The sequence below is a fragment of the Amblyomma americanum genome, chromosome 10, assembly GCF_052857255.1.
Source record: "Amblyomma americanum isolate KBUSLIRL-KWMA chromosome 10, ASM5285725v1, whole genome shotgun sequence".
Classification (NCBI taxonomy): domain Eukaryota; kingdom Metazoa; phylum Arthropoda; class Arachnida; order Ixodida; family Ixodidae; genus Amblyomma; species Amblyomma americanum.
Window position 1 is genome coordinate 128,131,373 of NC_135506.1, and position 72,089 is coordinate 128,203,461.

At 47.5% G+C, this 72,089-nt stretch overlaps 1 protein-coding gene and 1 long non-coding RNA gene across 2 annotated transcripts; one reads left to right on the plus strand and one right to left on the minus strand.

Moving 5' to 3' along the window:
• Positions 1–15,875: 15,875 nt before the first annotated feature.
• LOC144106633 (uncharacterized) lies at positions 15,876–19,218 on the minus strand. The gene is made up of 4 exons (XR_013309073.1): positions 19,139–19,218; positions 18,177–18,301; positions 17,689–17,760; positions 15,876–16,050 (listed from the first exon to the last, which is right to left on the minus strand). It is a non-coding gene; the product is annotated as an uncharacterized LOC144106633 (long non-coding RNA).
• A 4,044-nt stretch (positions 19,219–23,262) lies between these two features.
• LOC144108703 (facilitated trehalose transporter Tret1-like) lies at positions 23,263–53,302 on the plus strand. Its single transcript, XM_077641875.1, has 6 exons — positions 23,263–23,324; positions 27,689–27,737; positions 32,558–32,779; positions 36,256–36,462; positions 45,832–46,027; positions 52,704–53,302. Exons 1-6 carry the CDS (start codon positions 23,263–23,265, stop codon positions 53,030–53,032), a joined length of 1,065 nt encoding a protein of 354 aa, XP_077498001.1. The 3' UTR covers positions 53,033–53,302.
• The last annotated feature ends 18,787 nt before the right edge of the window (positions 53,303–72,089 follow it).

Below are 72,089 nucleotides of genomic sequence, written 5' to 3' on the forward strand. Positions count from 1 at the left end.
TCTTAAGGGTTGCCAAGATTGTTTGTCGTAATTCTTTGTTTTCTCGCTTTTTCAAGGAAGGCGTCTCGTCTCCATCGTTTCTAAAAGTGTAGCGCTATGTTCTGGCACGAATAATTTTTAGTAGGCACAGGGTGGCACACTTCAATGTCGTCGGATGTCACAGGTACATTCAAAACTCCACCGATCTTCTGAATAACCTCTGGAAGGTATTCCTTCCCGGCTACCGGCAGGCCCGCGATCTCTACGTTTTGGGTTCTATAATACTGTTCCAAGCTGCTGAGCCTTAGTTCGTAGCCAGACACTTGTTCTTTTAGCGAATCGCAGTCAGAGGTCAACGCGGTGTCTTGAGACCTTAAGGATTTGTTTTCTTCTTTTAGCGGAGCACACTCAACGATCATGTCATCGTAATGCTTGCTACAGCAGTTTATGCTTTGTGAAACCTCTCGCAGCTCCTTCCTCAAGTCACGTTCAAGAATGCTTCGCAATGCCGCAATATATTTCGTATATTCGTTTCTTAATTCATGACGTAATTTCTCTAGTTTGGAAGGCATGGTTCACAGCAGGCGCTGAAAAATAAAAAAAGAAACAGAATACACACTTTTAACCACGAACGGAAGTACACTAGTCACGCTCTAAGAGGGTTTACGACTGCACAAAGGATGCGTGCAGACCATTAACTATTTGGCAGCAGTGCAAAACATACAGAAACCACATGCAGAGTGTCTCTGAAGGTTCTGCTTTCCTGCGAAGTGCAGGAAACGTTGCGGCAAGATATGTACTGGTGCCGAAATATGGTCCCGTCCGACATGCTGCAGCTATTTCACGTTGATCCAGGTGGAGGGTCAGCAGTTGGCGCAGGCGCTGAAGCCACCGACAGGTCTGCTATCTCTTAGGGCGGAGACTCACATGTGTCGCGTGTCCGGTTGCAGGAAAGAACAGTTGATCCCGGGAACTTGGTTCGATGAAATGCCGGACTCCTTAGCTTCAAATTGCAGGAAGCGTTAGCGATTGTGGCAAAATGTGCACTGCTGCCGAAATGGGCTTCAAGAGGAACTTCCAGAGAATTGGAGTTCCTTCATCAGGTCTGGTGCACCGGTCACGCGGGTGAAATGGAGAGGGCGGTACTCAGTACGACCGAGGTTACGTGCTCTACATAGGCAAGGAGTGATATATTCGCCAAGGCCAGCGGAGGTGGTGGCGGTAAAAACATTTATTTGTAAGGAGCCTTATGTGTACTTATTGCTATTAGGCTGTGCAGGCTGGGCTAAACTATTTTTAGTTTCTTTAGCCCGAACTAATTTATGTTGGGCACGTAGCCAGTGTTGCTCGAGAACACTTTTCCTCTTTCTTTTTCTCGGCCTTTCTAATTCTAATTTATGTTGAGCCCGGCACTTTTCTTCTCCTTTCCTTTTATCGCCCTTTCTAATATATTTTGTGTTGGCCGCGGGCTGGGCAACATTGTTTTTATTTCTTTTTCATCTACCCAAACTAATTTACGTTGGGCAGGGAACCGGTGTTGCTCGGGAACAGTTTTCTTCTTTCTTTTTCTCGGCCTCCACAATTTAAATGAAAAAGTTATGGTATGCATATCCGGATAGCTATCCCTACGACAGCAGCGTGTAGTTATTGGTGGTCGCTCCTCGAACTATGGTCCTGTCACTTCGGGTGTCCCGCAGGGCATTGCTGTTGGGCCGCTTCTTTTTTTGTTTTAAATAAATGATAATAATGCTGATAGTACTTCTTCGTTTAGAACGTTTGCAGACGACTGCGTGATTTATATAATTATAGACAGTGCACTTGATGTGCAAAGCCTGCAGGATGACTTAGGTAAGATAGCCGTGTGGTGTAATAATTAGGGCATCACTTTGAATACTAAAATGTGTGTAGACGTCACCCTTTCGAGGAAGCGCTCTAACGCTTCTTTTATATACACTATAAACCATGCGGCCTTGAAAAAAAAGAAGAAAGTTATAAATACTAAGGCGTTTATCTTACTGCTGACCTTAGGCGGCCAAAGCATGTTAATTGCATCGTAAAGAAATCTGCTAGTATTTTATGTTTGTTAAGAAGAAATTTCAGCAGTCTTTCAGAGCATTTCAAAGAACAGCTAAATTTTGCTCGCGTGCGCACGGTGCTCGAATATGCATCCGTGTGCTGGAACCCGCACACACAAGAACGTATTGAGAAATTGGAAAAAAATTCAAAATAGGGCAGTCCGCTTTGTCCTTGGAAATTATGACAGGACACTCAGTCTCTCAGAAAGCAAAAGGAATCTTCGATGGCCAGAACTTACAACTCGAATAAGAAATCTGAGATTAAAATTTTTGCACAATATTTTCTATGCCAGGGCTGGTCTAGACGGAACAAAATATTTCAAGCGGCCTTTCTATGTCTCGAAGCAAACGGACCACAATTTAAAGCTTTATGAATATCCTTTTAAAAGTGACGTACTCTGATATTCATTTTTTCTGCGAACAGTTCGCGAATGGAATGCTTTGCCGCCACGTATTTTTAATGTTCTACCAAATGAAGCCTTTTTTTACGCTTTAAGTCCATGATTTCTTGTTTAGTGGATGCGAAAGTGCCCGCTGCTGTAATTCTGAAAGGCGATGCAGGTACCAAATAAATGAATAATTATATAATAATATACGTTGGGCAGGGCACTTCTCTGCTTACTTTTTTTTCTCGCCCTTTCTTATACGTTTGTTTGGCTTCAGCCGACGGTGCGGCAGGGCCCTTTTCTTTTTCTTGCCCTTTTTAATATATTATTGGTTGGCTGCATGCTGGGCAAACATTATTTTAATTTTGCTTTCATCTGCACAAAGTAATTTATGTTGGGTTGGCCGCGCCCAGTGTGCCTTTCGTGGTGCGGGCTGGGCAACATTGTTTTATTTATTTATTTTTATTTATTTCAAAATACTGCAGGCCAGCGTTGGCCCAAGCAGGAGGGGCATGACAAAACACAAATCACAACACCACGTGAAAAACATATCTTGGGTCACGCACCAAAAATGAAACTTAAAAGATGAACATATCAAAGACAAAATAGAAATACATGCTGGAAAATTGAAGATAGGAGAGTCACTGCCTTTTTAGTTGAGCAAAACCGTTTTTAGCGCCTGTTCCACGTTAGGAGAGTTAAAAATCGATTCAGCGAGTGCGTTCTAATCTGCTATTGCTTGAGGGAAGAAACCGTGCTTAAATGCGTTAGTTTTAGCAAAAATAGGGTTTAAAGAGTGCTCCCTACTATTGCGGGTCTTTCGAGCAGTGGAGTGCCTGAGTAATGAAGGGGGAGAAATGCTAAGCTTACCTGTGATAATTTTATGAAGGAAAGAAATGCTGTTAAGTTTTCTGCGCGTACGGAGCAACGGAATGTTATTGTCTTTCATGAGCGGTGTTGGGGAGTCAGACTTTCTATATTTATGAAAAATGAAACGTACTGCCTCCTCCTGGATGAGCTCTAGCTGATAGATATGTTTCTTGGTGTGCGGGTCACAAATGTCAGAAGAATATTCAAGTTTGGAGCTGACAAAAGCTTTGTAAGCCAAAAGCTTTTTAGGAGTATGTTTTAATTTACGTCTCAAGGAACAAAGCTTAGAGAAAGTAGCTGAACAGATCTCAGAAATATGAGTACCCCAGATTAATCGGTTGTTAAGAGTAATGCCTAGATATTTATATTGTGAGACCTCTCTAATGTGGCTGTGGTGAAGGCAATATTGGTAATTACTATCATTTTTTTCTCGTAACTAGGAGAGTACACTCGTATCAATGTTTAAATCCATGTTCCATTCCTCACACGAGTGACATATTTTGAGCAAAGATTCTTGAAGCAATTGATGATCTCCAGTTGATGCTATTTCTTTATATTTCTTCTATTTCTTCATTTATTTTTCATCAGCCCAATCTAATTTATGTTTGGTTGGCGCAGCCCATTGTGCCTTAGGCACGCGGGCTGGAAAACATTGCTTTATTTCTTTTTCATCTGCTCAAACTAAATTATGTTGGGTGTGCGCGTGGTTGCGATTAGGTGCCGGTGTACTGCGACATTCGGCGGCTTGCATGATTCATTCCATTTACCGCTTGTGTGCGGGCGGGTAGGAGCTGGACAACGCAACCTCCCAACCTTCTAGGTCCGTGAGTTTACAAAGAGATGGGGGTTGGAATTCAGCGCAAATGAAGATGACGGTACGTGAATCGGCTATGGGAACGCCGCATGGCGGATGAGAGCAAAGAAGGCTGGGGAGATGAACGTGCTGGCTGGAGCTGCCGACAGGCTGTGTCTCCTAGTTTGGTGACAGATTTGTGTGGTGGGGCATACCAGAGCCTTTGCTCACTGAAGTGGAGGCTGATTTCGTTGTATGTGAGCAGGCGGTCTGGAGAGCAGCCCGGATCGATCAATGGTGTACCCTGCTCGGTTGACGAAAGCTCAAGCTATAGAGTGGGCACTTTCATTGCCGAGATTGCCCGCGTGGGCTGGTGCCCAAACTTGTCGGGTTGATCGGGACTGGGGTGGGGAAGAATCGAGAATTTTGCGTGCGACTGTGTGGAGCAGTCCGTGGGCATAGTTTCGAGTTGAAGTTCTGAAGTTGCTCAGGACGAGTTAGCAATAGAAGAGGAGATGGCTACTGCAATGGGCGCCTCCTCTGCCTTCAGGCAGGTGGCGGCCCTTACGGTGCCTGAGGTTAGATGGCGGAGTTAGAGACAACGCTGTGTGCATAGTCATCTCGGACAGTGTACGCTGCCGCGTCTACGTGTGCTGCACCGCGTTCTCGGGCGGGATGTTTGCTTAGTGCTCTGGCGCGAGCTTCTTGTCTAGCTTGGTTGCGGACAGGGTGCACGCTTTTAAGGAGTGGATGCAGGTAGGTGTCCGGCTGTGAGGGGGCCGGTGTCAGAGAGAGCTTGAGGGCCGGAGACCCAGCGAGGCTAGAATGCATGGGCTGCGGCTGTGCCGGAGAGCCGTTCGCTCTGAGCAGTGCGATGTGCTTCGGTAGTTCTTTCAGCGTGCTGGATACCCCCCTGAGAAGAAGTCGGCAGTTGGAGGTGTGTCGGGGCCGATTTAGAGCGGTCTTATAACTGCCCGATGAGGGAATTTACTTCTCTCCAGTTTGCGAGAAGTAAGGGTGGGGAAGGGAGTGCAGCATTCAGCTGATCATGAAGTCCTGCACTAGGCACCGGAGATCATTCTCGCGCATGCCCCAATGCCTGCTTGCTATCCTTCGGATCAGGCGCATTGTTTGGTAGGTGGTGCTGGTGGGTTTGAAAATGCTGTCCTGTTGAGGCTGTTGCTTTCAGAAACCATGACCTGGATGCGTACTTTCTGTACTTTCGTTACCGGGAGGCCGTCGATTGTGATGCGCATGGAGGTAAGGGGGGTTGGGGGAACCTTGCGGACGGGCGGGAGCTGTATGAACAAGCAGGAGTCCTGATTTGGCGGTAGAGCATGCGAGTCCTATACAGGTACAATGCGCGGCCACCTTGTGCGCTCCAGCCTGGAGCGTGTCTTCCATAACGCCGGCATTGCCCTTGGTGGTCCACAGGGTGATGTCGTCCACATAGGAGTGGGAGAGGTTGAGGATTTGTGGAGCTAATGCGCTAGGAGGCGGAGTGTAATATTAAGTAGCAGCGGGGAGAGCACTGAGCCTTGCGGAGTACTTCGTCTGCCGAGAGGCAGAAGGGAGATGTGGAAGAACCGAGGCTGAGCTCTGCTAGGCGATTGCGCAGGAAAGCGGCGATGTAGGAGTGGGTATAAGATCCCACGTGTAGGCTGGAAAGTGCCTCCACGATTGCCGAGTGATGTACATTGTCAAACGCGCTTTAGTGAGATCCAGAGGTATCGAGGATCTCGTGCGCGTTATATGGGGCGTAAGAGCTCTTCGGAAAATTGGAGCATGACGTACTCGGTTGAGAGGTGGCTTCGGAGGCCTAACATGGTGTGGAGGAAGAGGTCATGTGTTTGCATGTTGATTTGTAGTCTGTTGAGTACGTGTTCAAAGAGTTTGCAAAAGCAGGAGGTAAGGGAGACGGGTCTGAGATTGCACAGATTGGGAAATTTGCCTGCTTTGGGAAAAAATGCGAGTTTCGCATGTGTCCACTGCGCAAGGAGGGTGTCTTCCTGCCAGTGTTGGTTGAATTGGTCTGCGACGGCCTGGATGCAATGCTCATTCAGGTTCTGGAGCATCTTGTTGGTTATGTGGTCTGCCCCCGGCACATATGTAGTGCAAAAGCTTGAGTATGGCTGCATGTATTTCCCACACCGAGATCTCGTCGTCCAGGTCGGTGTTCGGGTTCCAGTTGTAGATGAGTAATCGGTTATAAGGCGGAAGCCTTTTTTGGCTCATGAGTGGCATGGACGGAAGTTGTAGACGGAACTTGTCCGCACGAACTGTCAGTCATAGGTTGTGTGGTAAATAAAACAAATATATAAATGTTGATTAAGCAACAGTTCTTCAGCGACGTACATCTAATGAATTAAACCGGGAATTAAAGAATAAAACAAAAATTAAAAAACAAAAGGTAAAAATAAACATGAAAAAATGCAGGACGCTTAAACTTCGTCTTTAAGAGTGGGACGCTACAGCGTCTTTCAGCGTTGCCAAGGAGTCCGAGGAACGCCATCGCTTGACGAGTTGCGCATTGGACAATTTAAGGAAAGGAAATGACGCCTGTCTCGCATATCTCGGTGGCCATCCGGACCGCGCCGTAAGGAAATGAATATTTCTGACGCGCGGTGCCAACTACTACGACTACTACTACTACAACGATGTCGATGGCTTTTCGGCCGAACGAGCTGTACGCACCGTCGAGTAATAGTAAACAAAAACAATAAATTACGAAGATAACAGAAAATGAAAAATTCGTTGGAGTCACTTATATATCTCTTAACTGCGGGAAGGTGAAAGTCGTTTGCGACTCATTGCACTGATTTGAATTTGCCGCGCTTCAATTCATTTCACGGAAGATGGGGAAGAGCAGCTGGCGGAGCGTGACAGAGAGATCACGTGACATCACGACGCACCGTGCTGTCACGTGAACTTAAAATTTTACGTCACGTGACCTAGGTCACGTAGAACTTTTTGCTTGGCTAGTTGGTGCATGTTACTAAAAAAAGAAGCGCCAACAGAGACAAGGCGTAAGAAGTGACATGGACAAGCGCTTGTCCGTGTCACTTCTTACGTCTTGTCTCTGTTGGCGCTTCTTTTTTTAGTAACCTAGGTCACGTGACGTGAAATGTGACAGACGAACGCAAGTATGATCCATCAAAGGATATCGCCTTAAACTGAAGGTCGAATGAGGACAGGGAAAGGCTTTCGCATTTGCTCTCTTAGGCAGACTTAGGGGCAATCCTGTAATTTTTAGGGGTGGTCGTAAGGTACTGGTCTGGTTTGGCATAGGGAATCGTCGTCGATGCCCAGCTTGTGGAAGACGCGCGTGACGTTACGTCCCTGGTTACTCCTAGTGTGTTCAGGGTCCAGGAGGCATCGAAGGAATCTGCAGGTGTCTTTTAGACCCAGAGTTCCGCTCGTACAGTCGCCGAACAGCTCGTACTGTAGTCAAGCTAGATTTCCGGGACAACTATGAAATTCTGACACTGCAAAATAAAAGTGACATAATATCCGTTGTTTACCCCCCACCGCATGGAAACCTCGTGTGCTTTTTTGAGTTTTATGAAAGTTTTCTAAACCTAAGTTCACAAAGTAACCTCAAACTGATCAATGATGGTTCAACATTAACATTTTAGAGGATAGTGATCCTGTGCACGATTTCAAAGCGCAGCTAAATTCTTTTGGTTTCTGAAATGTGATTGTTTCACCAACTTGCATTACATGTTCTTTATCTTGGATATTCGATCTTCTGATAACCAACATTGACACTGTCATCTGCAACGCTGGCACAGGTGTGTTTAACGTCAGCGATCATTGTGCGGTTTTCATGATGCATTGCAGCATTTTAGTAGAAACCGCTGAACTAAATAAGCCTTTAGCTATACAAGGCATTACAGAGAACAGCTTAGACGGAGGCGCAGAAGCAGGCCAAGGGCCCTTCAGACTTTTAAAGGGGCTGCGAAACACCGCTTAACTGTTCAAACAAGCAATCATATTCCAAGACTGGTCTTCGGTTAAATCCAAAGGTGTCGCGATTGAAGCATATAACGAATTTATTAAGCTCTTTGCTGTTATCTATGTAGACATTTTCTATAAAGACTGTTAAGCACTCTAAGAACGCGAGGAAGCCATGCATAACAAAATATCATCTAAGAATGATTGAATTAAAGTTTGACTTTATCATTTATTTATGTACACGAATCGGTCACTTCTATTAATTTACACTTAAAGAGTTTAAAAAGTTTCGTAATACCTTAAATGGAAAGCTAAGATTTGAGAAATATGCGTACTGTGAACAGATATTTCCAAATATAACTCAGCAGCGCCCTGACGCTGCGTGGAAATGAATAAACAGTCCTTGTCCCACGAAAAATTAATTACGTTCCGAATATTTTAATGGCCGAGAACTTAACGGAAAAGAAATTACTGATTCCTTAAATCTTTACTTTGTTAACGTTGCTATCCTTGCCCCCGGCGACAATCCCTCCGAAGAAACAATACACCGAAGTAGCATTGGGGATAGTATATTCCTTCATCCAACCGATGGCTGTGAAGTTTCTAACATAGTGATGGCCTTGCCCAACACCAAAGGTGTTAGACGCAAATGACTTTCAAATTAAGCCCATAAAGTGCATCTTAATTAAAATTGCACCTACACTTGTTCACTTAATCAACTTAGTGATGGAATCTGCAATCTTTCCGGACGCAATGAAGATTGCTAAGGTGTCCGTAATTTTTAAGGGAGGCAACTGCAACTTTCCCACAAATTACCGACAAATATTTGTCCTCCGAGGTTCCAGCAAAGCGCTAGAAAAAAATATATTTGTTAGTAAAAGTTTTTTGAAATACATAATGTTATAACTGACGCACAATTTGGGTTTGTGAAAGGTAAATCCACGGGAACAGCTCTGTGAACATTAAAGAAACAAATTCTGCACAAAATAGACAAAGACATTTTCACAGTAGCTCTCTTCATGGACTTCGGTAAAGCATTAGACTGCCTCGACTACCAAATTAATCAAAAAGCTTCAGTCATATGCGATTCGTGGGTGGTGTTCAGACTTACTGAAACCTTACCTTGAAAATAGAGCTCAGTTCGTACACCTAGACAAAACATAATTCATCGCTTCTCCCACTTAAATACGGTGTCCCGCAGAGTAGCGTAGTAGGTCCGCTCTTATTTAATGTATTCATCAATTATATTGAAAGTGTAGATAGTACTGTACAATTTATTATACATGCTGATGATAGCACTGTGTTAATTTCTAGTTTACACATTGACGATTTAGTATAGAAATGCAACGAGGTTCTGCAAATGTTGTCAAGATGGTCAAAAGTAAATCAAATTAAAATAATTCTGCCAAAACAAACGCAATTATTTGTTTGCGCTCAGAATAAGGCAGTTCCAGCTGACCTCTTATTTCAGTTTGATTATCAGGAAATAGAAATTGTTCACGACCATAAGATCCTTAATGTATATTATTCGTCGAATTTAATGTCGGACGTTCATATTAGTTACCTGTGCAAGAAACTATCTTCGATTACCGGAGCTTTGTCCCGCGATCGCAGCATTCTTCCCCGGTAGACAATACTTCAGAGCTATCAAGCATGGTTTAGCTCCCATTTATTGTATTGTACCTAAGTTTTGTGCACAACCACAAAAGAAAACTTAAGTCTTCTCACGAATCAGAAACGAATTTTTCGCCATATTGGAAATATGGAACCTTTGGCCGCTACAATACATGCTTTTAGAGTGCTCGAAATAGTTTCCGTAAAACACATTTATGAATTGCGTTTGCTAAAGATATTCTATTTTTCCTCTGCTGCAGTTACTAGCCACATAGTCTCATTGGCTAGTTTACAGCGCCGAGCCACTAAAATACCCACTAGAAATCTGGATGTATGGGAAATTCCTGCATTCTGTACGTTTTACAAACGCCAATCTTTGGCACACAATCTTCCAGTATTGCTTAATAAATTCATACGCATGGCAGGATTGCACCGTAGAGAGCTCAGGTGTTTGCTTTTTGAACTGTAGGAAGCATTATGTTGTATTATGTGTGTTGACTGTTAATAAAATAATTACTTGATTTTTCAAGCATTTTCTTTTATAATACTCAATGTTAACAGGTCTTTTTTGAGCTCTAATAAGCATTATGTTGTCACGTGTGTTTACTGTTTTGAAATGTAATTATTATATCTTTAGTCCAGTTAATTTCTTTTGTACTGTACAGTGTTTATTTCACGTTTTGAATTGTGTTTCAACTCAATATTTGATTATTATTGGGGCTATATCTTTTGATGCTATAGCTGTGCCTTCAATTTGACTGCTATTGTCTTGTAGTCGTCTCCTGGGCTTGAATCAAGCTGCATGAGCAGCTTATAGCTCAGGAGACCATCCAGATTATTTTCTGGAACAATAAAATTAATTTATTGATTGTTGATTGCCGAGGAGACATCTTGTGTGAACATTGCCGCCTAGTGTTCAAGATCGTCTATGAGTTCGCAGAATGAGTTCCGGAGACGGCATAATTTCCCAGAGCGTGATTTTGAGCCTCCTTTCCGGGGAGGGGGTGATCGAGAAGAGCGCAAAGTTAGTTTAGAGGATATAGTGGTCGATGCCTAACAAGCTCTGTGTTGGTCCATCGGCAGCGGGAGATTTTCTTGGTGAGTGTGAGATCGGGAGAGGTGTTTAGTTGGACACTCTTCAACTCTTCACGATGCGTGCTGGGTGTTGGAGATCATTGACGAGAGAGAGACCCTGGTATTGGATGATGCTCCCCTTTCTGCAAGTTTTCTTGTCCCAGCGCTCGGCAGCCGTCAAGGAGTGCAGGCTACAGCTGTGGCGGCCTGTGATTTGCAGTGCGTATGTCATTGTCGTTCTTGCTACGACCGCATTGCTCTACTTACTTCTTTACGCCCCCTCATCCCTCTCCAATAGTGCGGCGTAGCCAACCGGAGCATTCTTCTGGCTAACTTCCGTGCCTTTCAAATACCAGTTTTCTCTTTCTCCTTGTAGCCCCAGCTTGTGTGGTTGGCGCTGAAATCGCCGAGCCCAAGAAGCCGGTGGCGGCCGCTGGTACGTGGCGCTTTTCTCATAGCTGCCGTCAGCGGTGCCGTGGGGCTTTATTTTTTTTTTTGGGGTGGTTGGGGGGGGGGGTGCAGTCCGTGACGGTGTAGGACTAGGGAATTAGGGTATCAACCCGGGGTGTAGCGCTAAGTTAACAGGCTGCTCAGGCGTGGAGTAACAAATTTCTATCTTAAAAGAGGAGGACACGGGAACCGAAGTGGACGGGACACAATGCTTCATGTTCACTTCCTTTCTTGTGTCCTCGTCTTTTTTGCGCTAGAAATTCGGCTTATATGCACCAACTAGCATGCAAGAATGTTCTCGCACGTGTAGTTACGAAGCTTGACAGGGGTTAGAGTTTCCTGAACAGAGTGAGAGTGACCATGTAGGTGATGGTTTGGAGGAGAAGCTGCAGCGTGTTTAGTTTTGAGCGGAAGCGCGTGCAATTCCACTACCACACTCGGATTTCATTACGGCGTGCAGCCATCAAGAGCGGAGGGGTTATAACGGGTGAGTAAAGCTTCTGGCCGGCGGAGAAGTGGGTGAGCTGGGTCGGAAGCTGGCCAGGGTGCCTGCGTGCCGAATCGTTGCTCGAGCGACGTCAGCCGGCTTGCCATGTTGGCCGTCCAGGCTGCCGCGTCTTTTGGCGGGCTTCTAGGCGCTTCTCGTGGGCCTGTAATACCCTCTTTACACGGGCAGCCTTAACCGTGGTTAAGCTTAACTGCAGTTAAGGCGGTTAACGGCGGTTAAAGTTATCTGCAGTTCGCCGCGCTTACACACAGTTTAGCCATCTCGATTAGTGCGACGAAACAGATCATGTGATATTCGCCTCATTGAAGTTAAAACGTCGCCCACTGAGGCGTATTATTAAACAGGGCTACGTTGAAAAGAACACATAAGAGGAAAACCGTTGTTTCTTGTGCTAAGGCCTGCTTAAAAACTTTTTTCTTTGTGCTTGTGGCTGCCGTTAGCCGAAATCTAAAAACAAGTTCTAAACAATGATCACAGTCGACTTCGTAGCCGACTGCGCTTTCTACTTTGGCTACTTTAGCATCTTTTCCCCGTGACTGCTCGCTGTGACGCATCGCTGCTCACTGCTATCGTTGTTGTTTATTTTCGTGGCTTTTCTTTCACAGTGAGTGCTGTGCTTGTGTATCTAAGATCCTTCGGACGTCTTGTGTGTCAAGCCTATGTTGGCCCTTAGCAGGCCTATCGTGAACGAGGGCGACGCTCAATTTTGGGCTGCGTTCGTGGCGCATCAGGCAGCGCTACAACGCCTGCGCGTACAGATGCTGGCGCTGAGCGCTGAAATTGCCATCCTTGAAGAGACGAGGAAGCGACACCGGGGGCGGCCGAAGCTCTTTTTGTTGGCGCCGGCGCACCTGTCCGTCCGTGAGCGAAATCTGTCGGCGTGCCCGCGCCCAGACTCGTGGTACGAGACCACGCTTCCACACCTTCCGGACAGTGGACTCCGAGTAAACTTTCGGAACAACCGCGGCACATTCTGGTATATGATGGCTGTTTGTGGAAGCATGAGCCGGCAAGATACCAACATGCGGAAAGCGATTCCGCTGGAGAAACGCGTGGCGATCGGGTTGTACCGCCTCGCAACATCAGCAGAACAGCGGACTGCTGCCAACTTGTTTGGCGTGAGCACTGCGTCAGTTAACTTAATATTTCACGAATTTTGCAGCGTGGTTGTGGGGCAGTTGGAAGCACGATTTGTGCATTCCCCAACACCAGCTGAGCTTCACGAGCACATGTGCAAATTCACAGCAGTCACTGCGTTAATTTATTATTTCACGAATTTGCGGCGTGGTAGTGGAGTAGTTGGAAGCACGATTTGTGCATTTCCCAACACCGGCCGGGCTTTACAAGCACATCTGTAAATTCACAGCAGTCTGTGGTTTCTCTCAAGGTGTCGGTGCAGTAGATGGCTGTCATATCGAGGTGTGTCCCCCAAAGCAAGAAGCTGCTGAATAACACAATCATAAAGGGGTGGTACAGTGTCGCTCTACTTGCTGTCGTCGACCACACATACAGGTCCTTATGTACGAATTTTGGGAGCCCTGGTAGGAACAATGACCCAGCACTGTATCAGAATTCTCAACTGCCAGCTACTCTGGCTAGTGACCTGTTCCGGCAAGAAACATAGCTCACTGAAGGTGTTGGAGTTGGCACAATTCTTGGTGATCAAGCTTTCCCCTTGCAGATGCACCTGATGAAGCTGTACCGCTTCCAGGTGCCTCTGGGTCCTCCTCACAGACCTTTAACTACCGGCTGCCGAATGCCAGACTTGTTGTCGAAAATGCTTTTGGACGTGTCAAGGCACGCTTTAGAATGGTGCTGAAGGGCCTTGAGTGTGACATCCACAATGTCACTTATGTGATCCGTGCTGCTTGTGTGCTGTACAACATTTGTGAGCAGCTCAGTGATCGGTGTGATTCAAGCTAGTTTGGTGTGGTGCAGAGCGCTGATGAAAGGCGGCCTCAGCCGGTGTGCACAAGCAACCGGGAAGAGACGTCAGGTGTGGTCATCGGGAACGCCCTGGCCAAGCACCTTGCCTTGAGCTAGAACCCAGTCCGTGGGAAACTCAAGAGCAGCTCAGAAGGACACCTCTGCCAAGAGGGAACAGCCCTGAACAGAGCTACACACACATTGTTGAAGGAGCAGACACTGGGTTCGGCTCACCTTAAATGGCTACCATTTCACGCACATGATGCATACTCCCTACTGGGGTGAAGGTTATGAGGGTTACAACCATTGTAATTTTCGTAACCTACTTGTTCTTCATAAAATAGGTTTGGTTTATGGAGTTTAACGTTCCGAAGCGGCTTGGGCTATGAGTGACGCCGTAGTGAAGGGCTGCGGAATTTTCGACCACATGGGGTTCATTAACATGCACTGACATTGCACAGTGCACGAGTGTCTTGCTTTACACCTCCATTGGAAAGCCGCCGTCGCAGCCAGGCTTTCAGAAAATAGTCTTGCATTATATAGCTAATCTTAATTATTGGTTCCTGTTAAACTACACAACGAAGTGGTTCGTACCAATTACTAGTACTCCTTATGACAAACAAACCTTCACCCACATACAACCATATCTAATGAACTAATAATGAAGATTTCATTACTTCCTGTAAACAAATCTCTCTTCAAACAGTTTTGCTCACAGACGATAGTAAAATGCCAGCATGAGCTTTAAATTTTTATATGATTCATTCTTGTTGAGCGCTGCTCTTTATGTTTCTGTTTCATTGCCATTGTACTACCTTTTTCATTGTGTTTGTGTCACATGGTCTGCGTATTGGCAGCTATTCTATCACTTGCTGGTTGCTTATAATTTTCGTGTATAACTGGCCATCGTCTTGCCACATTGCCAATCAGCAGCTTGTTGGTACCTTGTCAAGCAGTACAAGCTCTTAGTCTTGCACTCCTACTTCTGAAAGCAGTAGTACTTGCTGACGCGTTAGTTGGTTCATCATAAAGTCTAATGGCACAAAGGAACAAACACAGGAAGACACAGCAGTGGCGCTTTTTCTGTCTCTGTGTCTTCCTGTGTTTGTTCCGTTGCGCCATTCAACTTCATTCTGAAAGCAGTATAGTGAATAAAATGCATTCACTATATAGACCTTTTCAATAAGGACCCCCTAGGTATCCCCATATTTTTTCGCTAGGCTGTTGCATGCACCTGATGTAGCCCAGTGGAAGCGGATACCTCTGACCAAAAAAAGCTGTTGGTACTTACAATCACATTACAGTGAACATTTTAAAGCTAGTCGAAGATTAAGCAATAGTTGCGAGAAATTTTTTCCTTTTGCTCATGAAGGTAACGAAATCATGTCGGTCACAGGTGGAAGCTTCATATTTTCGTACACATCATCCACACACAAAGCAAACACAAAAATGTGACGTAAATGTGACCCAATGGTGAGAGCTTTGAAAGACTTCCAGTGTGATAAATTTGATTACATTCCCATCCCAACACGTTATACCAAAGTACACTTTCTGTGAAGAATTTCATGTAATTACTATTTTGCTGTTGTCAAAATTTCCCACCGTTCTATAAGTTGCCCCCCCCCCCCCCCACCAAAAAAAAAGTTATGTTGCAGCAAACAGTTCCTGGTGAACATGCAACAGCCATTGGTTCTGAGTGGAGAAGCAGGTGGAGTGTTACTGCGAGAGCAGCAAGCAATGTACTTGCAGCATACTTGTTTGATTATTGCACTTGTGTACCCCTGCAGTGTATGCATGGACTCTGTTAATACCTTATACTGCAAGCTACTACGGTATCCAGCCCGCACAATACAATGCACTATTTAAAACACAATACAAGACTTTCAGCTGTAAAAGATCTTTAATCTTATCACATGCACTGTAATATCAAATAACTTCCAGCTGTTTTGATCACTCTTTATTGAGCGAGTCATTATTTTCTTTGTTGTCTAGAAATTTCGCAAGCAGATGCACCATGCTTGCATTTATGGCATTCGCTTCCTTCAGGAGACGCACTATTATCTTGCGCATTTTGTGTGCCTCGCGGTTGGCCTTTGCTGCTGCCTTGCTTTCTCCTTTATGGAGGGCAACTAGCTGCTCTATAGCAGATCTTTTTTGCTTGTGGCGGCTCTTTTGGGGTTCCCTTCTTTTGGCGCTTGTGCCAGCACTGGCACTGCTGCTTGCCCCTGCAGTGGCACTGCTGCTTGTGTCGCTGCTGCTGTTGCCTGTGCTTTGCAGTACAGGTACTGCAGCACTGGCACTGCAAATGGGGGAGCTGACCGCAAGTTGTGAGAGGTCGCCTCTGCTGCTTCCTTCAGGTAGGCTGTCCTCCCATGACAGGAGCACTTCCGAGCCGTCTGGTGCCTCATTGACAACTGGCAGCTGCACATGATGAAACATACTAGAAATCGTGTTATCATCTAAGAAAAAAGGTTAAATGTGTTCTAATGTAATCCAATCATCCGCTTACACAATATATTACAAAATCACTAACTTATGATGGCCAAATTGGAAAGAAGGCAGCGGTTCAAATTTTTGTTTTCCTAAACATAACTAAATAGATATATGAAGATCCAGACATGTACAGTACTCACGGATTGAAATAGGACATTCGGAGCGCGTGGCCGTCGCTTCATGGAGCGCCGCCCGTAGATGCTCATGGAACCAAGGTGGTGCATTGTGGTATGGCGCGAGGGGGAGAACATCTACAAAGCAGAATTGTTCCTTCCAGTTGCCAACGAGCCGCCCTGTGGTTTACCACATGCCTGCGTGGCACTTCTTGGCTTGCGCTCCGAATGTCCTATTTCAATCCGTGAGTACTGTACATGAGCATTACCTAGGCCCAACTTGCACATGAATCAATGGGTTCAGTTCATTTTTTTCCTGAATACTGTTGCGGTGTGCAGTCGCCTTCATTGGGTTTATGCGGCTCGAAATATTTTGTGAAGGAGTTGGAGGATTTTTGTACGGCTCCTAGTGTTGGTGTTGTGATGAATGTTGGATTTTATGCCCTTTAAATGACTTGTGGCTGTTGCGGCTAATGGTTTTATGGCTTTTATAATTGTGTGCCCTCCTGCATGGGCCAAAGTTATGGCTCGCAGTATGTACAAACAAATAAATGAATGAACAGCTGAACAAGACAGTATACCAAGCTGATCAAAGTCAATAACAAGCAATATGTTAAACATTTGCAAGCATGTGGGGCATTGTTGACCAAGGATAAACCGAGCTGATGAGGTTGAGTTGAGCAGTACATGGAAGGTGAGGTGCGAACTCTGGCACGACAAAGCGCTGCGATTTGAAGACGCAAGTGCTATTTCCGCTCCCGATTGCCATTAATGCCCATGGTTGTGGGAGTAGCTTATTCTACATCCCCCCCCCAGGGTCTGTCCAATGGTTCCAAATGAAGGATTGCTGGGTCAGTTGGTTCATCATTCAAGGCTTAAAAACAGCACGAAAATGGGATGATACAGAAAGAAGGAATAGACAGCACTCAACCTGCAATTGAGTGTACTCTATGTGAAATGGCAATAAATACAGAAAGCATGCAAAAAGAGCTTATAGACAAAAATGTAATACAATACAGATATTACTTATATACTTCGAACGAAGACAGCACAAAAAAGGACAACCACAGAAGAGGACACGACACAAAGAACGCTTCTCTTCTGTGGTTGTCCTTTTTTACGCTGTCGTTCATTCCAAGTATGAATCACAAACTAGCCCACCACTTTGTTTTATTGAATTACTTGGACATTACAGATATCACATCGAAATTTATTACCTACTTTGCTACTTCCCTTCAGTGTCCTTGTAGAGAAAAAAATCCACAGCTGGCTGTATTACTCCACTCTATTCAAGCCCAGTTGCTAATAGAATCAATGGACGAAGATGAGTATCTACAAGAGAGAAGGATGAAGGTGAAGCTGCATGTGCACAGGTGTGAAAGATGAATTGTCATATAGCACTAGCAATATTAATATATCACGCAAATAAAGGTACCGAAATTCTGGTGCATACCATAACTTCATCTTACTAGAGACTTAAGTCGTATCCATCCGCAGTGTGTGCCTTTTTACATATGATTCCCACCTGAAAAAAAAGGACGTAACCTAAACCAGAAATGCACATTGAACTACCTGTACAACAAAGTGGTCTTTGCTCTGGCATGGTAACATTAAGTATATGGGGACAAAACCAGCTGACTACCGATATGTAGAATTGCTAGAAAACAACAAGGATTTACGGACGAGCAGTGGGAGTTGCTTGACTAGTTGGTTCACGTTTCATGACAAAGAACAACAGCACAAGGCAAAAATGTAGCCGTGGAGGTCAGTGCCCATGTTTGTGGGAGTGATTTACACAACTGCTTGAGTCTGTTCTTAATTATCTATTGTTGGCCAGCATTTTATAATGAGTATAAGTTCCGCACTGAGAAATGCGCCGCAATTAAATTCTGAAGTGTTCTAAACGACGGATTACATGCAATGGTATAAATCACAAATTACCTCTACACTTTCCTCGACTCGCCCATCATCGTTGATGGGAAGGCAGCCGAGGAAACTGGAGCTGCCAGTAGAAGATCCACGGGACACCAGGCTACCCAGTTGAAGTGCCTGTCCGTCTCAGCTGCCTGGACAAATAAAAATGATGTGAGCTATTAAATGAGTTCTCAAAAAAACATCCGAAGGTTGTGAACCCAGCATTTCTCTCAGTGGATTAAGCTTCACTGTATACATTCTCAGTGCAAGAATAAAATTTCATAGATAAGTGTCTAATGCATATGCACAGGTACTGGTGAAATTAATGCATGCAATTTACATTTGCAATGTGGCTAAACTACATCCTGCTAGTTGTAGCTTTGCAATTTAAGGCACGACTGTGCATTATGGCTCAACTATTGTCATTCTAGCAATACCTTACTTGGTTATTTTCTAGATTTATTTCTTTCATATATCTTTCCCAGGCTGCACTGTGTATACTACTTCACAAATGCTGCTAGTACACAGTGAAGCCTGGTAAACAAATATGAAATAAATCTAGAAATTCAATTAACTACATTCTTGCACTAGCAGGTGGCCAGAAATAGCTACGCGTACAGCAATGCTGTCAGCGCTGCAGCTCGCAATTTGCAAATAAAAACGACGAACAACACGTGTGTAACGAGGAAGACGAATATTGCATGCAGCGCAGTGCACGCGTGCACGAGCGAAGATTCTAAGTGCTGCGTATGCTGCTCCTGTCTGAGGTCATTACTCTCGGGTCCTTACTACCTCAACAATGCATTCTCAAGATCGTCTTCGACACTCCATACCTGTCCGACGACGGCGAAGAGAATCGACGCGTTGCTCAAGCGACAGCAAATGCTACTGTCGCACATGCGAGGCTCATGTAAGCAGTTCAGCTGCCCTATGAAAACAGCGCCGAGAACTTGATGGCACGAGCATCGTTCGGTAAAGGTCGCACTTACCGTATTTCTTGTTGAGGTTTTCCATTTTCAGCTTCACTTGTTTGCTGGTGTATGGGCCTTGTCCCGGCGGCTGCCCGACGTTAAGTTCCGCTACAATCGCAGCATATATCCGAGCGCTGCGCGTGTTACCGTATCAGATCCGTATCAGATACGTATCATGGCCGCGGTTGTTGAATCAAGCCAGATGCCACAACTCTGGGAGGACGAGTCGTTCGATGTTGATACTGCCACGGGCGCCGCCATCTTGTCGGTTAAGGTAGCAAACTGTGGTCATCAAGCTCGGTTTGGGTAACTGTGGTTAGGTGGCGTAACTGCAGTTTCGTCTGCCGTGCGAGCGCGGCTAACTATAGTTACGATGAACCGTAGTTACCTTAACTGTGGTTAAGGTCACCCGCGTAAATGCGGTATAACACAGCTGCGATGCTGGTGAGGGGATCGGTTTCCATGGCGTGGGTGGAGTGGGGCTGTCTGCCTCAGTTTGAGCCTCCATTTGGTTGGTGTCCTGCGTCACGCCCTCCAACACGTGCTTGACTTCGCTGATGGCATCTTCGGACTCAAATTCAAATTCAAATTTATTTGCCACCATGGTACAGATGATGACGGGGACCCGTAGTAAAAGCTGCCGTTTGACAGCTTGACAAGGCCACGGGCCCCCACTTTGACAGCAATACAGTAAAGAAATAAAGAAAATACAATACAATACAATAAAGAAAATAAAAAAATACATATAGCAGAGCTGTTATCCGGTTACAGTAGTCAGCATAAAATCAACAGCATTGTCCTGGCTGGAAAGAAAACTTACAATGATGGTGAAAGAAAGAAGAATTAGGTAGACAAATCACAGAAAAAAGGTTAAGTGTAGTGTAAAAAAAAATACTCGAACAGTTTGTGGCGTGTTGTGTTTTGGAGATCAATATCGTTTTGTGCGAGTTTGTTAAGAAGTCGTGGTAGTTTATTTTCTAATGTTTGATTACCATAGAAAGTTCTGTATGTTTTTACGTTCCATTGTGCTATATTTCTTGTGCTGTACATTGCATCTCGTTTTTCTAAACCAGCTAATTTTGATAGAAAAGATATGTTCTTCAACACCTCGTTTTTCACACACTTGCTCAGACGATAGTCATAAAGCTTAGTAATTGGTAGTAAGTTATACTTTAAGAAAAGTGCGGCCGTATGGTAGGTATGCGAAACATTTTCAACAATTCTTAGAAATTTTTTCTGTAACAAGTGTAGTTTCTGAAGATTGCCTGCTGTTGTTGCACCCCAGGTTAAATGGCAATAGCTGAAATGAGATTGTATCAATGAATTATATAGCATTAGCATTACATTTCGCGGCAGTATCTCACGGTTCATGTAAAGAAGACCAATAATACGCGAACATTTATTTGTTACAAAGCTAACATGATCATCCCATGACATTCTTTCATTAAATAACATACCTAATGTTTTAAATGAAGGCACAACTTCTAAGGGTACGGAGTGCAGGAATATGTTCTTAGTGAGACAGATCTTCTTGTTTCTACCTCTGAAAACAACGACTTTAGTCTTTGCTGTTTTAGTGTTAGTGTTAGTGTTTGCTGTCTGCAGCTCTCAGCGACGAGGACAGAGACGTTACTGATCGACCCTTGTGCTGCAGCAGCGCGCCACTGGACCCTGCGGCTCCATCTGCGAGGAAAGGAGTTGCCCTGGCGTCGAAATTTGATGTACCTAGGTCCCGGAATCGACCACCAGCTGTCCTGGGCTCTGTAGGTCCGGCGGAACCTGGCGCAACCTCGAACGGTCCGCAACGTTGCGTGGCCACTCCTCTTCAGCGGCCGCGGCTGCTCTCCTCCGCACGTGTGAGGCGGTAGCCTCCTCGCGTGAACTCTTCCCGCTGGCCCGCCTGAAGATGAGCCACTGGCAGAAGTGTGACACAGATCACGGCCAGGACATAAGACTCTGCTTCGGGATCCCCAGTCCATCCCGGGTCGCGGACATGTACGTGGAGAGGCGCGCGTGGTCCCTCACCTTGCGCACACAGCCAGCCTTGTGCCCTAAGACGCGTCAAGCGGCTACATCACATTCCTGAAACTCAGTGCTCCTAACCTGCCTTCGTCACTAGCGACGTTCGCACATGGGAGCTGTGGTAGAGTTCTTTGGTGGCCTCATCGCCGTTCCGGGAAACATCACCCTACTCCCAAAAACGCCTTACGCGGGATTCATACGTGAGAGAAATCCGCCCGCTCGAACAAGGAGTTGTTTACACGTCACCAAAACCTAACGCCTTCGGGCGCCGCCACGGATGCGACAGGTTTCTATGACATGGAGAGCTTTTTGATGGGCCAGCACAAAAGCTCACCCGGTTGGCGGCCATTTCTTCACGCGCCTGTCAGCTTAACGGTTCGGTGGGGCAACGGTTTGTTAGTCGTTTGAGAACACCAAGTACTTCGAGGAGATACTCCTCCCCTTGTCTACGTCATCAGCGCACGTGTTTCTGGACCACTGGGAAAACAACTAGGGGGTGTTGACAGAACATGCGTCGTTGAGAGGAGGTCCTCGACGGTGGCAGAAAGGCTGCGAGGAGTCTTGAATCAGGGAACGAAGACGACGGGGGAGTGCTCGACGCAAGTTAAACTGGTGTAGAACCAAAAGTGGACAATTTTGGCCATCATGCCACAAGAGGCGCGGTCATGGAAAGGAGGGGGGGGGGCGCTTTATGAGTAATATGAGAACAAGAAGCACTTCGAGAAAACTGGACCCAGAAGCCAGCGCAGACGCGTTCTTGCGGCGCGCACCCAACCACTGCGGTCTGGCAGCAGTGACATCCCTCTCAGATTTCGCCTCTAGCGTGAATGCGGAAGCGGAGGGAGGGAGGGGCGGTGACAACTGACGTTATCAACTCCGTCTCCTCTCGACCTTCTCCGTATGAATCGTGTTTTACCAAGAGGTCCCCCTCCGCCTTGCCACAAACAATCCAAGTGCCCGCATATAGCGGTTCACATCGGACAATGCAATTCAACAAGAGGTTGCATAAAATCCGTTGCTGGGCGAGTTGGTAATTCATGCTTGCAGTCACAGCGCAAAGACGAACACGGACACGAGGAGAGACACCACAAAGCGCCGACTTCAACAGCGTTTATTGCTGCGCGCAGCGAATACATATAGAGTACAGCGGGCATGCGCAGCAACGAAGTCATGTAAGACAACACATCATCATAGGTACAAGAAAGAAAACAAAGCTAAAACCTAAAAGGCAGGACGCAAACAAGAACAAAAACATAAAACTCTACTTAGAAAATTCCTAAGACACGACGCCCGTTATCACTTAACACCAATGGGGTACTGACATAGTAATCTCCTTTTACTGCGATCTCACCAGCCTCAGCTATCTCCCTGGTTGTTTTTCTGACATTGCCAACTGTGTAAGGAAAGTGGTCCCTTTGTGGGAAGAACAACAATCCTTCATAAGTATGTCAGCAAAACAGCCAGGGAGATAGCTGAGGCTGGTGATATCGCACAAAAAGGAGATTACTGTGTCAGCCCCCATCGGTGTTATTAAGTGATAAGGAGCGTCGTGTCTTAGGAATTTCTAAGTAGAGTATTATGTTTTTTGTGCTTATTTGCGTCCTGCCTTTTTAGATTTTAGGTTTGTTTTCTTTCTTGTGCCTATGATGATGTGTTTCCTTGCGGTTTGGCTCTGCTACCGGTCTTACATGACTTTCCCTTTCGTAGCTGCGCATGACTGCTGTACTCTGTGTGTGTTCGCTGCGTGCAGCAATAAACGTTGTTGGAATCGGCGCTTTGTGGTGTCTCTCCTCGTGTCCGTGTTCGTCTTTGCGCTGTGATTGTAAGCAGGAGGTTGCAGCGGCACTCGACCGGCACGGCGACGCCCCTCAAGTTTTCAGCGACGGCTCCGTGCTCCCGGACATTGGCGCCGCTGCTGCTGCCTGAACCGCCCCAGCCATCGCCGTGAACATTCCGTGCAGACTGGCGTAAGTGGCCTCTCTACGACTAACGAGATCGCTGGCCTCCACCGCGCGGCAGATATCATCACCGAGCAACGGGACTTGGCGGAGGCAGCCTTCCTATGCGACTCGCGGGCAGCCTTCCATACCCTCGGCCATCCAGAAAGGCGCACGCCGACGATGCAGCGGCTCGCCGCGAAAATCCGGGCCCTTGAAGATCGTGGCTGCGCCGTGCGACTGCAGTGAGTGCCCGCCCATATCGGCATCAGCGACGACGAGGCGGCCGACAAGGTGGGTGAAGGAGCCCACCTCACCTTTTCACCCGCGAGGCTTTAACTTGGTGAATCACGTGGTGCAGCGGGAGTTCCGGTTGCAGCATGCGGAGCCGCGTGTCACAGCCGGCCGACAGCCCCGCCCACTTCCATTCCGTCGCGTGGAGCGCGTGGACGCTTTCTAATTACTACACCTCTGTATAGTTTGCTTTTGGACGGCGGAGCACGCATACAGCCACGGATGCCTGGGCTCTGCTGCGTTTCCCCTTTGCGGCGAACCGGTCCAGACGCTAGAGCACCTTCCGCGGGAGTGCCTAGAGCTCTCGGGCCATACCACTGTATTGATGGCACCGTATACAAGGATGGGTCTGCCTCCTGTCAGAAGGAAGACACCGTCTTCCCGTTCAGGGATCCATCCTCCGGAATCCAGGCATTCCGAAGCTTGCTCCGGTTTCTCACCGATCCTGGTCTCGCCGCTTGGCTCGTCAGCGGCCACTCGGAACTCTTACTAACTTATATTTTATTTAATTTTTACTTTGGGTTTTGTTTGTATTGTACTTTGTATTTAAATCTCCCCAGGTTATTCTTCAATCAACCAAATCATCAGTTGGCTTTCGGAAAGGATACTCGACAGCGGACCATATTCCCACTATCAATCAGGTAGAAACGCGCGGAATGTAACCTGCCGCCATATAGCCTTCATTGATTACGAGAAAGTATTTGACTCAGTAGAAACCTCAGCAGTCATAGAGGCATTGCAGAAACCGGGTGTAGGAAAGTCTGATGTGAAAATATTGGAAGATGTCTATAACGAATGCACAGCTACCATAGTCCTTCATACAGTCAGCAATAAAATCCCAATAAGAAATGGTGTCGGGCAGCGAGACACCACCTCGTCGGTGCTATTCACCACCTGTTTCAGGAGCTTTTCCGAGGCTTGGATTGGGAAAAGATGGGGATAACAGTTTTGAACGATATACCTTTGTATTGCGTACAATTTGTTGGGGACACTGCCTTGCTAAGTTACTCAGGAGGTGAACTGCAAAGCATGATCAATGAGTTAGGCAGGCAGAATAGAATGGCGGGTCTAAAATTAACATGCAGAAACCAACGTAATGTACAACAGTCTTGCAAGGGACCAGCAGTTTACAATTGGCAGTGAGGTGCTGGAAGTGGTAAGGGAATACGTCGGCTTGGGGCATGTAGTGACTGCAGATATGGACCATGAGAGGATAATAACTAGAAGAATAAGACTGGGGTGGAGCGCATTTGGCCCGCTCCCTCAGATCATGAGTGGCAAATTGCCGGTATCCCTCTAGAGAAAGGTATATAACAGCTGTATCTTACCGGTACCCACCTATGGGGCAAAAACATGGAGGCTAATGAAAATGGATGAACTTAAAAGGTCGACAACGAAGCAAGCTATGGAAAAGAAAATGATAGGTATAACGTTATGGGACAGGAAGAGCGCAAAGTGGGTAAGAGAACAAACGTTGGTTAATGAGGTTCTTGTCAAAATCAAGAAGAGACAGGCTAGGACACGGCAAGTTATACGAAGAGAAGATAATCGTTGGCCCTCAAGAGTAACGGTCTGAATGCCAAGAGAAGGCAAGCACAGCAGGGAGCACCATGAAGTGAGGTGTGTGAATGAGTCTAAGAGGTTTGCGGGAATAGGGTGGCCGCAGCTGGCACAGGCCAGCCCTATCTGGAGAATTATAGCAAAGGCCTTTGTCTGGCAGTGCACGTAGTCAGGATGATGATGATGAGCTGATGCATGAATGTGTTGTTTGAGCAACTGACCACTGAGGATACGCATGCACTTGTTTTCTGTGAAATAAAGCAGCTGTGAGTGGTGCTCTGTCCCGTTGTCCTCCACTGTGGGATGTGTAGTTGCTTTGGTGCCTTTAAATAGTTTCAATGAACAGCTACCAACCCACCGAATAAGAAGCTCTCTTGGGATGTAAGAACAACCACGTTTCTATGCTCTTACCTGTAGGAGCATTGCGGAATAAGGGTGTAGAAAAGTCTTATCTGAAAATATTGGAAGATATCTATAACGTATGCACAGCTACCGTAGCCCTTCATAAAGTCAGCAATAAAATCCCTATAAAAAAGGGCGTAGGCTGCGAGACACCGCTTCGTTAGTGCTATTCCCCACCTAGTTACCGCAGCTGTTCTGAGGCCTGATTTGGGAAAAGTTGGGGATAAGAGTTAATGAAGAATACCTAAGTAATCTGCGATTCGCTGACGACATTGTCTTGCTAAGTCACTCAGGAGATGAGCTGCACAGCATAATAAATGAATTAGAGCAGAACGGTTTGTGTAAAAATTAACATGCAGAAAACCAAAGTAATTTTCAACAGTCTAGCAAGGGAACAGCAGTTCAAAATTGGCGACGAGGTGCTGGAAGTGGTAAAGGAATACTTAGGGCAGGTAGTGATAGCTGATCCGGATCATGAGATGGAATTAACTAGATAGACGGATAAGAATGGGGCGCAGTGCATATGGCAGGTTCTCTCAGATCATGAATGGTAGTTTACCATGCCCCTTAAGAGGAAACTGTAGAACAGTGTATCTTAATTACTGGTACTCACCTACAGGGCAGAAACTTGGAGCCTAACAAAAAGGGTACTGCTTAAGTTAAGAACAACGCAGCGAGGTGTGGGAAAAAAAATTATACGTATAATGTTAAGAGACCCGAAGCGGGCAGAGTGGTTGAAGGAACAAACGCGTGTTAATGACATCCTATTCAAAACAAAAAGGAAGAAATGGGCTTCGGCAGGACATGTAATCCGTAGAAACATAACCGCTGGGCCTTGAGGGTAGCGGTGGGGACTCCAAGAAAAGGTAAGCGTACAGAGGGCGTCAAAAAATTAAGTAAGCGGTTGAAATTAAGAGGTTTGCGGTGAAACGGTGGCCACAGCTGTCAACGGACAGGGTTAATTGCAGGTAGAATTTGAGAGGCTTTTGCCCTGCAGCGAGCTTAATCAGGCTGGTGATGGGACATTGGTTCCCATCCGTACCATCATTCGCCTCATGCACATACCGGGCGCGTTACACATGTATATGTCTGGTCTTTTCACCCCACCCGCCGCAGTTTTTCTTTCCTCGTTGCTGAGGCTTTCCAAGCAGCTTGAAAAAAAAATTTATGTACAAGGGTGGAGTACGCACGCAGCTATAGACCCATAGCCAAAAGCTAGTCTAGGGTCCACCGCAATACTGTACATTTTAAATGTAGCACGCGAGGGCGACACATTCGTTCATAAAGTAAGAGTCAGATTCTCAGTAGTTTAGGGATAAACAAAAGTAAGCGTACACAATTCACACATCCTGGCACAAACAAAAAAAAACACATCATAACCTCACATATTCTTCAGGAGCATTCTAAAGATTGCGCAAAGTTTGTTTTCAGTTTAATATCATCAGGTATACTATTCCAAGCCGAAACTCCTCTGAACTCTATTAGTCCTTGCCCGTAACTATTGCGACACACTGGAAAGTTGAAATGTATGGCACTAGCCACTGCGGTTGCCTTTTCAGGTGTTATAGATATGGTATGGGGAAGCGGTTCATTGATCTGTAAGATCAGGTGAATTGTATGCGCTAGCATTAAAGTGTATATTGTCGCGAAGTGGTGACTGGAATCCGGGAATCAGAACGACAGGAAAAATGGCGTCTACACAAAACTCTTTATTTGGGATGACTTGCGCCCACAATGGAGTGAATCACTCGGCGGCAGCGTTGCAACAAAGTTCTCGGCGGTCGTCGAGCGGAATGCCCGCCGCTGTCGGCCGTGCTCAATTTAAAGCTGATAGCGAACTTTCGAGATAAAGCTTGCAAAGTTACTATAGTCGGGTACAACTTTGGAAGGCAGCGGCATTCGCCCCTAAAATGCGGATGCACACGAGCCTCTGCCAATAGGCGCGCACTTCAGGTGACGTCATGAGCCGGACGGCCGGTGACCCCGCTGACGGAGAACATGCTTAACATGGCCGCCCTGGCTTCGAACTGGGCCGAGTCGCGTCAGCTGCGTGCGTCTCCCTTTGTCAGAGTGAATTCGAATTGTTTATGGGCGTCTGTCATGCCGGAAATATTATTGCGAGCTTACGATGCACAGTCTGTGCCGCGTGCGTTTGTTCTGAGCCGTGAGCCGACGAAAAAAGATTACAGCGAACATCGGTGACGCTGCGCTGCGCTTCGTCTGGAAACAGTAAAGCCCCTTGATAATATGTTATCAAGGGGCTTTAAGAAACAGGATTCCGCGGCGACACACCACTGCAAAAAAACACCGTGCGTATTTGTTCTATGGTGTTTTGTTTTGCTCCTAAGTGCAGTTACGACGAGGAGAGTTTGCCAAAGTCTGGTGCCTACTGTGAGCGGCAGGTGTGTTTGTGTACTGTGCCCCTAAGTTTCTCGCCGGACGTGGCGAAGCGATGGAGCAAAACCATTATCAGGAAAAATCAGAAATGAGATGCGGGGATGAAACCAACCTACGAGCTCCTCAACCGAAATGATTTGCTAAAGCAACCTCCACCGCCAAGATTCGTTGCAGCCAGCTCAGCGCTCAAACGATCGGTCGTTGGCAGCAGTATGATAAGATAGCCGAGCGTCTAGCTGGGCGTCGTTCGAGTGCCGTTCGTTGCCGTCAATCTTGCTCCGTAGCAGACGACGCACAGCGTCGTAGAATTCACGGAGTTATTTTTCTCTCGCGATCCGGCATGTGCTGTAGCATTTCCATCATGATATTTTTACCAAACCATTCATCAAGATACACAAATCTTATTTATACCGAGCAGTACGCGTTTTAGAAGCAGTCACAATTTTTGAGCGGGACTATTTCTTTAGTCGCGAAGGCAATTGGCTGCTGCGCTTGTCATCTGGGTGGGGCCTCTCCTCTCTTCTAAAGCTGTACACAACTCTAGATCATTCTGGAACAACGTAGAATCAGCTGTGCCTGGATGCGATCAGTCGAGATAAATCTCTTCGCGTCTTGCATAGCAAACAAAGCGATAAGCGGCGTGCCGGCAGCTTTGAAAAATGAACGAACACTGCAAAGATTCGCGGCAATATTGAGTGAAAAGGCAGACTACTGGTTCACTTAAAGAGTGCTTTGCTAGAGTCAGATAATTTTGAAAACGTAAATGTTTTCACTGCTCTCTTCTGCAATCTGATCACAGGTTGTCAGGGCATCGTGGGCCCCTTGATGGTTCGTTGGCGCCGAAATTATAATTAATCGGGCCAACCTGCCCACCACTGCACTCTCTGTAAATTTGGAGGGGGAGGAGCGACAAACTTCTCCACGCCGCGTGCAAAATACGAGGTTTGACTGCGGATTGGCGATAGGGGCCACGCCTGATTAGCCGTTGACCGGAGGCATGAGGCGTATGCTAGTTTCGTAACAGATCAATTTACGGGGGCAAAGGACAATAAAAGTAGATTACAAACCCAAGCCCAACAAGGTAGCGGCGTACACTGACGCAACGCAAATAACACAAGCACAAAATGAGTACGCTAACACAACAATGAACACAAGGAAGGAAACATCATGGAAACAACAATGCTGCGAGGAGGCCATACAATACAAAAGATTAGGACGAGAAACACTGCAAGCAACAAGACAGAAAAGAGTTCATGTAAGTTGGGAGAAACGGCGGCTAAGCGATGGAGCGGCAAGGCCCTGTCGCAGGGAGCGTCGGGCTGCGGTTGCTCGTCGCTGGGCTGATGGGGAGTTGCGGATACGGGCGAACTTGTGCCTCGCGTCTTCGGGGTCGTCGTCGGCGCGCTCTACGCGTCAGGCCACCGCCTAGGCTCGGTTGCCGACCATTTCCCTAGCTGACCTCACGCAACACCGCAGGCACCGAAATCGCCAGACCAACTGCCCAGCTCGCGACTTTCCCGCCGCCGCGTTCCCGTGTGAAATAAACAAGCCAACACACAAAAATACTCTTCTGGCGCCGCGAACAGACAAGATGCAGATTTTGAAAGAGGAAAAAAAAACTCATGAAACATAGTGAAAGGGCTCGGCATAGAGCCCTAATCCTAACGAGGGGAGTCTGTGAGGGTCGCGAAGGGTTCCGGGGCATTCAACCCACTTCTGCCTGTTTCCCCAACTCGGAAGAGCTCTCTACCTTCACGGTGACAATACTAGGAGTGGCTTTGAGTGACCCCTGCAGCGTCGAGATGAATGAGCCGTTCCCACAGGAGGGGGGGGGGGGGGTCACAGTCGGCGCCACCGCACCGCGACATGTTTCTGAAAAACATCGGCGCTGTGGCTACCGCTGCCGCAAAATTAAAAGGCGGACAGGCATTCACGAACTTTGTGGCACAGGTTCGAGATATGTGCGATACATTTTACAACATGACTCTGTGCAGAAGAATAGTTGGCTTTTTATAAAAGTAGAGTAAGCGAATGATTGACAAATCGAACCATTCTCGGGCTTGCAATAAAATATTACATCTATAAGCTAACTTTGCGCAAACCTCTTTTACTTGCTTTTTCCAGTGCACGTCAGAGTCAAAGTGTACACCAAGATATTTGAAATTATTTTCTCTTTTTTAGTGGCATGTTATTTAAATACAACGCAACATCCTTGTAGTTTAAAATTTCTCCTTGAAACTAAATACATTCTATTTAGTTTTCTAAATGTTTGCGGATAGATTGTTGTTAGTGAGCCAGTTAAAAATAGTTTTTAATTCTGCGTTTTTTTATTGTTCAGTTCGTTTCTTGCGTTTATTGTGTCTACTGCTTCCCTCAATCAACCTCTCACTTGCTCCCCCTCCCCCACACTCTCGACAGGAATTAGTAAACATCCTCTAGCGCACACCCTTTTATGAAAGGGTGCTGTGAAGTTCTGCGTCTCCCTCATCTTCGCCGGTCCTTTCACTATAAGTCTCCATCTCCTCCACCCCTGGCGAAGTTGCGGTTATACCGCTGAGCTCGGTGCACAGTTAGGTGCGCCGGTACTAAACCACATTCTGCTCTCAAATCGCCGACTGCGAGCGCGGACGTGATTCCTTTGGCGCCGTGCCGGGGAGCGAAGTGGAGCGGGCATCACCAAACCCAAGGCTACGCGCTCTTCATTGTGAACCGGGGTTCGTTTCTCAAACTTTCCAGAACTGGCTAAGGTGCAAGCGAGATCCTTTCCGCGTTGCGCCGGCCTTCCGAATGTGCGTCGAATTTTCTGAAAACGGCCGCAACTAGCAACTACGGCATCACACACTTTCGACTGTCCGCTCCGCGGGTCGGCAGGCCGCTCCTATGGGAGAACGAGCATCCGTGGCAGAGGTTAGGCGAAATTGAGCGAAACAAAAGTTTAATTTTGACCATTGTCAAATACCGAAACGTTCTTGAAACGAATTTAGTGCCTAGTGTGTTTTTGCGCTCTTCGAAAAAAGTCACAAAAGCATGCTCATCGAAAAGGAGCGGCGAGAGGCTGTCACGGATCTCTCCGGAGAACACTCGGACTGAAAGAATGGACTAGGCGACGGGTGTACCCACACAAACGCACATTTAATACACCCTACGTGGCACACACACTAGAACACAAAACTAACATAAAACACAAATACTATAAATACACACGACCCGGGCACACTGCTACTAGCGTCTACTAATAGTGTTCTACTATTAGCGGTCGGCGTTTGTGCTCACGGTTGGTTCGGTGTGGCTGCGGCGTTGTATGGATCCAGTAGCCGGCGTCGAGGCGGCGTTCGCCGTACTTGGGATGGCGTCGCTGGCTGCGTCGTATAAGCTCCAGGTCCAAGCGCACGTGGAGGTGATGCCGGTGTTGTTGGCGTGGGTGGCAACAGCGCTGGAGACACCCCTGGCCGTAGCAGGTGGTTGACTCTGTTGACTCCCCGGAACGGGCTCAGGCACGGCAGGAAGTCCACGATGCGTTGCCGTAGAACGCGAGCTCACCGGAGCAGTAGCCGGCGTCGCTCTCTTCCAGCCATAGTATCCCTGACTCGCCGGAGCCTCCGCTTCTCTGCCTCTTTCCCCCCCGGGCCTCGCTCTCACTCGCCCTTTTATAGCCTCGGTGTTAGTCCACGTAAGCCTTGTCGTCGTCTTCTCTTCTCCACCAATCATCTCTCTCCACCTCACCGAATGCTTCTCCACCAATCATCTCCCTCCACCTCACCGAATGCTTCTTCTTCCTCTTCTTTATTCTTCGGTTAATTCGCGTCGTCTTCTTCACACCTTTTTCCTTTAAAATTTAATTTAGGCTCCTTAATATATGTGACAGAGGCAACGCCCCATTTACGGGCTTCCAATTAATCGCGTTTCTGCAATAATCGAAGAGACGAAATGGTAAATCGTGATTTTCCTTATTAATTGCATATTGCTTAGTAGGAAGCTGAAAGCGACAAAATGTACGAGGGAATGTTTTATGGATACACGCTTTACTCAGCCTCACTCCGTATGCTCTGCGCTTGCCTAAAAAACATATGAGCCACGCTATTTCTCTGCCCTTTGTAATAATCATGCATAAAGCTAGCTAGAGCTTTGCCTTCGCAAGAAATTTTGGAGTTGAAAATAATGCGAAAATTTAACTGAACCACACATTTTGATGTATTGCTTCCTACAGGGGCTCATGCATTTTATGCAATTACACGGCATTTGCGCAGCACTGCTTCACTTCATAAAGTCAACTTTCCAAAAAAATAACTTAGGCACCGCTTCTCAAAATATCTCCGAGAACGGACCCGAAACTACCAGCCGAGTCATTGCACGACATCTTCTAGGATCGAACACCAAACGTTTTCTTCCTTGGAAAATATACCCAAAACTTCCAATTATATATTACAAACGCTACGCGATGTAAAAAACTATATGCTCAAATTTCCAGCACTGGCGCAATATCTAGAGTTATTGCCCTGAACGCATGTAGCATATAATAGAGAGGATAAACTATGGTGCGATTGGGTTGGGTGGACCATGAAGGCTTTATATTTTTAGCATTTCGAAGACATTCGCGAAGCGCGAATTAGAAATCGATTTGGACGGGGTAATGCAGCTCGCAAGGTGGATGCCAGCCAAAAGACAGAAGTAGCTGTTTCGTCCGTTGGCTGACTTCACAGTGAAGTCCTATTAATACGCTGAGTGTGCTGAGTGACTGCGAGCATGTGGCTGGTTAAGATTATTCACGGCGTTTCCATTCTATTCCGGTCCCTAATCTGTGTGTCATCGCGACATTCTTGCTCAGGGTGGCGCTCTGCAACTGAGCATCACCGTGGGCATCCTGTACTCTTTCTTCCTGGGCCGCCTCCTGGACTGGCATCTGCTGGCCGTGACGAGCCTGGTGGGGCCTGTGCTTGTGCTGGTAGCCAGCCATTTTGCCGTGGAGTCTCCGCGCTGGCTGATGCCCAAGGGCCAGAAACTGGAGGCCATTCATGCGCTGCGCAAGCTTCGAGGACCCAGGTTCAAGGTCGACGGACTTTTTTACCCATTCTCGCTCTGAGAATTCTACCTGAGTTTTTAGGTGTCGTGCAGTAACGCGATGCCATGTGCTGCGGCGATATCATGATTCATGACACCGCTATCTGAACAACTATTTTTCTACGGTCGTTCAGTGGCAAAACATATTTTTCATCGTCGTGGTTTAGTATTGCAATCTAGCATCCCGCCTGTAACTTGCAACAACCTCAACTCGACTTAAATCATGGCCAGGGGCAGGGGCCCACCCAATGCGGGGGCGATCACGAGCGTACCCTATGCCACAGCCTCGTGCGGCCAGTCCACTCACTCCCCCCCCCTCCCCCCCCCCCCCCCCGCCAAGAAGTAGAGCAAAGCTTTCCTGAAAACTCCTCGTTGTTCTTGTAGTTATATCGCGTCCGTGCCGCCCAATGGGACTAGAGTGTACTGCCAGAACACTCTAAAGGCATCTCGCATGGGCACCATTTCTCTGTGGGCAACTAATATCGAATGCCAGCTTTTGCGCTGATTTTCTGCATTACAAGTTTTGTATTCGCCTTAAGTTTTTGTTTTTTTAACTCTATGTTATTACCTTCCAGATAGTTTATTTATTTATTTATTCAATATACCCCTAAAGGTTCTCTAGTCGAGCGTACTACATGGGGGAACATTGGTACACAACTGAGGCAAGCAAGAAGGTGCAATAATGACAGTTTGTCTCTAGCTAATCGCCATTTATTCCGTCCTATAATATTATCTAGAGTCCAGGTTATGGCCAATCACATAACATTCTATTAGAGATGAAGATTCTGCCTAAGAGCACTGCAGGGTCGTAGGCAGGGATGTTTGCATTTCTTGTTCTGAACTATTCGCGCATGGCGGAATCGGTTCAATACGCGAAGTTATATATGACTCACACTGGCCAATCGAGGTACCAGTATAATAGGGCTCGATTTCAAACTACACACTTTACTTGCGCTGTGTGGCAGCATACAAAGAGTCAAATTGTCTTTGTCTTCTCAAAGGCTATTAGGTATAGCTAGGGAAGCAAGTATCGCTGGCTGCGTCTGAAAAACTCCTTCGTGAGAACGAAGCCGGAGACGGTCCAGGCGCGCTTCGGAAAGCATAACTCAGTAATGTCGACAAAGAACGCTCTCGCAAGGCGAGCAACTAACAAAACTACAAGGAAAAGTTTTGTGCTCTGAGCCTCGCAGTAGGCACCAACCGCCAATTTTCACCCTGCTTTTGCAGAAAACTAGGAAGCTCTAGTTTAGCCAGTCTCTATCACTTGAGGTTAACCGTTTATTCGTCCCTCAGGATGTTATTAACGATATCCCACAACCAATGGTAGATTTCTTTGAGTACTCAAAGGGGGAAAGTGAGAAGAATGGGTTCGCTTTTACGAGCAATGTTTTCTAGCGCAAACCGCGCATGATGGTCTGTGTTCCTAAGCAAAGAAAGGAATGTGCGTAATGAATAAAGGCTGTCATGGTACAATTCTTTCCGTCCGGTTCTATTGCACTTGCAGCATCCGCTTATCAGGCTAACTGATCCCACGTGAGGAAAGAAATGCCATGAACAATGTTGAAAAGGCGTTAGCAACTCTTCGGTATCCCTCTGTAGTAATGAAGTTTCCTGTCTTCACAGTTTTTTGTGACGTCATGTACGGCGCGACTTTCTAGCCCTGCATTATTAGCGGCCGTCTGTTTGTTGAGGAGGGGTTAATTTTTGTTTTTGGTTTAATTTGTATTTTTGTCGTTTTTCGGTTTCTGAATGCTTTTGCTTCATATGTTTGACTCTGCTTTTGCTACGATTGTTATTTGTTATTGGTTTTTTTACTTTCTGACAGATTTTGCTTCCAATGCATGACTCAACTTTTGCTACGATTGCTTGACACTGCTTTTGCTAAGAGATGACCCCTTCGTTTTCGTTTCTAATTCCTTTTATCAGAATCTCTTAGTTTTTCTGCAGGGGTCAAAACTTCCTGTCTGTTTTGCCTGATGTAGCTGCTTTTTATTCTACGTGCTGGGTTCGGAGCGATAATGCGTTGTATCTTATGCTTGAGCTGAATGTTTAAGTATGCCCCCTTTCGGCGCAATAAACAGTTGGTAGTGTGCGCGTGTGGTGTCCCTTTCTTGTTAGTGTCCGTGTTGCGCCGCCGTTCATTTCAAAAGGCAAAAATGATAAGGATGACATTGAAGTCGAACAGGAATGCTAATGAAGGTCAAGCTGTAAGCACTGAAAAAATAAAGCTTTATTTGACAAGGGATGTCAGGATGCTCTAGTGAGAGCTTTTTACGTACCTGAAAACATTAGTGAACGGCAGTTTTTAATGCGGAGGCAAAACTAATCCCATTACTAGAAAAACTCACGGTGTTTGTTAGAGCGCATACTCGCAGATGGCACAGAAAATTCCACCGATCGCAAGAGAAATGAGGTGACATCATCAAGCGGCCGTAGGACGCAAATACCATACGGAGCCGCGCTGTTCAGACAATTATCTACATGTCTTTCATGTATATAAACACACACTGGCTAACCTGAATGTTGCGCCAGTTTTCCGAACTAATTTCGTATCAATTGTGACGCAATCGTTCGTCGTACACCGTTGCCGGCGGCGCTATACGATTTCTCCTTAAGCCCCAGCTCGATGGACACATCCTACGCGTACCGGCGGAGCGCCTACGCGCCCAGGCGTCGGAAAAAGGCATCCACCTCCATGCTCCCTGTGCTGGCTAGTTCCCCCTCTCTAGCCGACCGAAGGAATTTCAAGCGTGAAGAAAGGGGATTTGGAGGGCGCTGAAAGGTTAACTTAGACCCCGAAGAAAAGTTCCAGGAACCTGAGAGAGCTTCAAGCTATGAAGAAAAAGAGTCCCCGAGAGCCCCGCGGTCCTCCTATTGTTGTAAACCGGACCCCGCTTCCGACGCTTGCGCGCGCGCGCTCAGGCGCGGATATCTGAATACTTCCATTAGTCAGGCTGGAGGACAGCTTGCGATAGGTACTCAAAACGAGTGTCTGAATGTTTTACTGGGACCTTTGTGGATATGGCGTTCTTGGAATCAGCGTTCGGAGGCGCGTCTTCGTTCCATTTCACAGTGCGCACCCTGTGTCGAGGTCGAACGAACACGATTACACACTAATGCTTTGGTCCTCACAGCGCGTAAGCAGTGTGAAGTGCCCTCTAATTTTTTGTTTTATTTCACATAGACCATGTTCTCACCTCCGCGGGGCCTTGATTCAGTTAACTCGCTCTAATTTCTGGGCTACCACGACTCCTATTACTAAGGAGAAGAAAGAAGCGTATGTTGACTAGCCAACGGTTTTTTTCTGCACGCCAGTGGTGTTGCCATGCAGTAAGCCTGGGGGCACGTGAACCTTGGGGGAGGGGGGAGCTGTAGCAAAGCGATTACGTCTACTTTTGCACTTGCGAAGGCAGCAGATACTATTGGATGTGTCACTGAGACCATGCGGGCGATGCCTTCGCGCAGCTGGAGAACCAGGAGTGCCTGGATATCGAAGAAGTGTTCGCATGTGACCCTACGCCGCACTTGCACGTGTTCCTTGCTCTGCTCGTGCACTGCCTGCAGCAGCTGTCCGGCATCAACATGATTATCTTCTACGCCCCCGCGCTGCTGGCCGATTCGGGCCTGGTCATAAGCAGCGCCAGTTCCTTCCTCTTCATTGCCGGCCTACAGGTGAACTAATTTCTCCACTTCACCAAGGTGGTGAATGGCAAGGTGGTGGCTCATGTGGTGCATAAGCGGTTAGACTGGTTATTTCTTGCCGACCAATGCGTTGCTTACAAGTAGCCCCTCAGCGGGTTCAGCGCGGGAAGGCGGCGCTAAGGATATGTGATGCTTTCGGGGAATGGTACCGTATCTGCCGATAGTAACCACGCTTCTATGAAAATGAAAAATCACGCTGGTGGCTCCTGCAGGCGCTGAGGTTGCCAATCGTCATGACCTGCGAAGTAACTTGCTATCATGTCAAAGGTAGCGTTGCCTGACAGATAGAGAAGCATTCAGGTAGCCTAGTAAATTTTGACAGTGAAAGTACCTGTGCCATATTTCTTTCTACATGCGATACCTTAGGAGAGCATGTGATGGTAGACTTTTCGCGCGTTGCTATATTCGCGTCAGACTCTATATTTTCACGTAGTGGTGACTTCAGTCCGGATGGCTGGAAGACAACAGTAATTTCCTCTAAACAAAACTCTTTATTTTGGCTGACTTGCGCCCGCAAAGAACTAAATGACTCGGCGGCAGCGTAGCAACAAGCGTGCTCGGCGTTCGTGCCACAGGATGCCCGCCGCTCCCAGCTGTGCTGAATTTAAAGCTGATAGCGAAATTTCGATACAGGGCGTGCAAAGTTACAACATTCTGAAACAGCGCAGAATCGGCTCCGCCTGGATGCGATCGATTGATGATGATGATAGTAAATTTTTATGGCGCAAGGGCTTCTGCGACCATGGAGCGCCATGTCGCAAGGTATTTTCGTTTGCTCACGGTGTGGTCAAAGACCTGCCTCCCAAGCATTTCACCCTAAATAAGCCGAGCACCAGTCCAGGAGAAGTTTGTACCCATTGCATCAGCGGTGGGTACCAGGTGGCGCTGGGGATCGAACACCCCGCCACTACCGCATGCGACGCGGATGCTCAAACGACTAAGCCACCGCTGCGGCGATCAGTCGATATAAGTGTGGTCGCGGCTTACATCACAAACAAAGCGATAAAGCCGCGCGCAGAACGCTTCGAAGAATTAACAAACAAACAATGCAAAGAATCGCTGTAATATAGACCTTTGCGTGAATACGTCCTTGGGTATGGTATTTCGATGTACGGGTCATGTGCGCCTTCTAAACTCAAAAAGTTGAGAGACTACTATGCAGAATCCCTGCTAATCTTTTGTGTGGAACTGTTCACGAGAAGTCCATTAACAGAATCAAAATGATTAAAGCAGGAGTTAGTGTTCTCCATGATATGTGCTTGCATGTCGTCGTTATCCCGAACTATATTTAAAAACAGTTCAGATATCAAGACAAAAATCAGATTTACTTTGGTACATACGGGGTCATCAGGTTCCTAGAGTTTACACTAACTATAGAAAATGTCGAGGGAATTTTATATTCCTTACTATTTTAACCAACTACCATGCAGACCATGTACTGAATTAAGATTCGATCATGGGTAGACAATTCAGCCCCGAAGTCTTGGGTTCTTAATAGCTGAATCCTGATGGCAGAATTTATTGAGTTATTTGGCATTTTGCGTCGTGTTCGTGCACTTTGTATTCTTCTAATTCACAAGAAATTTTCCTTTCCTTTCCAAGTACTTTAGTTTCGCTTTATTAGTTTCTTTAAACATAACTGTTGAATACGTTGTACTGTTTTGTTCGGTTCATAGTGCTAGGTCGCGGTCAACAATCGGTTGTTGTGAACTGAGCGCGCACTGTGGTGACTGCCGTGTCCCACCTACGTGCGGTTGCTCTTCTGCGGGCACACGCTCTTTAAGGTACATATATTTACCTAGTTCCTGCATGTACGTATGTAAGTAAAATGAATAACTGTATCACATATAAGCTGGTACTCTGTCTGCACAACAGCGATATGTTTGCACCCCTGCGTAGCCTACGATAAATTGCGTCTACTTGGTTCAAAAAAGAACGTGTTTCCTGCATTTGCAGGCCATTATGACGTTTCTCTGTTCTGCACATTCGTTCCGCGTCCTGTATTTGAAGTGTAGAGGTGGCGGTGTCCTTCTGGCTGTCAATAAAGTGCTCACTGCTGTGCCTATCGAGGTCACGTCGTACCTAGAATCGGTATGGGTCCAGTTGAGTTGTGGTCCCACGGTCGCCATCATTGGCGTCATTTACCGCCCTCCGGACATGAATTCTTCATTCGCAAGTCAGTTTTCTAATTTACTAAGCGATCTTACTTGTCGTTTCCCGAATTCAAGCTTACTTTTACTTGGTGACTAACTTTCCGGCTATTAACTGGTCGTCATTAACAGCTCCTGCCAATGATCCTGAAGCTCAGGCTTTCCTCCAGTCCTGTCTCGATTTCTCTTTGCAACAACTTGATTTTGAACCTACGCGTCGTTCCGCCACTACAGCCAATATTCTCGATCTTATCTTGACAAGTGATCCTTACCTTTGCTCCAACATTGCGCTCTTAGAAGGCCTTTCCGACCATTCCATAATCACGGGTAACCTGAATTTTGTGCCCCATAAAAAGGTAACTCGCACTAAACAAATAAGGTGCTACAACCGAGCAAACTTCGGTGAAATTAACGCTCAGTTGTCATTCTTTGCCGATCATTTTCTTCACGATTTTTCGTCACGCTCCGTGGGAACGAACTGGAACCTGTTCAGCGTGAAACTTGCTACTCTCATTGACAGATTCATACCAGTCATCAGTATCCCATGCACTAACACAGCGCCTTGGTTTAATAGGCATCTACGTCGCCTTAATAACAAGAAAAAGCGCCTTTACAGACCAGTCGACAAGAACAGACACTCCGAATCTTGGCAACGGTACAAACTATGTGATAAGGAATATCAGTCTGAGTTGATATCTGTACGTAGGCACTTCTTCACACACGATCTACCGGCAATGCTAACAAACAATCCATGGAAGTTCTGGCAGATAATAAACCCCGCTAATCCTCCTGACATTACTCTTACCAACGCGGAAGGCAGAAGTGTTCGAGTGGCCGAATGCGCCGAACTTTTCAATAACGCATTCACATCCGTTTTTACCCGTGAAGATCTCCCTCTACCTCCTATTTCTGTCAGCACTTCTAATACGTCAATGTCCGAAATATGTATCAGTGAGACAGGTATCTTATCCTTACTAGGGAAGCTTAAAACAACATCATCAGATCACCTTGGCTTTAATAACAAAATACTCAAAAATTCATCTGATGGTATTCATCGCATCTTCTCCGCTATTTTTTCACAATCTCTATCATCAGGCGTGATTCCGCTGGACTGGCGCCTAGCTAAAGTTGTGCCAATTTTCAAATCTGGTGATCGTTCCTCACCACTAAATTACCGACCCATTTCATTAACTAGCACTGTTTGCAAACTTCTTGAACACGTAATTACTCGCAGGTAATTAACTATCTTGAAGAACATAACATTATCTTTAAGTATCAACATGGGTTCCGTAAAGGCTACTCATGCGAAACGCAACTTGCCGGATTCATTCAAGACATACATTCATCGATTGATGCTGGCATTCAAGTAGACTCCATATTTCTTGATTTTTCTAAAGCTTTCGACAGAGTACCTCACAACCGGTTATTAATGAAACTAGCACTGCTTAATATTCACCCTCTTGTCATTGCATGGGTTAGTTTTTCTCTTTTCCAGGTCTCAGTTTACAGCTGTCAATAACCACAATTCGTCTTTCAGTCAAGTACACTCTGGGGTCCCACAAGGAAGTGTGCTTGGCCCCTTACTTTTCCTAATATTTATCAACGATTTACCGGATTCCATTTCTTCCCATATCAGACTTTTTGCGGAAGATTGTGTAATTTATCGCAAAATTTATTCTAATACGATTGCCAATCACTTCAATCTGACCTGGATTCAGTAACAGCATGGTGCTCAACCTGGCTTATGCAACTTAATCATTCAAAAACTAAATTGATGTCTTTTACTAACCGAATGTCTCGAATTCAAACAGCATACTCCTTAAATAATAGCTCACTCAAGCTAGTCACCAAGTATAAGTACTTAGGACTTCACCTTCATTCAGACTTAGCATGGAACATTCATATTAACCTTATGCTTGCATCTGCTAATCGGTCATTAGGTTTTGTCATGTCTGGCATCCAAGAACTGGGCGGCGTAGACGTAGCATCGAAAGAACGTTTATTCCTGCTACTTGGCAGGAAGCCAACAGGTTACATACTGAGCGCGGTGGGCCCGTGCGAGCGGTCTTTTAGAGCCAGTACGGGCTACCCGATAAGAGATAGCCGGGCAGTGAGCATGCGCAGGCAGTACGCGATAACACGCGTGCTTGGTTTCGCGCGCACACAACAGGTCTCTTAAAATATAACCTAAAGCATGCTCCTCCTCACCTCCGTGTCCATGCCTATATCACTCTAATTCGACCTAAAATCGAATATGCCTCGGCTATTTGGGACCCTTACCAATCTTACCTAATAAATAACATTGAATCATTGCAGAACCGCGCCGTTCGTTTTATTTACTCCGATTATTCACGTAACACCAGCATCACAGCCTCAAAGAAACGCGCAGGTCTCCAGGATTTATGTCTCCGCCGCAAAATTGCACGACTATCAATTTTCATAAACTTTATCATCATCTATCACTTCATTACGACTTTTTTTCTTTGCCTCCTTCGATTCTTGACCGCCGCGATCATCCCTTTAAAGTTAGGCGTTTCACGTGCAGAACATTTAACTATGCGCATTCATTCTTACCACGCCCAATATCTGACTGGAACACTCTGCCTTCACATATCGCAACCACCACTGATCCTGATAAATATTTTAATCTTATATCTTCAATAACTACTGCTTAATTCTTCGTATATATTGTTATTTTTTCATGGCTTCCTTTACAGGGTATGTTATTGCAGGGTATGTTATTAAATGATTCATTGCATTAGTGTTCTGTTTGTATAATTTTAATACTGCAGTAATCTTCGTTCTTTGCCGCGCTGCCATTCTTTTGATTCTTTTGCTTACTTATGTCGTGCGAAGTGTCTTATTTTTGCTTTTGTTGTTTTATATTTGTGGTTTTGTTTTATTCTGTTCATTTGCCTGTGCCCCCCCCCCCCCCCCCCATGTAATACCCTCTCGAGGGCCTTTAGGGGTATTCTGTGTAAATAAATATAAATAAATAAATAAAATGGGTAAACCGATATAGCCGCGCGTTATAGCGGCTCCAAGGGGAAGAAAATCATGTGCGGCAGGCTGCTGCTCGCCCTGTACACGAAGGGTAGAAGGCTTGCAAGGGCTTCTGTAGCTAGGATCATAGGTGTCGACTGGGAAGGGGGCTTATCCCTCCCTCCGGGGTTGAGGTCAGGGGGCAGCCTATCCTCTGCTCTGGGCTGGCACACTCACACGGGCGCGGAGAGTCACCGAGCGCGATGTCGCGGTTTCCAGCCACATGCTTCACGACAGGAACGGCGAAGTACAATGGAGCGAACGAAAGCGCGCAGCAAAGTAAAATAAACAAATTCCTCCCACAAGCAACTTAATATCGACGAAAACACATTGTTCATGACTTGTTGATCCCAACACAAAGTTCCCGTGAGTCACTGCCACACACTTTTTTTAATCCGACCATGCCAAGTATGGTAAATTACTAGAGCCGCCTTCCGTGTAAATAAGCGATCACAGTGACACATTGAAAAGTTCATTACACCCACACATCGCCGTCTTGACCGCAGCCAGATCTCACTTGTCCTAAGAACCTTCAGGCACACTTAAAACATAACATATTCGTCCACACAGTGTGCGAAACATGTGCCCGAAATCGCTTTGCAGAGGATCGTTTTGCGGGGGTCCCTCTCCTTTCATTTTCTTTTTTCGGCTTCAGTTTTACAAGCAATAATTTTTATGTTTTGCAAAGAAAAAATTGTTGTCTTTTACAATTCACTCGCTTTACTTTCAAGAGAGGAAGGACAAAAATGAACATGGACTAGCTCAGGTAATCCAGGATATGCAAAGCGAAAGGTGTCGGCGTTCACTGTGTTCATTGGCGTTGACAACTTTCTAGACGCCAATGATTTTAAGGAAATGAAGGGCGCATAACTGGCTCCCTGGGTCAGTGGACGCCTAAATCTCGCTTTGAGGTACGTGGCGGTGGTGAGAGAGAGATGTGGGCTGCATGCATTAGCGCTGACAACGTTGTGGCAGATACGCGGCACTGAAGCAATAGGCCGTACGGTTCATTGGGTGACCAACCTCTCGCGATGAACCATCAGCCAGGGTGGCATGGTGGGCGCGCTGCCTATACAGTGTGCGGAACGCACTCGTGTTACTGACGCCAAGCCGTGTCTGCTCGGCTAGGTCACGTGGTCAGGCAGCCGCCGCTCCGCGGCTGCGGAGCCCCGGAGCAGAGACGGCGAAGGCTCGCCGCGGTGGCGCGGCGAATTCATGTGATCGTTGTTACGGCAGCGGCGCAGCAAGGACGGTCAAGGTCAAGCTATAGCCCACGGTGAAATCGGCGCCGCTAGGCCAGTTTGAAAACTATTTCAAGGCAGCTGTAAAGCCCACTGAAAAATAGCGCTTGCTGCGCTAACGCCTGTTGTTCATCTGCCGAGGCCGGGTGTAGACAAGAACTCACCGAAGAGTAGGGAGGTTAAAAGAAATACATGCCGAAAATTTCTGGACAAGAACATTTTTGAACGGGAACAGTTTATTAACGGAAATTCTTCATATATTTTAAGATTTTACTATAACAATCAGTACCTCCGCAAGTCTTCCTGTCACAGGCTTGCATTTTTTGCTATTAACGCTTTTGAGATCGTAAAAAGGGTTCGCCACTTTTTTCTCCGGAAGTCTTAACTGCTTCATGCGAGTGATGGAAACTCTTTAAAACATTTTGCTGCATATCCGAAGAATGGAGCATTATCTTCAATATTTCCATAACAGCACCTTACAATTTTCCAACCCGCAGCGGTGGCTTAGTGGTTAAGGCACTGTTCTACTGAGCTTTAGTACTCGGGTTGGAACCCGACCGCGGCGGCAGCGTTTCGATGGAGGCGAAACGCAATAGGCGCCCGTGTGCTGTGCGATGTCAGTGCACGTTAACGATCCCCGGGTGGTCGAAATTATTCCGGCGACTTGCACTACGGCAACTTTTTCTTTCTTCGTTCCTTTTACTCTTCCTTTCTTCCCTTCTTTCTCTCTTCGTTTCTTCGTTTCTTTCTTTCTCTTTTCCTTTCTTTCTTGCTTTCTTTCATTCATTCTTTCTTCTTTCTTTCTTTCTTTCTTTCTTTCTCTCTTTATTTCTTTTTCTTTGTTTCCTTCTTTCTTCCTTTCTTTCTTACTTTCTTCCTTCTTTCTTTCTTTCCTTCTTCCTTTCCTTCCTTCCTTTCTTTCTTTCTTCCTTCCTTCCTGCCTTCTTTCTTCCTTCCCTCCTTTCTTTCTTTCTTTCTTTCTTCCTTCCTTTCTTTCTTTCTTCCCTCCTTTCTTCCTTTCTTTGTTTCTTTCGTTCCTTCTATCTTTATTTCTTTCTTTCCTTCCTTCCTTCCTTCTTTCTTCCTTCCCTCCGTCCTTCCTTCCTTCCTTCCTTCTTTCTTCCTTCCCTCCGTCCTTCCTTCCTTCCTTCCTTCCTTCCTTCCTTCCTTCCTTTCTTTCTTTCTTTCTTTCTTCCTTTCTTTCTTCCTTTCTTCCTTTCTTTGTTTCTTTCTTTCATTCTTTCTTTCTTCTTTCCCTACTTCCTTCCTTCCACTCTTCCTTTCTTCCTTCCTTTCTTTCTTTCTTCCTTCCTTTCTTCGTTTCTTTGCTTCTTTCTTTCCTTCCTTCCTTCCTTCTTTCTTTCTCTCCTTCCTTCCTTCCCTCTTTCCTTTCTTTCTTTCTTTATTCCTTCCTTCCTTGCTTCCTTTCCTTCTTTCTTTTTCTTTCTTTCCTTCTTTCTTCCTTTTTTCTTCCTTCATTCCTTCCTTCCTTTCTTTCTTGCTTTCTTCCTTCTTTTCTTTCTTACTTTCTTTCTTCCTTCCTTTCTTCCTTTCTTTGTTTTTCTTTCCTTCTTTCCTTCCTTCCTTCCTTCCTTCTTTCTTTCTTTCTTTCCTTCTTCCTTCCTTCCTTCCCTCCTTCCTTCCTTTCTTTCTTGCTTTCTTCCTTCTTTCCTTCTTTCTTTCTTTCCTTCTTCCTTCCTTCCTCCTTTCTTTCTTTCTTTCTTTCTTCCTTCTTTCCTTCCTTCCTTCCTTTCCTTTTCTTTTTTCTTTCCTTCCTTCTTCCTTTCTTTCTTTCTTCCTTTCTTTCTTACTTTCTTTCTTTAATTCTTCCTTTCTTTATTTCTTTCTTTGTTTCTTTCTTTCCTTCTTTCTTTCTTTCTTTCCTTCCTTCCTTCCTAGCTTCCTTCCTCCTTTCTTTCTTCCTTTCCTTCTTCCTTCCTTACTTCCCTCCTTCCTTCCTTCCTTTCTTTCTTTTTTCCTTCCTTCCTTCATTCTTTTCTTTCTTTTTTTCACTTCTTACTTTATCCCTTCCCTTACAGCGCGGTTCGGATGTCCACCAAGATATGTAAGACAGTTACTGCGCTGTTCACTTTCATCAAAAATAATATTCAATTCTTTTTCAATGTTCCAACATTCATAAGTTTTGTAGAAAAATGTTGGACATGGGAATCGAAATGACAGCGTTACATGAATAAGTAACGAGTTCTCAGTAATGCATTTACACATAGCTAGCACAACGTGCACTAACTGCATTTTCATCTTTCTAAAGTTACTTGCTTACTAGGTGACGATGAACGCAGTAACAATGATCAGCGTGGGATGCTTGCCTATCATTAGATCCTAATACGCTCTGCACACGGTGTGGCTTAGGAAGGCGTTTAAGCACTTTGGTTCTCACACTGTCCGTCCTGCCATTTCAATAAGCGTTTTGTGCACATTAAAGTGTGGGAGTCAAAGTTTTACCACTCTACTGGCAACAAGTCGTGAGCTAACAAGCTGTGCTCTTCCTTCACAGTTTAAGCATGGCCTCTTACAGCGGGGTATAATTTGCTGTCTGAACCAGATATCATGAAAAAACGCACCTTATTAGCCTGTAAATTAACAGTGACAATATCTCATTTTTGCTGGCGCTTCCACAATAGTACTGCTATGACGTGAACTAAGAGATCCCACGTCACCTACCTTGGCGGGCCGGTCTGGGGTGAAAGACATTCATCTGCTGACGGCGTGGTGCAGTAGGTGTGAGGGGCCGTGACACAGGCGAGGCTGTCACATAGCGCAAAATGGCAGTTACTGACCACCAAGCTGCACTCCTTGACGCCATATTGTTTGCGAATACAACGACATGTATCAGCGCTGCAGTCGAAACCTTCGCATAGCAGCCTTGGCGTCCCGTCTGTATGCAGGTGGTAGTTACTTTTGCGTCGGTGTCCTTCATGGATGTGGTGGGCAGGCGCCGGCTGCTGACCGTCTCCTCCATGGTGTGCATATTCGCCCTGCTCACCATCGGGGCCTACTACCACGCTGCCAGCAGCGAAGGGCAGTCACTTGGAAGATACAGCGGTTTGCTGCCGGTTATCCTTCTGGGATTGTACATGACGGGTGCGTAGGAGAGGAGTCCGGCCATCGGCCAAGGCGCCACGTTTCTTTCGAGTCAACAAATATTGCACAAGAACAATGCGCTCTTCTTGGAACCAGGACATAATGTGCGGCTGGGAGGCAGGTACAGCAAGACATTGAACAGCGGACATCTTGCAAGACTCATAAGAGCACAGGAGAAAAAAATCTCGCCGAATTACAATCGGGCTTCTAATTTGTTGACAGTTATGTGGCTTTCGACCGCATTTTGTTTCTTTATAACGCAAAAATACTGCTCCACTGAAAACGCCTTCTGTAGCTAAACGAATCAGCAGCGAGTGTGCTTAGACTACTTGGTTGCACATTATAGTATCGTAAAGGCGCCCAAAGGACGAAGGCACAGAAAAATGAAGACAAAGTGCTCACTGTTGGTCGTTTTATTGTGTCTTCATCTTTAGAGCACCTTTGGTATCCTATAATGGATTGTGAAAGGAGGGCTGATCGGTTGATTGATGTTTAGTGCTAAAACACCATTAATCTTTATGTATGATTCGCTAGTGAATGGTTCCATAATTTCTACCACCTGGAGTTCTAAGTGTATGAGTCTCAATTCACGATGGGGTATATCGAAATTCTGGCCCTGCCGATCGAAACTGCGAACTTGGACTCAGCTGCTGAATGCCTGCACATTAGTTACGCTACTGAGATATGTTGTGGAATCATCTGTGTTTACATATTGCCGCATTGCGAGAAGACGCAAAAGATGACTACTGGATCTGCGAACGCAAGGCTAGAAGAGGAAGAAGCTGTAAACGTGCAGGGACTCTTTCTGGTTGACCAATAAACCGTTTTTATCCTCGAGGTTTTACCGAGTCGTGACACTGGTGGAGGTGCTGGATGTGCACAGGACTCCTTCCGGCACTCCACAGCGGGTCCCGGACATTGACACGCCTGTCCATCGCGCTAGCCGCCGTCGTCTAGGCCTTGCCCCAGAGTACAACCATCTACCGGGCGGCTCTTCAAACGTCAATGTTCGCCAGGTCTCCCAAGTTATGGCGCCTTCCACCCTTACGCCGGTGACTCTTCACTCACAACCTCCAAGGTGGCAGAGTGTTTCCGCGGGAACGCGTTTGAAGATGTGGAAGACTGGCTCGACCAGTTTGAACTAGTGGCCAAGTTCAACCAGTGGAGCGCGGACCAGAAGCATTGCAACGTTTTTTTTTAACTTCTCGATAATGCTAGAAATTGGTATGAAAAACCACGAGGCCAACTTGTCGACATGGAATGACTTCCGCCGCCAGTCGGTGGACACTTTTGCCTGTCCTGGTCGACGAGAGAATGCGCTGCGCCTGCTTGAAGTGCGTGTCCAGAAGCCGAATGAAAGCGTAGCTATGTTTGCGGAGGACATGGCTCGACTTTTTTGCCGTGCCGACCCCGATATGACTGAGCAAAGGAAGCTATGACATCTCACGCATGGCGTCAAGGAGCAGGTGTTTGCCGGCTTGGTGCGCAACCTACCTCAAATCGTCAGTGAGTTCGTAAAGGACGCTACAGCTATAGAGCGAGCCCTCCATGAACGGTGCCGCATATACGACCGACCCTTCAACGGTGTTCCAACGACTGCGGCGGCGCTCACTGCCACCGATAGAACCACTCTTCGAGAACTCATTCGAGAAATTGTCCTCGAGGAGCTGCAGCGAATTACTGCTACGAGCGTTCAGTCACCAGAGGCCGTCGCAGCAGCCGTAAGGAAAGAGCTCCAGTACGCCCAGTCACCGTCTGTACCATACAACGAATTTCACCCAGTTGACAACGCGGCAGCCATTTGCGAACTATACCACGTGCCACAACCCGACAGCAACACGGCCGTCATTACTGCGCCTTACTACGAGCCGGAGCCGCAACCCGCGAGCTATGCGGCAGTCCTTCGTCGTACGCCGCGAGACAACGCCCCACCGAACTCACCGAGCCGTATGCAGACGCGATTCTTCTAGGGGCCTCTGTGGGCACCTCCCGTCTGCTCTCAACCGCGCCGAACTGACATGTGGCGCTCTTATGACAGCCGACCACTCTGCTTCTTCTGCGGACAACCCGGCCATGCGTATCGGTACTGCTGCTACCGCCAAGAGGGGCAGGCCTTTCCGCCTGCTTCTGCTCATCGCCATTTCGACGCTGGCCGTGCCCGAATCGAGGACCCGCAGCTCAGTAGGGAAGCCAACTCACCGGGCTTCCGCCGCCGCTCCCCATCTCCACAGTGTTAACCTTCGCCGACGCGTCTAGCGTTGATGATGTCGGCGGACGGCGGACCCCGAGCCCTCGCCGGGGAAACTAACAGCCGCAACCTCGCGAAGGAAGGTTGCCACCAGTAGAAGAGTTTCAAAGCGCTCACTACCGCCGCAAATGCCGACCGCAGCCCGTGACTCTGACGCCGCTGTTCCTATTGACCCTGCCGTACTACCACCGAAAATATCGCCTACATTACCGCCAAATATGCCGCAACAAATGAGCAGCCCGGACGACGAAATTGATAGCTCCGACCTTACCGCACTTCCGCCGCAAACGCCGGAAGAGACCAGCAACCCAGCCGACGTTGTTAGCGCTAACATCGCCGTTTGCATTTATGGCCTGGAGCTACACGCTCTGGTGGATACTGGGGCGGATTTTTCAATTATTAGCCAACAACTGGCTGACAGGCTGCGCAAAGTAAAAACCGAATAGACTGGGCCAGTAATAAGAAGCGCTGGGGGTCAGCTACTGGCACCGACTGGTTAGTGCACTGCCCGGGTGGGAATGGGAAGCTCAGTGTTCGTTGGCAGCTTCGTTATTCTCCCTGACTGCTGCAAAGACCTCATCTTGGGCATGGACTTTTTGCGCCTTCATGGGGCTGTAACAAGCTTTCGGGACGTCGTTGCCTTCACCAAAAATCATGAAGACCTTGGTTATGCGGAAGTACCACTGATGTCATTACGCGTCGCCAATTAGGCGGTGACATTACCTCCGCGATCATGCTCTCTTTTTGAAGTGAAGTGTGACGTGGCGCATACCGGCGGTGGCGTCGCCGAACGGGCAGTCACCCTGATTCTCAGCCGAGGTGTTTCTATAGCTCGAGGGCTAGTCAGTTTGGCCAATGGGCACGCCGAAGGGCTGCTGACCAACTTCAGCGACGAGCGTCAGCAAATTCCTAAAGGCACAACTCCGGCCTTTTTCGACAGCCTCCCAAGTGGGCAGGACTGTTTTGTGCTGCAACCGGAAGGATCAGTGAGCAAGGCGCCCGCACCAAACGTCGATGTGAACCCAAATTTGTCGTCTTCAGAACGGGAACGTCTTTTGGATCTCACAGATCACTTTCGAGACTGTTTTGCTTCAGAATCGCGGATCGGACAAACACCTTTGACCAAACATCGAATTATCACTGATGACGTGATTCACCGGATTCGACAAAATCGTTACCGTGTGGCTCCGAAAAAGCGCGAAGCCTTTCAGCGTCAGGGGGCCGAAATGCTTAGCGACGACGCTATCCAGCCGTCACAGAGTCCTTGGGCTTCCCCCGTGGTACTTGTTAAAGAAAAGTACGGCAGCTTACGATTTTGCATTGACTACCGCAAGCTCAACCAAGTGACGAAAAAAGACGTGTACTCTCTCCCTCGCATCGATGATTCCCTTGATCGGCTACGAAATGCACGTTACTTCTTATCAATGGATTTGAAAAGTAGATATTGGCAAATTGAAGTAGATGAGAGGGATCGGAAGAAAACAGCATTCGTCACTCCCAATGGATTGTATGAGTTTAAGGTTCTTCCATTCGGTTTATGCTCAGCACCAGCGACATTTTAGAGGCTGATGGACACTGTGCTCTCAGGACTCAAGTGGCAAACATGCCTGGTGTATCTTTAAGACTTGATTGTGTTTTCGGCCACCTTCGAGGAGCATCTACGCCGCTTGCTAGCTGTCTTTCAGGCCATACGATCTGCGGGCCTCACACTAAAACCCGAGAAGTGCCACTTCGGTTACGAGGAGCTGCAATTGTTAGGACGCGTCGTTAGCCAAGGTGTCTGCCCTGATCTCGAAAAGCTCTCCGCAGTCGCCAAGTTCCTTACACCTACGGGCAAAAAGACGTTGCGGCGCTTCCTGGGGCTTTGAGCCTATTACTGTCCATTTATTGGTGACTTCTCACAAATCGCCTGGCCATTAACTTCACTGACGTGTGACAACGCTGTCTTTCGCTGGGGTGAAGAAGAGCCTAAAGATTTTAATGAACTCCGGGGACGTCTACAGACGCCACCTGTCCTGGCGCACTTTGATGACGACGCCCCTACCCTGCTTTATACCGATGCGAGCAATGTGGGTTTAGGTGCTGTATTGGTGCAGCGCAAGGATGGTGTAGAAAGAGTGATTGCTTATGCCAGCAGGACCCTGTCTAAAACAGAAGCGAACTATTCGGCAACAGAAAAAGAATGCCTTGCAGTGGTATGGGCGGTTATGAAATTCCGCCCTTACTTGTACGCTCGCTTTCAAGTCATTAGAGACCGTTACTCTCTCTGTTGGCTGACGAACTTGAAGGACCCTTCAGGGAGACTCGCGCGTTGGAGCCTTCGGTTACAAGAGTTCGACATGACGGTTATTAACAAATCTGGAGAGAAGCATGAGGATGCTGACTGCCTTTCGCGAGCACCGACCGAACCCTCCACCATGACCGATTAAGACACTGCTTTTTAGGAGTCATCGATGACGCAACTCTTTCGCAACAGCAGAGATAGGACCAGGAATTGCTCCCTCTTATTGATTTCTTGGAGAAGCGAACTACGGCTGTGCCTAAGATTTTCGCACGCAGCCTCTCTTCATTCTTTCTTCGCAACGACGTAATTTACAAGAAGAACTTCCGTCCTGGGGGGAACAGTCATCTACTCGTCATCCCAACAGCTCTCCGCACGGAAGTCTTGCAAGGCTGCCACGACGAGCCAACCGCCGGCCACTTAGGCTACATCCGCACGTTGGCTAGAGTACAACGCGGATACTACTGGCCGAAACTGGCGGCGACAGTGAAGCACTATGTACGAACGTGCGTAGACTGTCAACGTCGTAACCCACCCCCTGAAAAACCAGCCGGCCTACTCCACCTTAAAGTGCCAAAGACACCTTTCAAGCAAATTGGCATGGACGTCCTCGGACAATTTCCGACGTCTACTGCCGGGAATAAATGGATAATTGTCGCCACCGATTATCTAACTCACTACGCGGACACAAAGGCTCTACCCAGGGGTACTGCCGCCGAAGCAGCTCGGTTCTTCGTTGAGGACATTGTCCTCGGGCATGGCGCACCGGCACTCGTTATAACTGAACGAGGAACTCCATTTACGGCCGAGCTTTTGGAAACCGTTCTCCGCCTCAGCGGTACCAGTCATCGTAAAACGACAGCCTATCACCCTCAAACCAATGGATTGACGGAACGCTTCAATAAGACCATGGCAGACATGCTCTGTATGTACGTCGACGTGGACCACTTAACGTCACGTTCGCCTACAGTATGGCACAACAAGACACCACTCGCATGACGCCTCTCAGCCTTCTTCATGGGAGACCAGTGACAACTATGCTGGATGCCATGTTGCTCCCGAATGCCGACGGCGATGATGTCGATCAGGACGCTGAGGAATTCGCACAGCGAGAAGAGGAAGCTCATCAACTAGCGCGTGTGCGCATCAGAACTTAGCAGGAGTATGATGCTCGACGCTACAATCTTCGCCACAGACATGTCATATATGAACCTGGCGACTAGGTGTGGGCCTGGACGCCTATTCGCCGCCGTGGGCTCTCCGAAAAACTATTACGGCGATGCTCCGGGCCCTATGTTGTGCTGAGACTTTTGACCGACGTAACGTATGAGGTGGTGCCAGACGGGTTATCGACATCCAACCGACGCCAGCAACAAGTCGACGTCGTCCATGTTGTATGTATGAAGCTGTAATACTCGGACGGATCTTGACCTCCTACTTCCTTTTCTTGTCATCGAGACGATGCTTCCTGAGGAGGGGGGCAAATTCCGCATGCAAGAAGGCGCAAAGATGACGACTGGATCTACGAACTCAAGACTAGAAGAGGAAGAAGCTGTAAAAGCGCAGGGACTCTTCCTGGTTGACCAGTAAACCGTTTTTATCCTAGGGTTTTACCGAGTCGTGGCAATATATTATTCATGAGGAGTTAGCTATTCGTGTGTGAATTTTTCTATCAGAGGGTATATTAACCTTACCTACTTCTTCTATAAATGACGATTTAATACTGAAATAAATAATTAGGCACCCTTTGAACCACCGCCATGGTGACACATGAGGAAAAAGGACCCCCCGAGATATAGATCTCACCTCTTTAATTGCTGCCACCAGACACAAACCAGAAACATGTTCAGTACACTGCAAGGAACTAGAGTAGTGAATCATTCCACTATCTATGCTGATACTCGCCCGAATTTTGCCGGATGATGCTCACATAACTTTTATTGCTGCAGATAAGGTTTTGCTTGCTATTATGTGGTCTTTAGCATCCCAAAATTCCTGTCGAGGTCACTAAACTTGAGAGAATTAAGCGAGCACCTGCAATATGGTGAACACAGCTGGTGCAGTCCAGGGACAATTGCAGGCCAGTTGGACTCTAGGCGTTTGTTCGGCAGTGGGCTGACCCATGCTGACGATGATGTCTGTCGCAGGCTACTCGATTGGCCTTGGTCCCGTGGTGTGGCTGCTGGGCGTGGAACTGGTGCCTTGTCGGGGCCGTGGCCTTCTGCTGGGCCTGGTTACAGCCTTCAATTGGGCCTGCGTTTTATTGGTCACGTGGGTCTTCGAAAGCCTCCGCGAACAGTATCACTTCTCCGGCTTGGGGTGGTTTTTCAGCTCCGCGACCTTCGTGGGTGCGCTGGCGGTGAATTACTTCTTACCAGAAACCAAGGGACTCAGCCTGGAAGAGATCCTCCTTGAAGCGTTTTACGACGTGGCTGAATACGCGGACGCGCAGGCTGCGTCAGTCAAGAAGGAGTGAAGGCCAGCACAGCGGATTCTCGCTCCGACACTGTCGGCAACGTGCGCAAAACTTATCTCACTCTGGACTCATTTGCTTTTATTTCTATGGTCTACGAAATAAGTGCCAAAGACACGTGATCTTTTTTTCTCTGGTCAACGCACCTAATGTAGTGATCCTTAGCGTCAGCAGCAATGTGCATTTTTCTTTCTGTTATGTCCCCCTGTATATCAGCATTATTTTCTCATACAATGGCGATTCTTGTCAATGAACACATTCGCAATATCGGTACATTGTTTGTACAGTGCTGTGACGGAGTTTATTGTGTACCCTGGTGAAACAGACGAGAGATATGAATAATTTGCTATCAGTGTTCGTCATCAACATCAATGTCTTGCACATTCGCAGACGTTCACAAGTATTAATGGCAACATTTTCTGCTTTTGCGTCTCTCTTCCTACAAATATTGCACTGTGCGCCAGGTTTATTTATTTACAATTAATACTATTACTATCTTCCTCGTTTGGGCACGAGAAATTCCGAGTGCTCCCCATCTTGTGATTCGGCCGCCCTGTGTGTGCGAAAGAACACGCACCCTACTGAAAAATGCTGCAGATGATGGCGATGACGATATACATTCAATTCAATAAGCTGCCTTGCGGCCCCGTAATTTAAGGGATCTTCAGTCCAGGCTCCTACGGCCTAATGTATTTGCTGCGCCCGGTTCACTAGCAGCCTTCGGTCCTCTAGGCTCGAGCTAGACAGTGTGGCGTAGCACTACTATCGATTGGGGGTCTGACATTTTCGGGGCTGCCCGCATGCGCTGGCTCATGTATTGCGATGCAGTATACGGTGTTCCTCGCACAGAAGGTGTACGTGTGGGTATTATGGGTGACTTATTTGTAATGATAATATTAACTCTTCCGAACCAGATGTCGCCGCGTTTACGCTACGTGTATTCTGGCCTAACCGAGATAGGCCATCATCACTTTTTTCGATTAGTGATGGCAGTGGACGAGCATACCAGCGCTACGCTCGTCTCGGTAGTAGAAGGAAGGAAGCCGACCTTCCCAGCCGGGCAGCCTGTTTTTGTAGCCGCCGTCGGTGACGCATGCCTCGGGTGACGCAGCGGTGGCGCTGCGCTTTATCGGTAACGCAGTCGAGCGTGTGGCCGTGTTACCATAGAGAAACATAGTTAAGTAAATAGCGGACACTCCCGTAGGGCCCTGCGGCGGAGCTACTGCACTGCCGCCAGCGCCCCGAGCGGGTGGTCAGACCGCTAATTTCATCCTCCGAGATTTTAAGGCCTGGTTCAGGTCTGTTTCAGTTTCGGTTTCGATAGTAATGCTTTCGATTCTAATTTACCTTTGGCTATTAAAATATTCAACTACATCGTTTAAGTGGAGCACAAGTGCTTTAATATTTCATTTCTAAGCATGTCTTACATATAGACGTAATAAACTCTCGGATCGCAGAGGATCGCAGACTTTTACTGGAAATACCACCAAGCTTCTCGAAGAACCTACGCAAGCTGAATTAGCTCATGCAGGTTAGAATGTTGCAATAAGAGCTGTTCTTACTTTAATTTTCTGCCGTCATTGAGCCGCCTCTTTCAGTTGCAGACATGGAAGTGGTTTCACCCAAATAGTTTATGTTTTCTTTTTTACAATTTGAACTGTACAGAAATAAATACCGTATTACACACATTTTATAAAATACATAATAATACAAAGAGCAACAAGAAAGAGGTTGTGGTAAAGCCGGGGGCACCATGTCACGAACAAAAACATATTGCACATACGCTCTGATGGTTTTTCATCGAAACATCAGCCGCGCGAACAACACAACAGGAGCTGTCAACAGCTACACATAATAAGTAAGGGTATAAAAAGGCACGTATTCCTGCACATCAGCAGCTTTGAGCGATAGGTTCATAGGCTGTTCAGAAATATTCAGAACTTATTCAATACATCATCGTGGCACAAAAGTAATCTAGCGCTCTTCGTGAAAGGTGATTATTGCGTTTTGTTGGTCAAGGTGTAGACACCACGCAAAAAAATACACGTTTGTGTTGCACTCTTTTGTTCTAAAACAAGACAAATATGAAGAAATAGCAAACAACACCGTAAATCTTTTCTTCGAAAACGGCTGCATGCAGTTGCCTTCGAGAACAATAAAAAAAACAACTTTCTACAAGCATTTTCCTAAATGTACAGAAATAAGTCCATATCTTTACTAATTATCGACCTAGCAAAGGGAAGGAAAGATGTAATGAATGATCAGCGCAGCAATGAACTTAGTGTTTAAACTTAGTGAACTTAGGGTTTTAAAAAAAAATATCCGCGTGTCGATGGAATTGCATAACCAGGCCTGGAGTGCGGCCTTATCTCGGTGACCAGAACCGACAACGCACTCTCTCACCAGAGCAGGATTTGGCCACCCTGGTGTAGTACTTGGCCACAACCTTCCATGATCAAACCAATTAACCCTCGGCCCTCAGTCCCCAGCGGCTGCAGAGCAACTGACCACGGCGGCGGTCAGACCTGTGACGCAGCGGAGGGTGCTAAGAATCTCTGGCTCCGGACAGGCCGCCATTGGAATCTGAACCTGGCAACGTTTAACGCTAGAACTTTAGCTAGTGAGGCTAGCCTAGCAGTGCTGTTCGAGGAACTAGCGGGAATTAAATGGGATGTGATAGGGCTTAGCGAAGTTAGGAGGCCAGGTGAGGCGTATACAGTACTAAAGGACGGACACATACTGTGCTATCGCGGGTTAGAGGATAGACGAGAACTAGGTGTGGGTTTCCTCATTAATAAGGATATAGCTGGCAACGTAGAGGAGCTCCACAGTATTAACGAGAAGGTAGCAGCTATAGTAATTAGGCTGAATAGGAGGTACAAGCTGAAATTGGTGCAGGCCTACGCACCCACATCCATCCATGATGACCAGACCGTTGAAAGCTTCTATGAGGACGTAGAATCAGCAATGAATAAAGTAAAATCGCAGTACACTGTACTGATGGGCGACTTCAATGCGAAGGTGGGCAAGAAGCAGGCTGACGACCACGCGGTAGGTGACTATGGGATAGGCTCTAGAAATAGCAGGGGAGACTTATTAGTCGAATTCGCGTATAGAAATAATTTACGGATCATGAATACCTTCTTCCACAAACGAGAAAACAGGAAGTGGACCTGGAAGAGCCCCAATGGTGAGATTAAGAATGAAATCGACTTCATACTATGCGCTAAACCTGGCATCATTCAGGATGTGGCCGTCCTCGGAAGGGTGCGTTGCAGCGACCATAGAATGGTAAGGTCTAGAATTAGCTTAGACTTGAAGAGGGAACGGAAGAAGCTAGCGAAGAAGAAGACCATTAACGAGTTAGCCGTAAAAGGGAACGCACAGGAGTTTAGGATAGCGCTGCAAAACAGATACTCGGCTTTAACTGAGGAAGATGATCTTGATGTTCATTCAATGCACGATAACCTGACATCAATAATTACGGAGTGCGCAGTAGAAGTAGGCGGTAGCACAGTTCGAAAAGATACCGGGAAGCTATCTCAGGTGGCGACAGATCTGATTAAGAAGCGCCAAAACATGAAGGCATCTAACACTACCGATAGAATAGAACTAACGGAGCTATCAAAGTTAATAAATAAGCACAAGGTAGCCGACATAAGGAAGTTTAATATAGAGAAAATCCAGCATGCTATAAAGAACGGAGGTAGCCTAAAAACAGTGAAGAGGAAACTAGGCATAGGTAAAAACCAGATGTATGCATTAAGAGACAAGCAGGGCAATGTCATTAGCAATATGGATAAGATAGTTAACGTAGCCGAAGAGTTCTACACAGACCTGTACAGAAGCCAATGTAATCAGAGCGCTAGTGAGAAAGGCAGCAGTGCACAGCAATGCGTCATCCCGCCAGTAACGAGAGATGAAGTAAAGAAAGCCTTAGAAGCAATGAAAAGGGGAAAAGCAGCTGGGGAGGATCAGGTAACAGCAGATCTGTTGAAGGATGGAGGGGACATCGTGCTAGAAAAACTAGCCACCCTATATACGCAATGCCTTATGACCTCGACTGTACCAGAAGCTTGGAAGAATGCAAAAATTATCTTAATTCATAAGAAGGGAGACGCCAAGGACTTGAAAAATTACAGGCCGATCAGCTTACTATCCGTAGCCTACAAAGTATTTACTAAGGTAATCGCTAATAGAGTCAGGGCAACGTTAGACTTTAATCAACCAAATGATCAGGCAGGCTTTCGTAAAGGATATTCCACAATAGATCATATTCACACTATCAATCAGGTGATAGAGAAATGCGCAGAATATAACCAACCTCTATATATAGCTTTCATTGATTACGAGAAAGCATTCGACTCAGTGGAAACCTCAGCAGTCATACAGGCATTGCGTAATCAGGGGGTAGAAGAGCCTTATGTCAAAATACTGGAAGATATATATAGCAACTGCACAGCTACTATAGTCCTCCATAAAGTCAGCAATAAAATTCCAATAAGGAAGGGTGTCAGGCAAGGAGACACGATCTCGCCAATGCTGTTCACCACATGTTTGCAGGAGGTATTTCGAGGCCTGAATTGGGTACAGTTGGGAATAAGAATAAATGGAGAATACCTAAATAATCTGAGATTTGCTGATGACATTGCCTTACTGAGTCACTCAGGAGGTGAACTGCAAATCATGATCAACGAGTTAGACAGGCAGAGCAGATCTATGGGTCTAAAAATTAACATGCAGAAAACCAAGGTAATGTTCAACACCCTAGCAAGGGAACAACAGTTCACAATTGGCAGCGAGAGCCTAGAAATTGTGCCGGAATACGTCTACATAGGGCAGATAGTGACAGCTGATCCGGATCATGAGAGGGAGATAACTAGAAGGATAAGAATGGGGTGGAGCGCATATGGCAAATTCTCGCAGATCATGAGTGGCAGTTTACCAATTTCCCTCAAGAGGAAAGTGTACAACAGCATAATCTTACCGGTACTCACCTACGGGGCAGAAACGTGGAGGCTAACGAAAAGAGTTCAGCTTAAGTTAAGGACAACGCAGCGAGCCATGGAAAGAAAAATGATAGGTGTAACGTTAAGAGATCGGAAGCGGGCAGAGTGGGTGAGGGAACAAACACGGGTTAATGACATCCTAGTCGAAATCAAGAGAAAGAAATGGGCTTGGGCAGGGCATGTAATGCGAAGGCAAGATAACCGCTGGTCTTTAAGGGTAACGGAGTGGGTTCCAAGAGAAAGTAAGCGTAGCAGGGGGCGGCAGAAGGTTAGATGGGCGGATGAGATTAAGAAGCTTGCAGGCAAAGGGTGGATGCAGCTGGCAAAGGATAGGGTTAATTGGAGAGACATGGGAGAGGCCTTTGCCCTGCAGTGGGTGTAGTAAGGCTGATGATGATGATATGTAAGCGAACCCTGTGTTCTATTGGAAGCGATGAGAAACAATGAGACATCAGGCTTTAAATTTGTCCAGCAGTCTGCCAGACACTGATTTCTTGAAGCGAATGCTAAGTTTCTATTGATGAAACGTGTACATGCCATAAAGGCGAATTCTATATATTCTATTGAGAAATGTATGTTTCAATCGCTGGGATTACATCGAGTGGGTCCTGTGGGTGGTACGATTACATAAATCGCAGCTAGAAAAAGACAATTCAAAGCTCCATTGGCCGGGCGATATTGTCAATCGTTTAAATACACGACAAGCGCACACTGAAAATTACCTTCAGCGAGCTGACAACCCGAGCAGCGCCCCCTAGAGGAGGCGCTAATCTGAGTATCCGGTAGGCCGAACAGTAGGAATAGCCGTCTTATTCAGCGAAGTCATTCCGTGGTCCATGAACTCATCTGCGGTGAAATGGTCCCCGCAGATGCGGTACGTGGCGTTGTAAGGTTTCAGGCGACAGCCGCTGGTCTGATTCAGCTGCGTATTCGGCCAGGACACCTACAGCCGGGGTCCCTGCACGGCGATAGGCATCTGGGTTCCCACGGCCGGTCCTCGCGAGGTTTATTGGATTCGAGACGGAGGATTCCACTGCCGTTTGTAGGCCTTGTTCCCGGAAGATCGTGCGGCCCGGAGGCAGTTAGCGACCGCCAGAACCGAGCAGGGGTGACTCACCCCTTCAACTGTGCCTGCTCGCCGGCGCCTCGCCCATTCGGACTTCCCGGAAGACGTGTCCGGCTGGAGCGTGAGAACAGTCGTTCGGACGCGAAGACAACGCTCTCTCTGGTGGGGGCGATTGTCCAGCGGCACCCTCTTTCTCCGGCGAGGCATGTGACGGGGGCGTGTCCATACGTGCAGTGGTGTGTGTGTGTGTACGACAACGCAAGTTAAGCCACGCCCAACCTGGCGAAGACTTCCTCGAACCTGGGGAATCCTAGGGACCGGACCCTTTTTAAACCGGACGACGAGTGCCGTGAGAAGAAGAATCCTCGATCATCCTCAAATCCTCCTACCTTCCCCCATCACCCTCCAATGGGTTCCAAAATCTTGTAAATAATGTAAAATAAACCCCCTGTATAGTTTCCTTCATAACCAAGTCCGACAACGTCATTCGAAGAAGGGACCTGAGGCGCTGAAAGAGTCAGCTCACTCAAGGACCCCTCGTCCCCAACAGAGCACTAGTTTTATGCGCCTTCCTCGTCGTCGCCTCTCTGGCTGCGACTTCATTCGCTTTCACCTGTAAATTGACGCCTGTAAGAACAGGCGTCAATCACCTGCTGTCACGAGAAATGCATAAGAGCTTCGTCCCCGGCTTCCTTTGTCTTCGCCCGTTGTTCCCACACCATGAAACGCAGCAGCAGCTCCGGTAATTTAATCCGCTCCGTGGTATATTAGTGTGCGCTTCTATAGAGACTGTAAAGATTGTTGCAGTCACCAAACGGCAAAGAGAAATATATCGCAGCAAAAAAAAAAGAAACAAAAGAAAAATAAACTCTCTGATGACAGTTATTCAATATGTTTGCAGGCAAGCATGTTAACATATCGGTCATGAAAAATTCTGTCTAACTAGCTTAAATCCTTTGCGGAAGCGAGCTGACGTAAACTGATTTTTTGTCTATAAAGCAGTGACTGTTGTGAATGGTTGTCGCTATGGTTTTCTTCCGTACCTATATGCGGTACGGACCAGTGATAAACTTTCATTTTACAGTGATCGCGCACTGTGGCAATGACTGCGTAGGTCGCAGTATCCGCAACGATTTTCTTATACCCTTTCACGTGGGCACTTTCCATTGTGATCGAGCCGTCGACCGGGATCCTACTTTCAATCGCGATGGAAAATCATCGCTGATATAGCGATCCAAAGATCGGGAGTAAGAACAGCCATAGCGCAACAGATGCCACTCAGGAAGTCCGAAACATCCAACAAAATTTTCCAAGTTGGTAGAAAAGAGTCCTTGTGTAAGGTCGTCAAGCACTTCAGCTTGTTCGCGTCTCTTTTGCTTGTATCTTGTTTTTTATGCGAAGCATACTAGGCGCACAACCGAGCTCTTCCTTGCTGCGCCGCGCCGCGCGCGGCCGCGTAGCTAACACTTGATTTACATCGGCGCACCGCGTGATATGACGTCACAAAAGCTGTGAAAGCTGGGGCTCAACTCGTGCGCTCGCTTGCGGACGCGCAGCCTCCGCCGGCGGCCTAACTCCCGCTCCTACCGCTAGGAGATACTGACGTCACGCAATTGTATAAAAGGCGACGCACTCGTTGAGTCAGTTGAGCGAAGAGAACGCCGCGCGCCCCTGCGCGCGCGTTCTTCCTTCTTCCTCTGAAACCCTACCTATCCTTCTCTCTATCTGCACGCCGGCAGTGGTGGTGGTGTTTTAACACCAGTCACAGGCCCGTGCATTTTCCTTTCCTCTTCCCCTTTCATCCACTTACTACTACTACTACTACTACTAGTCAGTTGAGCAGCGAGATGTCGGCCAGGGAGAGGGCGGCTCGCCAGACCGCAAAGCGCAACTTACAAAGAGACACGGAAACGGGAGAAGAACGACAAGTACGGCTTGCCAAGAGACGTATGCTTCGCATCCTAGGCTTAACCATAAGCTAAGTCAGGCCATTTTTTTTTTTTTGCATTTGAACCCCCCCTCGAGGCTGCGTCGCCAAGACGCCAGGCGTCTTCAGGGGAAACTTTTGTTTGTCTTTGGTTTGTGGTTCGCAGTCGCGTTCTGTACAGTTGCACCCCCGAGCCGCGTGGCCGAGAGGCCGCGCGCCTCCGCGGGGGAACTTCGGTTTGTCTTTTGTTTGTCGGTCCGAGCGGAGGCCGGTCCCCTTAAGCGACACGGTCCGCGCTTTCATCACCCGGCTTTCGATGTGTTTGTTAACGCGGGTCAACTCCGACTTTGCGTAGAGAGAGCATGAGTGTGCCGGGTCTTGTTCTCGCACTGACATGGGAGGCACCATGTGTCTCCATAGACGGCGCTTCGCGCATCATTTAGGGCACGGGTCTCCGAACGCCTTCGGCGAACCACACTCCGCGCGTTAGTTAGGTGGCTGGGTTGGCGCTTTTCTTTGCTAAACCTCGGAGCCACTGGTCGTAAATTTGCGCTTCTCCGCGGGAATGGGTTTCCTGACATGGCGGACCGAGGCCCAGACGCGGCGGCGTCCCAGCCCCGTCTGCGGTACATCCATTCCCAGAAATCCGGGGGAAAGTGACGTTGGAAATGTGGGAGATCCGAAAGAATGATTGCTTTTGGGAAGAAACCCTGTGACGGCCGCGAGCTCTGAGCGGAGCGGCAGTGGAGGCTGGAGCTCGTGAGGAGACGGACTTCCTCCCGTATGCTTGCTTAGGACGACGGACTTTCCTAAGTCCAAAATCTGCCCAGCCCCGTTATTCTGTACCTATGCTGCTGTCATCAATTTAACTGCACTGTACTATTTTATTGTTGTCATCAAGTGTATAATTAAATCAGTTTTCTCAGTTAATCCGGCCAATTCGAGAGGTTTATCCATTTGTCTACATCATGCAGGTGTTCGCCTTCGTCGCTAATGCCCTGCTTCCGGCGTTGTTGGCCCTTCCCCCAGCAAGCACGTCATCCACTGCAGTTTACTGCAGTGACGATCGCATCTTCGCATGGCCCCAACCCGACGTCATCACTTCATCATGCCCGGCAGCTCCTCCCCCTGGATACCACTTCCCCGGCCCATCCTGGAAAGCCTCATCACCAGCAACATCAGCCACGGGATATATAAGCAGCGATCGACCGCCTTCGCCGCTTTGTGGGCTCGGTGGCTGTGCAAGCGTGCACACCACTAATCCGTTTGTATACATCATGCAGGTTAGTTATCCGCATTCCTTGTATGCTAAAAGAAGTAGCAATTATTTCCTAGTGCAGCTGCCGAGCCCGCAATGCTGCATTTTTCTTGTGCTTGAATGCGCTCATGTTGTTCGCTGCTTGCTGATCTTGGCAGGCGATATTGAAACTAACCCAGGACCTAACAATCTCGAGGCTGTATTCGCAGAACTAAAAAAGTTATCCGCCGGTCAAACTCAACTAATCTCCGAAGTGCAAGGTCTCAAAAACCAGCTTATATCCACTGACGGTGCTATAGCTGGTTTAAGTAAGCGCATGACCGATCTTGAGACACATTTGGAAGCCATGACAGCCATAAAATCTGAGTTAGAAATTATAAAATCTGAAAATACTCGGCTATCTCGTCAGATTGAAACCCTTGAGACCCGCATTGACGATAGTGAAAATAGATCTCGCCGTAACAACCTCATATTTTATGGAATTCCGGATTCTAACCCCTCCGAAACGTTTGCGGACTCTGAGGGAGAGGTCATTCGTCACTGCGCTCAACACTTGAGCTTAACCATTCATCCTGAGGAAGTAGAACGTGCCCACCGACTCGGCCGCCATGAACCCAACCGCTCTCGACCAATAATAGTCAAATTTAATTCGTACAAAATAAAAGACACAATACTCTCTAACGGCCGCAAGTTTAAAGGAACGAAATTCAGTGTCGGCGAAGACTTCTCCCACAGAGTTCGTACCGCCCGCAAGCAGCTAGTCACCTTTGCTAAAGCTAATTCCGACAAATTTGCCCTACGCTACAAAACCTTGCATATCGGTCCCAGGCGCTACATTTTTGATGAGATCTCGCAAACTGTGAAAGAAATAACAATTGCTACACCACAATCAGATTAGCAATCATCTCTTCGCAAACAACTAAAAACCCGCCCCAAAAATATTCCCCTGTCCGCTGTGTTCACCAACATACGTAGTTTCCTTTCCAAGCGCGAACTTATTTCCAATATTGTCTTGTCATCTAGCAGCAATCTACTGATACTAACCGAAACCTGGTTGAACAGTGCCATCGCAGATAGCGAAGTACTAACTGACTTGCCAGACTTCCAAGTCTTTCGGAAAGACCGCCAGGACTCACGAGGAGGGGGAGTACTGATAGCGGTGAGCCAGCAGTTATCAATGTCGATAATTGACGACTCGTCCGACCTGGAAATCTTATGGCTCCACTGCCACGCTGTACCACACACGATTTTACTCGGTGTCTGTTATAGGGCTCCACATAACTCTCGTGATTTTTCCTGTCAGCTTAATAATTCCGTAAGTAAACTTATCACGAAGCACCCTAACGCACACATCTTCCTCTTTGGCGACTTTAATTTTCCTAATATTGATTGGCAGCACCAGCCCGCACCGACAACTAATAATGGCGAAGCAAGGGAATTTCTAGATTTCTGCTACAATTTTAACCTTACTCAAGTAATATCCAAACCTACGCGCGTAACACAAAACTGTGCGAACATTTAAGACCTATTACTGACTAATTGCCCAGATAGCGTTCAGCCCATTACGTAACTCCTTGAGATTAGTGATCACAAAACTATGCATGTCAACATCGACCTTAAAGCAATTAGGCGCCCAAAATACAATAAAACAATCCGCCTTTACAACAAAGGTAATTATGATATAATGAATGCCGAACTGACAACGTTTTTCGTAAGTTTCTCCTCAAGTTTTCATTCACGAAGTATTCATGAGAACTGGCTAGCATTTAAGAATAAACTTGATGCCTTAGTCAATGAATTCATTCCCCAAATAACTTTCCACGCTAATCCACACAAACCATGGTTTACTAAAAGTCTTAAAAGGTTGGAAAATAAAAAGAAACGCCTGTTCCGCTCAGCAAGAGCCCATGGAGCGCAAAGCGCATGGGCGAAGTACCGCGCTGCGGAAAAATCGTATCAATCTGCTATCCATAACGCCAAGCACAACTTTTTTCATCAAGACCTTCCTAATATGCTCAGCGATAACCCCAGGAAGTTCTGGCAAGCCGTTAACCCTCATCATGAACACACGATTACCCTCAAAGACGAATCAGGCATGGCTATGACCGACTCTGAGTGCGCCACTTTATTCAACGCAGCGTTCTCATCCGTCTTTACTAATGAAACCGATACGCAACTTCATACATCTAATTTACTCTTTGAGCATGCTATGCCGGTAGTCGCATTTTCCTCACTGGGTATTGCGTCCTTAATTAGAAACATGGAAATCTCATCTTCATCTGGTGTAGACAATATTAACTCGAAACTTCTAAAGAACACTAATGATATTTGTGCCGAGTTCTTATGCTTACTTTTTACCCAGTCACTCTCAACAGGACAACTACCGGACGATTGGAAAACTGGAAAGGTCGTTCCAGTCTACAAATCAGGTAACAAAGATTCGCCGTTAAATTACCGACCCATTTCCCTTACTAGTGTGCCCTGCAAACTAATGGAACACGTCATCTATACTCATATTATAAACTTCCTCGACTCGAACAATTTTTTCCATTCTTCTCAACACGGTTTTCGGAAAGGTTTTTCTTGTGAAACGCAGCTAGCCCTATTCATTCATGATTTACATGCTAATCTCGATTCTAACCTACAGACCGACGCCATTTTCCTGGATTTTGCAAAAGCATTTGACAAGGTACCTCATAAATGCTTAATCCTAAAACTTTCCCGTTTGAACTTGCCCCCCCGACATAGTAAAATGGATAGAAGAATTCCTGACTAATCGCTCACAGTTTGTCGTTAACAATCAAAATTCCAATCCGCTACCAGTAACATCAGGCGTCCCTCAAGGTTCTGTACTAGGCCCGCTTCTATTCCTAATTTATATTAATGACTTACCGACCAATGTGTGCTCTAATATTCGCATGTTTGCGGACGACTGCGTCGTTTATCGCACAGTTACTAACGCCTCCGACCCAACATACCTTCAAGGTGACCTAAACCGCATACAGGAATGGTGCGACCGTTGGCTAATGGAACTGAACCCTCATAAATGTAAACGTTTGTCCTTCCACCGCCGCCGTAACCCGCTTGATTTCCCATATGTAGTCGCTAACGTTCACCTGCAGTCCGTTTCATCATACAAATACCTAGGCGTCACACTGTGTAACAACTTATCATGGGCTACACACGTTACTAACGTCATTTCCTCGGCTAATAAAACTCTCGGATTCTTACGACGTCATCTTCGCCACGCCCCACAACAGGTAAAATTGCTAGCATATAAAACTCTTGTCAGGTCAAAGTTAGATTACGCATCGCCAGTTTGGAGCCCTCATCAAGTTTACCTTATCAATGCGCTCGAGTCACTTCAAAACAGAGCAGCCAGATTCATTCATTCCTCCTATTCGCACGATATCAGTGTAACATCTTTAAAAGCGGAATCCAGTTTAGCGCCCCTTTCACTTCGTCGTCGTATTTCTAGCCTCTGCCTATACCATAAATTTTTCCATAGTTCGCTGCGCTGCGCTCCCTACATTGCCCCGCCAGCCGGCATATCCCACCACATTCGTCATCCTTTCCAAGTGTTTCGCCCCCGTGCCCGTACTGTTACCTGTGCCGCTTCTTTTTTTCACCGTGTTTCTGTAGATTGGAACGACCTCTCCAATGACATCGCTACCATCTCATGCCCATCCACATTCGCCGAAGCTGTTACCAACCATTTTTCAACATAACACTTGTTCATTTGACTGTATGTACCCACCCCTTATGTAATACCCCCAGTGGGTCTTTAAGGTATTAAAATGAAATGAAATGAAATGAAATGAGAGAGAGAAGAAAGCGATGGAGAGCAAGAAAGAAGTAAAAAAAAAAGACTTTACTGGCGCAGCCTGCGACAGGATCACCGTTTTCTGTCATACTTCGGCGACCTTCAAACCTTTCGAGAACGAAGACGACCGGGCCGATGGACCGTGCCTGAGAAACGTCTGCGCCGGAAGAGGACAGCAGCAAAAGTCGTTCAGCATTGCTGCCAACGGACCGAGCCAGCGGTGTTGAACGCGTCAACGGAAAGGCAGACCAGTGCCTAGCGACCGACTTCGCAGCAGCCGGTCGACTCCTCGAGCAGCGGTCGACGGACGGAACAACCGGCTCTTTGTGTGCCAACGGATCGACACATCAGCGCTGACGGACTAGCGCTACAGCAGCCGCAGAGTTCCAGCTCAACGCATCGAGCAGCGGTGCCATCATACCACAAGAGGCAGGCACATTGGCCGCTGACGGTCTGGCGGTGTACTTTCACGGTTGCCGAGCCTCACATTAAGCGGTGGCGACGGAAAGCAACGAGAGCTACGGACGGCAAAGGACGGGGACTGTGCCTAAAATCGACCTGAGAGCGAGACGCAAGCGCATCAGACGCGGGTCTCGGGGACGACAGGGCATGGTACTTCCGTAGTAAGGTGAGTGGTTCTTCTGCTGGTCCTCGGAACCCACTGACGCGGAATTAAGGCGTCAAGGCGAGTCACGGGCCTTTTGCATGATACTGCGTAGCGGTACAGTTGTGGCAAAAATGAGTACAGACGAGACTGAGAGTCACAGCAGAGATTCGAGTATGGATCAAGTGCCGGGAACAGAAAGTGCGACGGGAGCAGTGAAGGGGGCAGGTGATGCCGCAGATTCAAATGCGGCCATGCGGCGGCTCGAAATGGAGCTGGAGTTGAGGAAAACCACGCTGCTTATCGAGCGAGAAGGAACCCGGCAGTTGGAGCTGCAAACCGTTTCACCACAGGGCTCGCAGGCGGGTGGGCGGCAGACGCGCGAAGAAACATTAGCGGATTTCGCTAAACGTCTAAAGAGCTTGCTGACTCCCATTCCGACGGATCCAGAAGCGCGTGCCGGTATGGCTTGAGGGAGTCGAGGACATTTTTCGCTCCTATAAGGTGCCGGACGAGGTTAAGAGCCATTTACTTTTGCCTCTAGTAAGCGTAATAATCCCGCACATTTTCTCCAAACTTTCTACCGAAGAGCTCGACAGCTACGATCGGGTCAAACAGACTATTCTGTCCGAGCTCCGACTGTCCCCAGGCGACTGCATCAGGCAGTTCTGTAGTGCCCTGCTAGGGCGAAACGAGACCTGGCAACACTTCGCGTCGCGCATTTTGAGCTGCCATGCTTTTTACATGTCGGCGCGGGGAATTAAGACGCTCGACGACCTAGTTTCCCTGAACGTGGCAGATCAGATGAAGCAGGCGTTGAGCACCGAGGCATACAAATATGTCAAGTGAGAGGAAGGAGACAGCTGGGTGAAGCCTCACGAAATAGCGATGCTAGTGGAGGCGTTCGAGGACTGTGAGGGTAAAGGCTCGGGAAAAAAGCAAATATTGGCGGCCAAAAGCGCCTTTGCGGCCCACCAACCAGCACCTTTTCAAAAGTCGGTCCCAGCTTCGCGGAAAAGCCGCATGCTTCGAGGACTTCGGCATGCTTTATTTGCAATGGCCCACATTTCGCCCGGCCGTGCCCTAAAACCAAGGAAATGGGAACACGCAGAAGAAAAGCGTAAACAGGGTAGCTGAAGGCAAAGATAGCGCCGCTGACAGCTATGGAGACGTAGGTATAGATACACCCGGGCAGAGGGCTACCGTGGACATTCAGTCCAGTGCGGAGCCCATGCATACGGAAGGACTGGCCTCTCTGGAGTACGTCGACTTGAGATGCGGCGAGGTGGTTCTCAGGGCGCTAATTGACACCGGCGCAGAAATAACGGCGATTAAAGAGGGCGCTATACCCAGTAACCTGATGGAGGAGGTAGGAAACATCAGCTTGTTGCCGCGTTTGGCGCTAGAGTGGTAGCGAGACTAGCTCGGGTGCCACTCAGCATAGCCGCAGGCCGGGATCGGCATGTTAGAGAGAGCGCGTCACTGCTGTGCACCGTGACGAAGGAGCTGGCTTCCAAAGAAGCTGACTGCTTGCTCTCCACCGAGGCTTGGCACATGCTAGAACAGGCGCGCAGCAACTCTTACGAGATCCTCGGCCAGAGAATGGAGGTGGCCGACGGACGGGCCGCAGATGGCTGGGGGGAGGAGGAACCTCAGTCACCGGCAAACGCCGAGGCAGACCAGACAACGGAGGAGGTACTCGTGGCCGCGAGCGAGATGTGTCCCGAGGAAACACGAGCGCAAGAGAATGGGGTATTCCGCGATGCGCAGCGGTCGGACGAGAGCCTGGCCGATGCCTAGCGACAGGGCAAAGCGGGCAGTCATGGGATGTTCGTGCGGGACGGGCTGCTCTATCACAAAGACAAAATTGCCGGCATACTCTACGAGCAGCTAGTGCTGCCGAGGGAAAGGAGAAGGGAAGTAATGATTATGGCGCATGAGTTCCCGTGAGGAGGGCACCTCGGGAAGAGGAAAACGGTAAACAGAATTAAGATGAGCTTCTACTGGCCAGGAGTCAATGCGGATATCAACGAGCATCGTCGGACCTTTAATGGGTGCCAAATGAGGTCCGACCGCCGAACAACAGACCAAGTACCTATCACACCACTCACGCGGCCTAGTTACCCCTTTCAGGTAGTGAATGTCGATGTGGACGGACCGGTGAGTCCTCCAGCAGCAAGGGGGCACAAATACGCACTTTGCGTCACTGACCTGCACACACGATGGCCAGAGATCGTGTGCCTAACGGCGCTTACAGCACGCAAAACGTGTGACGCGCTCCTCGAGATTTTCTCACGCACTAGCGTACCAGAGACGATATGCAGTGACCAGGGCACTAATTTCGCGGCGCAGATGACGCAATTGTTCTGTGAGAAAATCGGCAGCTCGTCGCGGTTCTCTGCGGTGGAGCACCCCGAGAGCAACGGTGCCATATAAAGGTGGAACCGCGTTTTCAAAAACATGCTGTATCATGTAATCGACAATGACAGGCGCAACTGGGACAAATGCGTACCTTTCCTGCTCTGGGCATGCCGGGAGGTGCCGCATGACACGACGGGGGTTTCTTCATTCCAAATGCTATACTGTAGACGCCCAACCGGACCCCTGTCTATACTAAAGAAAACATGGGCAGGAGAGGTAGATATTCCCAACACGCTGAGAGAACCGGCAGCCCGATGCTTGGAGAAACTGCGGGGGCAGTTTCAATCGGCGGCTGAAGTGGCGGGTCTGACCCCCACCGAGAAGCAGGGAGCATACGCCACGCACTACAACCGCTATGCGCGAGCAAAAACTTTCAACATCGGCGATGAGGTGATTTTATTTCGCACGGACAGCCATGGAAAGCTCGACACGGGATGGTGCGGCCCCTATATTGTCAGTTCGAAACCCCGCCAAAATTCCTATGAAATAATAGTAGAAGGCGGCAAAAGGAGGTTGTGCATGCCAACCATCTTCGCCCCTATCATGCAAGAGTAGGCCACACAAGCGTTATTTTTGGTGAGGATACTGAGTTCGGAGAAGTTGAGTGTGCTCCGCGGCCTGTAGAGCAGCTCAGTGGCGGTCTGCCCGCCAGCGCGACGCAGCATTTGACTGCAGCCAGAGATCGGCAGATACGCGAGCTGTTTGATTCATACGAGGATGTGTTTCAGGGGCTGCCAGGAAGGGCGCGCATAGGAGAACATAAGATAGAACTCAGGGAGGGCTACAGCCCGAAAAGTGCTATGCATATCGCGTGCCAGAGCTCCTTAAAAAGGAGGTAGCTAGACACGTAGATGAGCTTCTAGATTTAGGGCTAATATACCCAGCATCGAGTGCGTTCGCCCACCCCGTCGTGTGCGTCACTAAGAAGGATGGCTCACTCAGGCTTTGTGTCGACTACAGGGCCTTAAACGCGGCAACCGTAGACGACGCTTTCCCTATGGCACGTCAACAGGAACTAATCTTTCGCGTAGGTGGTGCGGAATTCATTACCCTAATTGACCTCAAACGAGAGTATTGGCAGACCCCACTAGCCGAAGAAAGCCAGGAGAAAACAGCCTTTGTTACACATATCGGACAGTTCGCATGGCGCGTCATGCCGTTTGGATTGAAAAACGCCGCCGCGACATTTCAAAGGGCCATGAACGATCTGCTGAGAGTACACCAAGAGTATGCTTGCGCGTACTTGGACGATATAGCAGTTTTCTCCAGAACGCGGGAGGAGCACCTTGATCACCTTCGAACGGTGCTCAGCGCTCTGCGCAAGGCGGCATCCAAAGCGAATCTGCAAAAATGCCAGGCCGCGGCTCCGCACATTAGATACCTGGGGCACGTTGTGGGATCGGGACAGCATGGACCTGACCCCGAAAAGGTTGCAGCCATCAGTGAGTTGGCGATACCTCGCACAAAACGCGACCTGAGGAGTGCACTAGGGCTCTGCGGTTACTACAGAGACTACATCGAAAGCTACGCGGAAATCGCTAGGCCTCTCACCGCGCTTACGGGAAAGAAAGCGCCGAATTGTGTTCCCTGGAATCAAGAGGCAGACGAGGCTTTCAGTAAACTTGCACGGCGACGATGGTCTCGACTCCCGACCCTGAGAAGCCGTATTGGCTATTCGCGGATGCGTCTGCGTTTCCAGCGGGAGCCTGCTTGGCGCAAATGAGTGACTCGGGCAGGGAGCTGCCCATATCGTTTGCGAGCTCATCTGGGCGCTCCGTCGGTTTGACACGTGGGTATACGGAGCACGCGTGCATGTCGTGTCCGACCACAACCCCCTTGCCTATCTCGCCTCCAGCCAACCAGCCGGCGCAAAGCTACCTCGATGGGCGTTGGCACTGCAGCGATACAGCGTGACGGTAACTCACAGGAAAGGAACCGCTCACGCGAATGGTGACGCACTGTCACGCTTGCCTCGTTCACGCAGGGACGGAGTCTCGACCTGAACGCCAGAAATAGCTGTCGCCACCTGTGGTTTCCGAGGGCAAGCATATGGACCACTCCAGGGGCTGTTTTCGTGAGATGTGTCTACATGGTGTCATTATGTACGCCTCGCATGTGGCGACTGCTTTTGTGTATTATGTAACGCGACACCATATTGTTTCTATGTAACACTTGCATTCTGGGCTTTAGGGTAGTGCTAACGACGAGCTTTAATTATATTACGTATCGTGTGCAACAACCAGTGAGGCTGTTGCAACGATCTTAGAAGGGGCCTGTAAGGACGTCATGCGCTTCAGCTTGTTCGCGTCTCTTTTGCTTGTATGTTTTTTTTTGCATTTGCGCCCCCGAGGCCGCGTCGCCAAGACTCCAGGCGTCTTCCGGGGAAACTTTTGTTTATTTTTGGTTTGTGGTTCGCAGTCGCGTTCTGTACAGTTGCACCCCGAGCCGCGTGGCCGAGAGGCCGCGCGCCTCCGCGGGGGAACTTCGGTAAGTAAAAAATCTTTACTCCTTGTATATTGCTTTTTCCAGAAAAATATTTCAATTTGGTATTATGGCTAAAAAAGTACCTATCAATGCCGGTCACCTGCAACTATCTGAAACACATCATGTCGGCGGTATTGACATATATGAAAAATTATGCCTGAATAAAACGTATTAGTCTTTGTTGTACTGCAGTCTAAAACAACCTTTTTTATTTATATTTTAGGCTTCTCTCTTTTATTGTTCGTTTCCTAGCACTCTATGACACCTAAACAGCACACAGTAGGTGTCAAACGCAATTGGGGCACTAGATTCCGATGCTCCGATGGCAGTCAACTATTCCTGAACGCGGCTTAAACGCGATCGGGGCATATTGAGCCCTGAAGGATCTGACCGATCACGATCACAACTGCCCGCTTCCCGTGCGACAAAGGTATTTTCATGTGGTCCATTTCAAATGATCATACACTG

Coding starts and splice junctions, on each gene's coding strand:
- LOC144108703 (XM_077641875.1), top strand. CDS start 23,263: ATGCAGCGGCTCGCCGCGAAAATCCGGGCCCTTGAAGATCGTGGCTGC. Junction 27,738..32,557: donor GTGCCTACTGTGAGCGGCAG/GTGTGTTTGTGT, acceptor ATTCTTGCTCAG/GGTGGCGCTCTGCAACTGAG. Junction 46,028..52,703: donor TCTGGGATTGTACATGACGG/GTGCGTAGGAGA, acceptor TGTCTGTCGCAG/GCTACTCGATTGGCCTTGGT.